Genomic DNA, 72,089 nt, shown 5'->3' with positions numbered 1-72,089 from the left:
AACTGGCTTATACTATTAGAACACATCAGAAAAAAAAAAAATTGAAAAGCGGACATTCAGTTCAAAAGTTAATAATCTTTAAATCATTTCTGCAGTCGCAGCAGAGTGAGAAGAGTTTATGATGTCACATTCGTAGAACATTTCAAGGAAAACCTAAAGAGAATTTCACATTTTTTTTCTTTTAGGAAAAATATGCACATTTCCTCGACAAGTCATTGACCTATGTCAGGGCAATGATAATAGTTTCTGCCTTCTTAAAGAGTGAAGTCAAGTGTTCTTTTATATGCAAAAAAAGTACATATGATATGTTGAGTTTTCTCAGGTTTTGGAACAAACTCTATTTTTCAATCCTTATATACATAAAGGGTTTGTGAGAAAATCATGCTTTTGTCAAGTGTCACAAAGCTATTCCACTTATGACATTGCATTGCCAGAGATTGCCCAAAAATTGACATACACTGTGTGGCTGTCTACTACAAAAAACAGCAGACGACTTTTTTTTTTTTTGTTCCCTACTTAAACAATCAATTCAAAGTGTGCATGTGTTGTTGAAGCACTGAGGCTATCGATGGTGAAGAAATAACTCAAATATGAACGATACAAACTAACCCCATCTGGTATGAAATATAATGGAAAGCATACTTTGAGTATTTCATAGCCATTAGCAGATTCATATTTTCATCCATAATCCACCCTCCCCCCCCCCCCCAAAAAAAAAAGAAGATAAAAGTGAATAGAAGTCAAGTTCTCTTTAGGTTGTGTTTAAACTTGTAATTTGCAGGTTCGTTCTCTTGTATTTTTCTATTAGAGTATTCTTGTAAATATTCAAGGCCAGTGTATTCTAAGAAAGGGAATAATCTGACAACAGCTTAGAAGACAGAATAAATAGTTATCGTTATCTATGAAATTAGACATTTTCACATATATTTTGCAAAAAAAAATGCTAATCTTCATTTCATGGAGTGGCTTTATGCTCACCCTCGGCTAAAAACAGGGAGGTGATTACTTTCTGGATTAAAATGGAAAGATGTTTAGCAATGTGGTGTTTAGCAATTCTAATGGGGGGGGGGGGGGGTGTTCAATGTGACCCGTCTCAAATTTTATATGGTTTAAACATACATAACATATAGGAGTCTCATTATTATGCCTCCGCCCTGAATGGTGCCGGAGGCATATGTTTTCAGGTTGCCTGTCTGTCTCCCGGTCTGTACGGATGTATCTACGGAAAAATTGATATGCTTTCATCAAACCTGGTTCAGGGATACTACATGATGCTGATGATCTTATTGGCTTTTGGACTATATCTGCTAAAAGTCAAAGAAAATTTAAAAATAACTTTTTTGCTACTTCTCTAGTCAGGGAAATCGGTGTACTCGTGTGTACTGGTTGGCTGGCGCATTCAGTTGGGTACAGCAAGGTTTCATCCTCTGCTTTCACAGGAAAGCCGACTCCCAACTTCTTGTTCTCGTAGTCAAGGTATATCTGCTCCTCTGCTTCAGCAACCTGCAGCTTGGTCTTCATAGCTAATCTCATCTTACGCTGCATAAGTCGAAACTCCTCGAGCTCTAGTTTTTGATGCGCTTCTATAGCAGCTGCTTCAGCTGCCAAATAGTATGCCCTTCTGGCCATCACTCTCAGAAGAACTGGCATGGCTTCCACACTGACTCAACGAGGAACCAGGATTGACATCCTGAACATCTTCCATCTCCAGCTCTGGCATCCTATATGGCTCACCAGTCTCTCGAGGTTGACCTGCATCACTCATCCTGAAGACCATTATTGACTTGATGCATAGTGAACTCGATGATAAATAATCAATCAAACACAGGTCCCTTTGGCCCAGTATGAGACCAAGCTAACACCATGCATCATCATGGATCAGCAAGGTTCAACCTGTAATTGAATAAAACAAAGTTCAACATACAATCAATATTGGAATATCTACCTGCTAAAGTATGGGATCAAGTAGTTGTACTTCTGAAGTGATTTACCGTTTAGGGCCTACATACCTTGTTTGTGTGACTTATTTTATGTCATGTCTAGCACATGCAACTTCTCCAGTGGATATTATCTAAATTCACATATCGTGTATCATTGCTTATGCTCTGTGACTATGGCATTGCTAATTTATAACACACATTCTATTTTCATTGATAGACAACAAGGAGTCAAGGCCAACCTAAATTTTCTGACTTCAATCTTCATACATGTCTTAAATTCTCCTAAATGAACCAGGAACACTATTTTTCTTCATTAGGCACATCATACATGCCTACATCGTTCTTTCTGTCAACTTCCCAGAAACCAATATCCAACTGAGCCTCAACTCGGCTCAAACGTAATAATTCCCATTAACGAAAATGATGCGACTATATCCGGTCACCTATTTACGTACGTACCTTGGTAACTGCGTCCAGCAGCCCCATACGCATAGCGTAATTACGCTATGCGCAGGGGCCTATGGGGCTGTTGGTCGTAGTTAGTACCTTGGTTGAGGCTTTCCGTATTACCGTGCACTTTCATTGACTTATTCGCTATGCTTTACTGTATGTATGATCGCACTTCTGACATGTTAGTACACATGTACCTCGATACAACTCTTTCGCATCAGTTTTCACCACTCAGCATTCTATAAGCATAATTCACACATATCATCATCGATTACTGTGAAATATTTTCAACGGAATTACAGTACAATTATCTACTCACAACGTTTGGCTCATCAAAAAGATTAATTCATCATCCCAACCTCACGGTCGTCTGTCCATTCCAAACGAGGAACGTCAGTAGTATGCACGTACGTATACCGCGCGACCTACGGCGTGGCGTGCGCATGCGATTTTAGCTTTGCCATTGACCAAGTGCTCAACGGTCCACGCGTGCACGCATAATACGTGTACTTGTACTCGTTTGCTTTCTCTCTATGATAACGTCATTGACATGATATTCTTGATCCCGGTGCGAGAAGAAAAAACAAATGTTTAATTCAAGTAGTAATTTTTTTAGTACAGTATTACTAATGACAATGTTACTCTTTAACAACCTGTAGTTATATTTTCAAATAAAAATATAAGATAATATCAAAAAATAGTGTGGCATTTTAAACAAACACCATTCAACACCCACATGTCAGCTTTCGGGAAAGACTATGGAATGGTTCCAAATTCGAACCCTTAAGACTTGGCTCCCTTTAGGGTTCGGATTTGCACCCCTACATCCATCCCGAACCCTATAAGGTACCACTTCGTTAGATTTGCTCGTAGGGTGAAAATAAGAACCCTAATAGAACCCTAATTTCTCTGTGTGTATCCTGTCACGCCACCCAAAGTGGGTGCGGTTAACATTCCTAGTCAAGGGATTCTAATCATAGAAGTCTAATTTTATTGAAATGCATGCGAATTCCCGCCAACTGATGTTATGTGGGGCAGACTATACTAGGAACAATACAAAAGGGGCGAAATGTCCACTGACTGCTCTATTGACAAAATACCGTGTCTTTATTGGTGCTACGAACAAAATCAGCTGTTCCTTAGGCTGGGTTCACATAGGAGTACACTATTCGGGTATATGGTGCACGTTTTCGAGAGCACACGAATAGCTTGAATCGAACGATAGGATTTCCTAATGTTCGAAAATGTCGTACAGCTGCGTATAGCATGGTATAATGGGAATCGTGCTTGTTCGATTTTCATGCAGCGTATACAATCTCTCGTTTATGAAAACGATGAAAATTTTGGTCTGGATTTGCCCTTCAGCAAAAATAAACATGTAGACTGATATTCTGATGCAGTGTTGTGTGTCATGATCAAATAATGTTATTAAACCAATTAAAAATAATCAGTTTTAGTTGATTTACCCAAAATGACCCCAGGTTGGAGTTGGATCAGTCTTTTATTCATATACTCAATTTATAGATTTCTTGTCACAAAAATGGTACGTTCCAATGTAATCTCAGTTTAGAAACTCTTAATAAGATGGTTGTGTAGGAGGAAGAAATCCTCCCTGCATGGGATAGGAGTTGATGGTGCGGGTGAAGGTGTACTGTGGGTCGACTTGACGGCGCCATATTAGGACACGCGTGTCCAAAAAGCGTATAGCGAATAGCAAATAACGAATAGCGAATACCGTATACCGTGTACTTCTTATGTGAACCCAGCCTAAGGCTGCGTTCCCATAGAAGTACTCGGTATTCGCTATTCGCTATTCGCTATTCGCTATTCGGTATTCGGGCACCGAGTACACCATCACCCGCACCGTCAACTCACCATCCCATGCAGTGAGGATTTCTTCCTCCTACATCCCAGCAAATCTTATTAACAATTTCTAAACTGCATCAGAATGTCAGTCTACATGCTTATATTTGCCAAATGGCAAATCCAGATCAAAATTATCATTATTTCATAAACGAGAGACGGTATACGCTGCAAGAAAATCGAACAAGCTCGATTCCCACTTTGCTATACTATTCGCAGCTATTCGGTACTTTCGAATAGTGCCCTCTTATGTGAACCGGTGTGAGGAAATCCTATCGTTCGATTCAAGCTATTCGCGTGCCCTCGAAAACGAGCCCCGAATACCCGAATAGTATACTTCTATGTGAACGCAGCCTCAGAGTAGGCCTTACCTATCATGCCTATCACACGAACCAAACTGGGTGCGGTTAACATTCTTAGTCAAATGATTCTTTTCAAAAGCTGAAATATATTCGAATGCATGCGAATTCTCGCTAACTGATGCTGTGTGAGGCAAACTACTACGAACATTACAAAATAGGCAACCTGACCACTCGATCGATGCCTTATCGAGAAATACCGTGTTTTCATTGGTGCCAACAAAATCAGCAGTTTCTCAAAGTAGGCGTAGCCTGTCACACGACCCAAATTGGGTACGGTTAACATTCTTAGTCAGTTGATTCCTTTCAAAACCTGAATCGTATTCAAATGCATGCAAACTCCCACCACCTGGTGCTATGTGCGTCAAGCTACTACTATCATCACAAAAGGGGCAACGTGACCACTCCCTGCCCCATTAACAAAATACAGTGTCTTCATCGGTGCTATCAAAATCACGCAGTTTCTAAAAAACAAAAACAAAAACAAAACTGGCACAAGGATCAAAACTGGGGGATGTTAACATTAATGTGTTTGCTTTCAAAACCTGAATCGTATTCAAATACATGGAAACTCCTGCCGCCTGATGCTATGTGAGACAGGCTCCTATCTACGGACGGTACAAAGGGGCAACCTGATCACTCGCTGCCCTAATGAAAAAAAATACCATGTCTTCATCAGTGCTATCGAAATCAGCAGTTTTTCAAAGTCGCCCAAGAATCCAAACTGCGTGCGGTTAACATTTCTAATCATGATCCCTTTCAAAACCTGAATCCTATTCAAATGCATGCAAACTCCCACCACCTGGTGCTTTGTGAGGCAAGCTACCACGAACATTACAAAAGGGGCAACTTTATCACTCGCTGCCCTAATGACAAAATACCGTGTCTTCATTAGTGCTGTCGAAATCAGCAATTTCTCAAAGTCACCCAAAGATCCAAACTGGGCGAGGTTATCATTTCTAGTCAAGAGATTCCTTTCGAAATCTGAATCGTATTCAAATGCAGCAAACTCCCTCCACCTGATGCTATGTGAGGCAAGCCACTATCAACGCATAGCAAGCCACTATCAACAATACAGAAGGAACAAATGTCCTCTGGGTGCCCTATATGGACAATTCCCCGTGTCTTCATTTACGCGCTTCACATCAGCCCGATGTTTCGAAATAGCGCCCTATTTTGCTGACTATTTTCTGCGAAAAATATCTCGAGCTTGGATTTTTATCGGGCTGATGTGAAAACGCCGATTGGTGCCATCGAAATCAGCCGTTCTTGAAAGATGCCTATCACGACGTCCGTCTGAGAGGTGTTACAGAAAATATATATTTAAACAATCTCTCCTTTCTTTTTTTATACCCCAGATTGCTCCGTGTCGCTTAGAAGTTACACGCGCTATCGCAGGTATTATACATGTACTGACTTGCTTTGACCATGGACATTCATCACCCGTTAATTACATTAGGCGTTGTCACATCAGCCCGATGTTTCGAAATAGCACGCTATTTTCTGACTTGGGAAATTAACCCGATCACGAAATAGCGCGCTATTTGATAATGTGAACACAAATTAGCGCACTAAATAGACGTTTTCACATCAGCCCGATAAAAATCCAAGCTCGAGATATTTTTCGCGATTGCAAATTAGCGCGCTATTTCATTTCTTATTCACATCAGCCCGATGTTTCGAAATAGCGCGCTATTTTGCTGACTATTTTCTGCGAAAAATATCTCGAGCTTGGATTTTTATCGGGCTGATGTGAAAACGCCTAATTAGCCGATTTTTTTTTCGAGCTAATTCGACAGCTGAGTATGCGAAAAACAGCATCAGTAATGTGTGTGCCCTCTCGAAAATTCCTCATGATTTGTGTGCAGTTTGCCTCGATCGATCGGGTCACACACGCTACGCATGATGGGATGCATCGCGCTAATTTCTCGAGTCGTTTTCATATTATCAAGTAGCGCGCTACTATCCCGCTATTTCAGAAATTTCCCGAGTTGGACTCGAGAAATTTTCTCGATCAGAGCGATACAATTAGCGCGCTAATTTGTCTTCACATTATGAAATAGCGCGCTATTTCGCTATCGGGATAATTTCCCAAGTCAGAGGAACATCGGGCTGATGTGAAAACGCCTATGGTATCTCTCTGGTCGAGAAAATTTCTCGAGTCCAACTCGGGAAATTTCTGAAATAGCGGGATAATTGGCGAACTAGCGCGCTATTTGATAATGTGAAAACGCCTCAAGAAATTAGCGCGATGCATCCCATCATGCCTAGCGTGTGTGACCCGATAAATCGAGGCAAACTGCACACAAAGCATGAGAAATATTTGAAAGTGCACACATTACTAAAGCTGTCGAATGAGCTCGAAAAATTTTCGGGCTAATTCTCTTTGGGTGGATGTGAATATGAAATGAAATAGCGCGCTAATTCACAATCGCGAAAAATATCTCGAGCTTGGATTTTTATCGGGCTGATGTGAAAATGCCTAAATTCTGTCAAAAGCGTTACAATAACATGTTCAACATGCTTTCCCACTTGGATCCCATCATAACCGCCGACAACCTGCCTAGATAAAGACAAGGAGGCGTTTAAAGAGCGGTTTGGAACATGGAACACCAAAGCCAGAAGAAATGCTACTTTTTCAAGAGTCATGCTATAGGGGCTAGGCATAAATTTGCAAAAGAGCGAAGAGATATCACTTCTTTTCCAGTAACCACCTGCCTGCGCCACCAAACTGAGTGCAGATAACATTTTCTAGTTAAGTGAATGGTTTCAAAAGCTAAATTCTATTAAAATGCACGCAAACTCTGACTGCCTGTTGCTATGTGAGGCAAGCAACGGCGAGCATTACAAAGGAGGAAAACAAACAAACAAGTCTCTTCCTTCAAGACAAATTCCTCGTCGTCTTCAGTGATAACAACCAGAGATTCAGCAGATTTCATACACTATATTACGCAATCAAAACAGCTTGTGCTTCATAGTATGCACCCTGCAAACTGTGAAAAATTGAATTCTATGATTACTCAAGCAATTATCGGCGCCTGTTACCTTTGAGACCAACTTCTGTAGACATAACCAAAGGAGCAAGCTGTGTAGACATTCTCACTGCCCTCATGACAAAATCCTTTTCTTCACCAATGCAAACTGATCAGCAGTCCCCGCCCCCTCCCCGCTCCTATTATATTTCATGTAATTAGTCGTAATATTAGCCTTAGCAGCCATATTGGAATTCAAAATGGCGGGCAAACCGCTTGTCAGACAGATTATATTATTCCATTTCCTAACCAAGCGTGTTATGATATCTATGTGCAACCAATTTCAGCGACATTTGCAATTTAGAACTTAAGATAGGGATTTTCAACATTTTGGTCGAGGCGGCATACTGAAATTCAAAATGGCGGCCATTCGATATGTTTGTCAGACATTTCAAAGCCATCCGTCACATGAATTTGAATTTAGCATGTCCAAAAGCCCTTGTGTACGAAATATTAATGCCACAAGTCATTTAGAAGCCAAGACAAGAATTTTTAAGCCCTAATTGTTTCTTCATTGCGGCCATGATATTGGAATTCAGGATGGCGGCCGACCCAGTGGTCGTGTCTTTTGGATCCTGCTATTGTTTTTTAAGGTGCATTCTAATGTCTTTTGTTAATCAAGTAGTTCCTGAATTTGGGAGCTTTGTGAATGTCAGGGTGGCTGAGAAAACAGAGGTAGGCCTACATATGTACTGTATACAACAGTTTCGAAATCAAAACGTCACTCTGTTATAGCGATCGTGTCTAAAATAACAGCTAATGCTCTCCACTACACTGTTAGAAAAAAATCAACAAGGTTGTTTAAAATTTTAAACAACCACAAGTTAACCGGTGAATCGCTCAACTGTTGTTTAAAAATTAAACAACACGTAGTTGTTTAAACTTATAACCCTTTGTTGTTTAAAAATTCTAAACAACTGTTGTTTAAAAGAAATTTAAACAACTGGGTTGTTTAAAAAAGTTGTTTAAAAATTTAAACAACTGTTGTTTAAAAGTCATTTTATACAACTGGGTTGTTTAAAAAAAGTTGTTTAAAAGTCTAAACAACTGTTGTTTAAATGTAATTTTATACAACTGAGTTGTTTAAAAAAAGTTGTTTAAAACTCTAAACAACTGTTGTTTAAAAGTCATTTTATACAACCGGGTTGTTTAAAAGTAATTTTATACAACTGGGTTGTTTAAAGCAAATATTAAATATTCATGTTTAGAATTTAAACAGTTCTTAATCCCATATTACTGTACAACTCACTTGTATATAAGCACAATAACACAAATGTTTATGTTTTTGGCCAATTATATATTTCAGCACATTTTCACTGTCTATATCACTGACAGCGTATCATTAGAAAACCTTCAATCGGTCAATCTGTCCATCGATGTGCAAACTTGTTGCAAATAACAAATAACAAATTGAGCCAATCAAGAATTGTCTCATCCATTTTCAGAATATATACAGAGTAGCAATTCTTCTTATACAGTTAACCTTTGATAAGTCGAAGTTCTCGAGAACCGATAAAATGTGTCGAATTGCGCGGATTTAGTAAAAATATGCAGTTTGACTGCAGAGGAAAAATCACGAGCTATTGTTATGCTTGAGTTAAGTGATTTCCCAGCTGAATTGACCTCAACTCATCTAAAGCTTAGTGTATTGTCAAATGTACATTTTGATTCCACTACATACAAATGGGGTGCTTAACGCCGTAAAAATCACATTTCACAATATTTCAACTAAACTGCAATGGCAAATTGAATTTGAAATATGCAATAATTAAAGAATTGATTATTATGCATAACATGGATGTGTTCAGCTTGAGATTATGTATACAACTGTACCTGTGCCACATTTAATATTTTGTTGGTTCATTTCTCATATTGTGTGGGTGCATGGGGACCATCAGTTGCCCTCAGATGGGTCCAAAAGGGCTAACTGAATGAACAGTACACAGAGAATGTAATTTTTCAGAATGCTTTTACAGTCCAAATGCACACCTTACAGACACATTATCCAGTTTTATAGTGATCTTACCCTGACAAGACAAGATAAATCTTGAATGAGTCTTATTTCCTGGAATAATTACCTGATTTTCTTAGAACCACTGACTTTGTTCTTGAAGTGTTTGTCACTATTACATGCGCTTGGAAATCTCATAAGCGAAGCATAAGGGAATGGCCCTCTAAGGATTTGCTTTTCTGTCCCAATACTGTACTTTGTTGCCCCACTAAGAAAATATTACTGAAGGTATTGCACTACACAGCTTCTCTATTAACTAGATCATTTTTAACAATGTTCAATTTGATGTAACAACATTTTGAATCATTTCAGTTGCAATGCTTTTGGGGAACATCTGCAATAGTAAGTCAGGGGTTATTAGTCAACTTTGTCAATTAAAGTTCTGATGACCACGAAAATCTCATTCTACGCATCTAATCTTCCTGATTTGAAGAGTTCAGGTGTGTCCTGATCTCTCTCACAGAATTGGACGTCACTTTACCAGGCATTTTGTACACAACTGTCTCCAAGCACTGCCAGGCAGCAAAACATTGAGCCTGGTACTCTACATCTAGGACATAATGCACTTTGAATGCACAGTCCACAGCCTTTGTCAAAGTTGGAAACAAGAATCCCTGTCTCTCTACAATAGGGAGTTTTCGCAAGCACAACGCGGCCGGGAGTTAAGCGTGTCGTGTGCGAAATTTGCTTCTGCACATGATCAAATCCGAGGAACGTCCTGTCCGGGGGAAAACGAGTACGGTACTTGGCCAAAATAGCGTTCGGTCCCGATGCTGGGCAGGAGTGAGCCAGCCAGTCAGCCAACCAATCAGCAATCTTGTCCCCACGCCTCCGTCCTGTACACGAAAGCGAAACTGCATAGATATGGGGACGGGAGTCAAGAGTACGGGGACTGTCACAAGTGATTGCTTCCTCGTATTCTCGGTCTTCGCGTCGTGTAGCGAAAACTTCCTAATGAAAAAGGTTTGCAGTGGCTTCTTCCAGGATCCTCCCATCAGCAAGATGAAGGGCTGTGGTCTCTGCTTCCTGTCAATTCGTCCAATGTAGAAAGCCAGGTCTGTGCCCTCCTGTAAAATGAAATGGAAGTGGAAAAGAAACATGCATAATAACATCTCGATAAAATCTTGAAATAATCTACGCAGAAGTGTTGGGTTGAGGCATTGGTATAATGAAGTCCATCAGAACAGATATATTTCCCACACCTCTCCAATGTTCAAGGTAGAGTTCATGATAAAGTGCCTGGCCAAATTCTGCAACATTTCATTTGCAAACATATACTAGTACCCTAAATTGGGTATTTTATGTAGTAGGGTATATAACATCCATGTATTAAATTTTCTATTCTTGAAAGGGCTAACCATGACCTGGCTGAATGAATTTTCAACTGTGTGGCCTATGGGAACTTCTGAAAGGCAATTAATTTTATTGCTGGCAAGCCCAGGCAAACAGTATTATCAAACAAAAACTACTTCTGAATTGCATTTCATTATTTTGGGTAAGTTACTCTTTCCAATACTAGTAGTATAACAATTTTGTCCACTTACATTGTAGGAGCATTAAGGAGTATGCGAGGTCTTTTTTCTTTTTGGTATGGGGGGGGGGACACCCTGTATCACATTGGATGTATACGAGTGGTATGTAATATATTTCCAGCATCTTGCTGAATATAATGATACCATAGGTCAAGTGCAATATTTACTGATGAATGGAATATTCCTTGTTGGCGACATTTGGGACCAATTTTGCATTTCATGCGAATGTTTTCCCCTTTTTGTCAAAATGAAAAGGACATATTGATATTGGACAAGTGTGTGATTGAGCAGTCAGGCACAAAATAAAGTAAATATGTATGTTGACTATGTAATATAAGATTTTTTTTTTCATTAAAAAAAATTGTGATTCACAGCATACATTAGCAACATAGTAAATTTGCATAAATATGTAGAATCAATGGACTAAACTAACAAATGAAACAGCATAAACTGGGAATTTCTGTAACTATGGACCACAGCTTGATGATTTTTATATTTTGTATTGCAATGTCAAAGTCCATCTCATCATTTTAATAAGAGGGCAACACATCACTTGTTTTAGAAGATAAGCGTCCGAACAGTTACAGGTTGAAAGTCGTAGAATAACTCCAACGACTCCTGAAAGGAGCACTTGCCCCACACCCCAGCAGTCCAGCCTCGGCAAACTAGCGGCAGCATGCTGAATGCAAGCGTCTCTTTTTCCTCTGTGGAGCAAAATGTATGACACAGGGCGAGTATTTTGAATGATAAGTACAAATATACCCTTTAAAAATAACACAATTAAGGCTGATAAAGAGAAATGCTGACAAGTATCAGCTCATATTCAGATGCTAGCTTAGGTACGTATATTGTACTTGATTGCAACCAGGATTACTAACTGTGGGGGGGGGGGGGGGGGGGAGGGCTGTTTTCAAGTTGTTTGGAGGGTATTGTAGAAAATACTACACATTTTGAAAGAGGGACTGATTCTGGCAACGGCATTTACTACCAAGACGGCAAGTAATTGTGGATGAGTAGAGCCAAACTTGTAAGGCCAAGCATTAGAATTATAATGCTGTAATAATCATCATGCTATTCTACAAAACAGCAATCAGAGTTACCATGAACTTGGATGAAAGACAGTTGAATGGTGTTGACAGCCAGTGCCTTAATAAGAATAATCTTGCTCTACTGTTAAGTGCTTAACAAAGACTATTGCAATATGAATGACATTTGGGCTTTTGCAGGAGGTTCATGTCATATTCTGGCATTGCATAAAGCAAGATCAGTTGATATGCATATATCTTAATTAGATTAGCAAGAGCAAGGGATGTTCAAGGTCCATTCATTTTTATTCCAAGTAGTAGGAAAAAGAATGCAAAAACTTCAATAGTTCATAAAAGATTTCTCTGTAAATGTTATCCTATAATGACAAAAGCTTGATTATCATGTGAGTTGATCAGGCAGTGGAGAAGAAAAGGGGAATGTCGAATCGGCAACAAAACCAAATACGGGAACATGACATGCAAGTTGAATGATGGACAAAGCAGAGTCATCAAGAGCCCGGATGATCTCTTTGATATTGGCTTTGAAATTACAGATCCACTTCAGTTTTTGCAGGTTTTTGCGAATTAACAAGCATTGAATGAATTTCTCGATCGAACAATTTTTTTTTTATATAGTCATGTACATACTGTAAGTATTTTGTTAATGTTGTTAATAAATTCACCTCAACTCAAATGCAAAAAAGGAAAGGGTGGTACTCGGGCTGTAGATGATCTCTACACAGAGCAATGAATACTATTTAAAATGTACCTTGGGAAAGGCCATCGGTGTCACCCATGTGACGAATAAGCAGCGTTTGCTACGATGGACATCTTGATTCCCCATACTAGAGTACTTTGTCAGCATACATGGCCATGCTGCAAACATCCTGTCTCCAGCCGGCATCTCCTGGCTGAAGTCTTGCTTGATCTGTACAAATTAGCGAACAAGATTGCATTTGTAATCATATTAAGGGTGGCCCAGAAAGAATGCTATAAACCAAATGGAAAAAAATATAATACTAAAGTTAATAACAAAAACATAAATGATGGAGTGAATTATGCATGATCATTAACTTCTGCAAAAATGTTCATTCTATAAAGATTTTTCTCACCAGTTTGTGTGAATTTGCACAATACATGCATCGTTTGGCATGGAAATCTTGACAGACTGAGAAGAAAGCTCCTAATCTTTGCATAGAAACTTATTCAAAAGTGACAAAAGTGCCAAAAATTGGTTCCAAACCATCTTCCTACACGAAACAAATAGAACTCTACTAAGGTGGTACGTGTGGTGCATAGACTATATTGTGCGTTAAAAACACCACAATCTGTTTTCTGTCTTTATCTTCATTTTCTATAGGGGTTCTAGGCCTTTTTTTCTACTGGAAGCTTACGTAGACCTTAATTCGATCATCATTGATGGCAATGATGCTCAGTACAGAATGAATTGCTCCAGCAAAAGTAGCAGAACTTAACTTGCACTTTAGTATTGGATTTTAGGGGGTTCGTTATGTTTACAGTAGATTTTGGTTGTACGGTTGGACCTACTACCCATGACCGCCTAATGTTTATTTGCTTGATGAAAATATTTAACACTGAAATTCTTGCAAAAAACTTGACCTACGTGATTGAGAAAATCCAGAGCTTGGCTATCAGTAAATGCCTTTGTTCCCTTTTTGATTCGAAGTTTCAGTGCAAAAATATCGCCGTCGAACTTGCGGGGCCTCGTTTCAGCTCCCCGCGGTAACGCTTCTTATTGAGATCGACCGCTGTTTTTGCATTGACAATGCACGCAAACCGAGTTGTATTGAGCACCGTGTTGTACGAAGCTTTTTAGAAACTGCCATACTATAGACATTACATTACGATTCGGTGAAAATATTCATTCGAAATTTTGTCCTTGATTAAAACCATAACTTTGTTAATGAACGGTGAATTTTCGCGTTTTCCCACACCATCCTCATCAACAGTCAAAGCCAATCCATTTTTATGTGCTTTGCGGGCAGTGAAGTGCGTACTAATAAAGCGTTCAGTGCGCCAATTAACACACGGTCGGTTTATTACAAAAGGGTGGTCGATGTAGTAGGGCTATCATACAGCCGACCATAAGTTCTAAATTATGAGGTAGGAAATGATCGAGACAGGTCATTGTGTAATTATGAACTTAGTTTAATAGCAATAGCAGTCTAAAATATAGGCCCTAACCCTTGACTAGGCCCTAGCATTGCCTATAGCTAGGCCCTAACCGTCACGTTAGACCCTGGCTATGCCTAACTAACTTGTTAGATTTCTACATCATTGAACTCGGACACTGCGCCTATAATTGTGCATGATGTGATACGGTGCCTGTTACAATTACTGTACTGTAAAACGAATAACCGTTAGGCTACTGTACTGTGTCAACAATGGGAATATTCCGTACGCTGATTTAGATGATTAGTTTTTGTAAAAGAAATTCGTATTTTTGATGTGAAGTTTTGAAAATGTATGTAAGGATTGTGTCATGGAATGATACAATATAGTACGAGTCTCAAAATTAGGGTCTGAATTATAGACTGTTAGCAAAGAGTTCCGGTCAGTCGTTCCACATGAGCAGCAGTTTGCTCAGCAGTTGGCCACAGCAGTTTGCTTACAGTTTGGGTTTCTTGGACAATGTGATGAAGTCCAACAATCCAAGGTATGTCATAAATCGTTCTTTTATGATTTGTGCATCATTTAAGGAACAAACAAAGCTTCCATGGTCAGGGAGTTAAGACTATAAGAGGAAAAACCGTAAATGAGATATAAGGTTATGTATGTTCAAGGTCAAGGTCATCGCCGTATACGCTGTACTACGTATTAGCGTCTATTGTTCCGTGCATTGTTCAATTGCATAAACGTTCAGTGTAGCGTGCGTGGTGCATGGTCCGCGGTGTGGAAAGTGTTAATGAGAATACGTTGAACGTTTTGGACGGTCTTTGTAAAGACCTCTCCCTATCGGAGAACGGTCCGAAATGATAGTAATGTGAATGTGAATCCGTGGAGTTTCAAACGGATTTTCTGGTATTATGTATTACTCACGTTAAAACGTAAAAGTTGGATTATATCTTTTCGCGTATGTATATCTTTAAGGTATTTGTGTTAGGAACGCTCCACGCACGAAGTTCATGCACGCGGAGGGATATTAAAGTTGAAGTTATAGTGATATGTCTAGCTGTAGATTCTTTGATAGTCTCATTTAAGACCACAAAAAGGGTTGCTAGGGAGAATCTAATGCTCGTTGTTATCAGTGCACAATTTGCGACAGGACGTCTTATAGTGACATTGATGTGAGATGCGGCATTGAGCGTTTACAATCATAAGATTCAAGACATATATTGATTGTGTTAAATAGGTTTATTAACCGACGATGATTTGTTTGACTTAGACAGAATATTGAAAGTTCATTATGTTTATCCTGCTTGTAGATTACACCAGATACATAACAGGATACATAACAGCAATACTCATGATTATAGATAACACAGCTATTCTCATGAGTTAGTTAGAATAGATATAAACGTTGTTTAAATATTCTGGCCTTAATTACGTTATCAGGAAAGAAAGAAAATATTCATTATCGTCTTACTATTTCTGTGTAGAGCTGAAATAGAGTATACTGATTTGTATGGCGTGTTATATAGATAATTTTCTTCTTGTTTGTATCTTACAGGAACCACTCATTCCAACACAGTTGTTGAATATATCACACTAGCAAGCGCAAGTTTGCAGTATGCACAGTTACATATCGCTGATAATGCTGTGTAACAGAATAAAGAACCCACATCACGTTAAACCGAGGATTTCTTTGTTCTTTTATTGCAACAACGTGTCCATCTGAAGAGATTGCATACGAATCCATTACAGATTGAATTATGCAAGTGTTTATTCAAGCACGAGTTGGTTGAAAAACATAATGTACGTACCGGAACAGACGACCTAACTTAACGTTAACGTTAACATTAACACTAAGATCTAACGTTACATGCATGAAGGCGAGGCGTAGCGCAGCCCGGCCAAGAACCCAAAGCGTGAGCCGTGACTAGCTTCATACATCATGCAAATTACAGATGGGCATGAAGCGATGTAACTATCAGTTAAATAAGTAAATACCTTGGAATGACTGGCAAAGTTCTTCTATAGCTAGACCCCACTTGCTGAAAATGTTCGTGACTCCATATAGGGTCCTAGCTGCATTGCAGTCATCGTCACCGCCGTCCATCATGATGAATAGCCGCGCTACTGTATAGCTATATACGTACATAAACGTGTGATGTACGTGTGTGTGTGAGGCGCAGTAGTGGCCGCGCCCGGCGGCGGGCGGGGCGATCGATTGCGACGAAGGATATACATGCAGGCCCGCTGATTGGTTCATGACTATCACATGACTTTTGCCCATCAATTTCTAAACAACGATGTTTAATCGTTTGGACAATCATTCCGAATTGTTTTTAAACAACCACTGTTTAAGGCAATCAAGCTCCGATTTTCTATATTTAAACAACATTGTTTAGAATTTTAAACAACAATATTTTAAACAACGAAATTTTACACAGCGTTCTAACAGTGTACTATACCAAAAAAAAAAAGTGTTGGAGAAAAAGTGGAGTCTCTTCGCAATTTGTGCGAATAGCATATGGGTTCTATAGCAAGACAAACCCTAACGCTAACCCTTAGCATTTCACTGGCTCTGATGTTCCGTGCTCCACGCCGCTCTTCCATAGGGTTTGGATATGGAGACCAAAGAAGAGGCTCTTGATTTTAAGAATTTTGAACTGTATTTCAGAGGAAATTTTGAAATCTTGTATGCAACTTGGCGGTAATCGTGTATGGAATAATAAGTTTTTTTTTCTTCTTCAAATCTCCTTATTATCAATACCTTCGGACTGAATATTAATATCTCATAAAAAAGGTAATATTTAACAATCTTGCGTATATCAAGTGCATAATATTGTTTGCCGGGTTTAATACTCAATTATCAAATCTTTCGAATTTAGTACTTGGTAATTGCGTGTTTCTGCCTGTTTAGTCAGTTTTACAGTTAAAGAGGTACATTTTTTTTACTACATTCCTTCGTGTGTCCTATATAAATTTATATTCTTTGCACATTGTGCCAAGGAGGTTTAAGAACCTCCTTGATTGTACGCACAATTGCTGCTGAAAATATTGGACGGGCAGCGCATTGCTGCTGGCTATAGGTATGTTGTATTTTAGGAATGATGCATTAAACAGAAGTGCTGTCATAGGTCAAAGCAATTTATCAACACCTGCGGTAGAGTGCATAACTTCTCGGCAGCATCCACCGGGCATGGGCAAAAGAAAAGATTCTCGTTTCTTCTCCTTCTCTGACACCCCCCCCCCCCCCCCCCCCCCCCCCCCCCCCCATGCTACTGTCAAGGACGCGTAATCCCGGCACGTAATGCGTAATTTGCCAAAGCGGGTAACGTTTCTTTATTCAAATCATGGAACTTCCATGTTCAAATGAAGCCTTTCGACCGTCGAATATCACGCAAAAAATGCATGTAAAGCTCGGGGCTGTTGCTATGCTGTACAGGGATCCGCAGTGACACGCCGGAGCTGACTTTTATTTTGAACATATCAAAAGAAAAAAAAAAACACCTGCTCCAGCGTATCTCTGCGAAACTACTGCAAACAAAGACCGTCAAACTTGGTGATTGTTATGAACTATTCTTAAGCATTAGCAACGGATCCGAACGCATCTCCATTTTTGTTTAATTCGTTCGGGAATTCGTTGTCTCGATAGGCCTTTAGAGAAGGAGCGAAATCTCTTCGCACTTTGTGCAAATTTTTCGTAGATTCATTGCATGACAATTCTTGAATGCTTACAGACATTCCACTGTCTTTGGCAATGACAGTGCTCTAAGCCGCTCTTTTACAGAGTTTGAATATATCACGGAGACCTCCGTTCAGAAGAAATGTGGAAATCCTGTGTGGGCCTTGGGGGTAATAATTATGGCGGCGAACAAATCCCTTCAGTTTTTCTTCATAAAAAATCGATCAACTACCTTGCGCACAAAATGGCTTCGTTGGGGAAGTTTAGAACTTGAATGTGAAATATTTCTAATTATGAAATGTAATTGGCTAAAGCAGGGCCCTACTTTTGTGTATACTTAATTATCATGTTACAGTTAACGATCCGAAGTATGCCTACATTTTTTTTTAACTGATTTTTGTTCACGTGTCCTGTTCTCTATGCACATTGCTGCCGAAAGTATTGAAAGGGGCATCGAACTGCTGCTCGTTCGGTTCACTGTGATTGGGAACTACGCATACTTAAACAGGAACGCTGTGTTTCGTCAAAGCAACTCATCAACACCTGCGATAGATCTCATCAATTCTTCCCTGCACGGAGCAACATTCGTCATTTAGAACTTAAGATAGGGATTTTCAACTTTTCGTCGAGGCGGCACACTGATATGTTTGTCAGACATTTCAAATCCATCCGTCACATGAATTTGAATTTAGCATGTCCAAAAGTCCTTGTGTACGAAATATTAACGCCATTAGTCATTTAGAAGCCAAAACAAGAATTTTTAAGCCCTATAATTGTTTCTTCATGGCGGCCATGATATTGGAATTCAGGATAGGGGCCGACCCAGTGGTCATGTCTTTTGGATCCGGCATTTTTTTTCTTTTTAGCGCCCCCAAAATACCTCTGAGAAAAAAAAAATCATACTCTCCGCCGATGCATCATCTCGACCAATCTTTATAGCTACATTATCTGCGCCACTACCAGTCTTATTATATACATACCAACAGCATGCATGAATTCCTGAATCTATAATGCCTAATACATCTAAGAAGCATGCTATGTTTGGCACTTTTCCAGACATAAGGAATCTGCAATAAACATTTGAATCGAGCACACCATTTCTAATTGTCCATTTTGCTACTCGTCCATTTATTTCCATTTGCTTTTCATCCATTTATACTACCGTGTATAAGGTTTGGAATAAATCGTTCCATAGTATAGAAGTGACTAATTACTGTACTTGCTTCATTCAAATAGCTAACAAATCAGAGATTCCGTTAGATTTTCCATTACTCAGCTCAAACTGCACGTATATAGGATAACCCCCTGTCAGATAAACCCTTGCAATGTCGAATGTCGAAAAAGATTCTATACTGAGAATAGATTCTTTGATATCATGCGAAATCAATGCTCACTCATTCTCGGTTGCTGTTTGTATGCTAATTTCTAACCGGGGGCTTCAAGTATACTGATAAAAGATAATTCATGCACTGACATTGCAACGCCCTGACTCATCTCTAACCCATTGAAAGTGCTTTTGTTCTTCTTTGGAAGCCCCCAGTTATGGCTGGCTGCCATAAGCTATACAGTGCTCTGAAGTCATTTATCTATAGGGCGGCTTGCCCTCGGGAGTGCTGACATCGCTACACACTATCTGTAAAGGGGGTATCTCACTGAGCGGCGAACGTTGGCAAACGCAGCGAATTTGGGATTTTGCCAGGGTTCGTAAAGGGGGTATCTCACTGAGCGACGAACGTTTGCGAACGTAGCGAATTTGGGAATTCGCCAGGGTTCGTAAACGGTTGCAAAAGGTTCGTTAATATTCTCAAGCAAGTTCGCAAACGGTTTTTATTGTCGCAAACAGTTTTTCTTGTCGCAAAGAAATTTTGAACATGTTCAAAATTTCTTCGCGAACCTTTGCGAATTTGTATTTTCGCTAACAGTTGCAAACATTCGCAAACATTCGCAAAACACTCGTAAGAATTCGCAAACGGTCGTAATACGGTGTCGCTAACGTTTTATTCGATTCGCCACTGCTAGCGAACAAGTCTTATGTGAAAGCTCCTGAAACAGGCAAGGTTTCTTGAAGCTCTTGACATCTCCATCATGTAATTGCTGCAAAAGCTTTTCATTGTAATTACCAAAGTCTGTCCTCTGCAACAACCACTTTTTGATCCAAACAGTCTTTCTTTTCTTCTTCCTTTCTTGTTTTTCTTCATCTTCTTTCTCTTCTTTCAATAGGGGAGAACAACTTTTTCTACTAACACGCATAAGAAAGAATATCGATATTTTTATGTATATACAAAAAATGGGCCCTTTCGGGCATTTCGTCGGCGTTTTCACGAACCGACGCTATTTCGTTTTTGAGCGAAAATGCAGTTCTGAGAAACTCGCGTTTAAAGATCTCACAAGTTTTAGACAACGTTTTCAATGACTTTTCCTGTCCTGTGTGTGAAAATTTTGACAGGGTGATGAGAGTGGAAGTTGTTCTTCCTATCCATAGTGTAATTTTAGTGTGAATTCAAAAAATTTACGATATTTCTGTCTTCAAACTCACTGCGTCGGTTCGTAAATCCATCGTTTCTTGCGCGCACCATAGGTTATGTACTTAAGCGCGGGTCTCACGAACCGACGTAAGTTGTATTACGCCGGTTCGTGAGACTCGCGCTGTAGGGCCTGTACAATAGGTAACGTGCAATACGCGTGTATTTACGAACCGTCGCTATTTCATTTTCGTATGTGTTTACATACAAATACTATTAGGGCTATACCTGCTTATCAACGATAACCTTATTAATTGAAATTAATTGTCATGTAATGATTGTTGTGATGATTACAATACATTTAGTGATAATTAAGATGATAATACAAGCCAGTTTCTCTTAACTGTTCTAAAAAGAGCCTGTTGTCATTGTTTTCATCTTCATTTAGTACACGCATGTATTGTTATTATAGCTGTGGTTGATCGTTCCAAAGATTTCTTTGCCCCCCCTTTTTTGTGGATATATTATTATTTAACACTTTTGCATTTGGACATCTATCATTTGGTAATACATGTATTCGGTATACTGTGTTTCATATTTTTTTACTTTTTACTGTTTTTTTTTTACTTAATTAACTTACTTTTTCATTTTTTCACATTATTTTTAATTCAAATTCAGTTCACTTCTTTCATAATAATTATGAATGTTTGTTCTAAGATGAAGGATACCGCTAAATCTAGGGAAAAAGACGTGCCAGTCAGTAATAATTACTTGTATTTACTCATCTTTCATACTCATGCATGCACTCTGTTATTTCTTTCTCTGAAATAATATATTAATTTCTTTATTTCTTATTATTCCACATATTTGTGACATTTACTTTGTCACAATTTTTATCAGTGTCATTATTGTCATTTGGCTCGCATGTGAATTCACTCATAATTCCTCATTTTCCATCTTTCTCTTTCCTGCTCAACAGATTCTATGATAGTTGCACCTGATCATATAAAAACATAAACTCATCCTGCATGCACTCTTCGAAACTGATAAACTCCTAAAAATACATGAATATCAACACTATCAGAATTTCAAGCTTCATTTTAGATATATAATAATGGTCATGTTTTATTATGCCTTTTGCAGCAATATATTGAAGAGGTACATTATGTAATCAAAAAAACATAGGTCCTCAATAAAATATCAAATTTGAATTATTCAGAGATGAGTAATGACAATGGGAAGGATAACAATTGTGGAAGAGCTCCATAAATCAATACATATCTAATGGCAAATGGAGATGGAATCAAGATTCAAGAATATGTGTAATTCAAGTTCATTATTATATCAGTTCTTGTGTGTTCACAAAAAGAGGAACACAGTTCGAACATGCACACCAAATCTTACATCGTACATTTACATCTATAGAGTGCGGACGAAACATATACAAGAGAAAGAATAACATTCTCAAATTAATATATCAAGCATAACTACATGTATGTATATGACCACACAAAGATGTTGCTGCATATGCATGAAGCTTGAGAGTGCTGCAACACCCATATGCTCAGATAAAAACTTGATGTGTATCATACAAAAGAGAAGAGGTACTGCATGTACATGTAGTTACACTATTCACAGGACAGTAGAGAAAAAGCACGAGAGAGGGAAATGGGTGTCTAAAATAGGTCGATGTAAGGAGTGCCAAGCCAATTAAGTCTCTAATAGAAGTCATACATATATAAGGAAATAAATTAATCACAACATAAATGATCATGCTCGTGTTAACCTTAATTAGCATCTAAAAATGTGTGTAGAAAGCCCATAATATCAGCCTTTCGCCCCAAAGGCTTGTTACATATGAGAAAAGAGAAATTTTGGCCGACCCCCCCCCCCCCCTCCCTGTGAATCCTTAATCCACCAGTACTATAAACACATTCTGAGAATGTGTTTTAGTACATGTACTAGCAAATTCACAAGAGGGGTGGGAAAATTCAGCCAAAATTGTGTGTGGCTAAAATAATTAAAAAGAAAGGTCATCAGCAAAACTACGGGGTGGATGCAGACGAATTTTCATGTGATGACTAAAAAAAATGCAGCTAAAGGAAAAAAAAAAAAGACGGCGGAGAGGGGCCAAGGCTAATTTGACTCCCCTCCCCCCCCCACCAAAAAAACAAACAAACAAACAAACACCACTGTTTTACAGTACCTTTAAAGGACTCTTAATTTTTTGTTTGTAAAAAACAAACGTCTCGAAGTAAAGAATTCCATATTGTAGGCGAAATGTAGACCGATACAGTGTATGAAGTGTACATCCCAAGCTATTAAAGAAAAAAAAAACAGATTATGAATATCATTTAAAGTAAGAATTTCAGTGTGTTTAATCATCTTTAGTTGAGTTGCAAATGACATGTACATATTTAATAAGAGCAGTAAACTTCGAAGCGCCCCCAAGCCCTTCTATACTTAATTATTCATGTGTAAAGGTAGCGCCAGGGCACTCCGGTGGTCTAGTGGTTATGACGCTGGTCTAGTAATCCAGAGGTCGTGGGTTCGAATCCTGCTTGGGCTGCCTGTGATTTTTTTTTTTTTTTTTCACAGCAGCCTACAAACTGCACACTGCAGTTGCGTGCGTTACTACGGATGGAGACAAATGAATAATCTATTATTTTAATATACGATGTTTGACATCCTTATTGCAATCACTTTCTTTAATTGTAGATTTAAAGACATAATGAATTATTATTAAAAGAAATCAAATTTCTGTATTTTGTTGTGAGTTTGCATGGGAACATACACGTATCATAATTTACAATTTTAGTTAGATAAAGAACATCTTATAACAGAACTGTCTAGTGATGGTTGAATAATTATGTCAATTTGTTATAAGTCCTATCATTTACATGGAGTGCATGTTCCCATGTTTATAAGAATCATACGTGACACATTCAAAGTGGGTTGAAGACAACAAAATAATAAATAAAAGAATAAAGGAGAATAGAACTTAATCTGATTACAGCATCATCTAAATATTGCCAATGTGCACTTAGAAATCTATCAAGATTTATCACAAGGTTATGATTACCACACAAAACCTTCAAGATTTATTATCATGAAATACATACCAATGAACACTTAAAAAAAATCTAACATTCCATATCCACATGAAGCTTTCCTTGATATAAATGTCTCTCTGTAGTGTTATAAAAGTGTAGCAAAATTGTAATTACGACATCACAGAATGGAATGCATTGTTTTCACCTTCAATCTTAGGATCTCCTTTCATGTTTCCACTTTACAATCACATTTCACTGTAGATATACCGTCCTTATGTTGTCGCCCTTCATCCCAATTTCTCCCTTCTATCCTATCTGTAGATTGTCTTCTTTCCTAAGCCATTGTATTCACATTCCTTGATGATCAGCACGATGCTGTACTTTTTTCTTCTTCTCTGAAACAGTCCAGCTCTTCGCTACTGCATGGCATCAGTCATCTGAAAGAAAAGACGGAAATTAAGAACTTTCGATTAAAATCAAACATCATGATACAAGATACAACTTTCATTTTGAGAAAAAGAAATTAGCCAACTAAACTGTAGTTGAAATTATTTTGCTCTATTTATATTAAACATAAAACAAAACGGTATACAGGATCAAAGAATGTCAAAAAAATACTGCTGTGTTTGATGCATATTCAAATTGTCTCGCCTTTTACATATTTTAATGATGCAAGATCTTATGTCTAGCACTTAGTAAGTCTCATGTTGAATTTAAATTATTATTCACATGAATAAATCTGCATGTCCTTGTAAACAAGGCATTGCTTTGAAAAAGCTGAATATTACTAATTGCATTTGGGAAAGAGTCTACGACAATCAAACTTGTTTATTATCAGAGACTTTAACATCTTAATTAGACCTAGACTCTACATTACCATTGTATTCACATCCGTTGGTGATGTACACGACCCTGTACTTTTCCTTTTCTTTTCTGAGACAGTCCAGTTCTTCGCTACTACATGGCACCAGTCATCTGAAAGAAAAGAAAGAAATTAAGAACTTTTGATTAAAATCAAACATCATGGCACAAGATACAACTTTAATTTTGAGAAGAAAAAAAAAATCAGCCAACAAAACTGAAGTTGAAATTATTTTGCTCTATTTATATTAAACATAAAACAAAATGGTAGGCCAATGCAGGATCAAAGAATGTCAAAAAATGCTGCTGTTCGTATTTGATGCATATTCAAATTGTCTCTTCATTTACACATTTTACTGATGCAAGATATTATGTTTAGCCCTTGGTATGTCTCATGTAGAAATTGAATTATCATTCACATGAATATAAATCTACATGTATTTGTAAACAAGGCATTGCATTGAAATAGCTGAATATTACTACATGTACCTGCATTTGGGAAACAGTCTATGACAATCAAACCTGTTTCTTATCAGAGACTGTAACATCTTAATTAGACCTAGACTCTACATTATCATTCAGCTTTTAAAGGTATTAACCATTCACCTATAAAACACTGGCATTGTCATGTGCATCATATTTCTTTGATACTGCACATATTTTCATGAAGTCTGCACAAGAATGCAAATAAAACACGTCTGCTGTTTGGTATTTATGAAACAAAAATCACTAACCCGGAAGTCCTTGGCCTTAGGAATAACACGTGGCGAGTTAGTAGGAATTGACGTTGAAATAGAATAAGAATAGATCTACTAAATAGGCCTTTGCCTCATGAATGTCTGGTCTAATTATAGACTAAGTGAAGTCTAGACCTTTCACTTTTAAGTTACCAGTGGTTCACAAAATTTATATTATAGATCTAGACTACATCTAGATCTAGGCATCTAACAGGAACGGCGCAGTGTTTTCAAAAGTGTGGGGGCCCACTTCCGGGTTTCATGAGCTAACAAAGTGATGACACCTTATGTATTCCTTTGTATGGTGCACAAAAAGTGTGGGGGCCCGAGCCCCCACGGCCCCCACGGCTGCGCCGGCCCTGTCTAATACTATTAGATCTTGGCAACTTTTGTCTTTGTGACACGAAATTAACACGTCACGGATGATATTGCGGCGATATCCAACAGGATGACAGTACCACTATTACTGACTCAGTAAGTTGACATAGATAACTAACATCAACTTGTTAACGTACGTTAGAGATGGCACCATATACAATAACCGGTGACACTGACACTGACAGATCTAACGACTACGTTTAGACTAACGTTAAAGAGTTAGACTCGCCATCTCAGTAAGTCGGCCAAAGACAAAGTCAATACAGGGCTAAGTCAGTGTTACTGTTATGTTAGGCCTAACAAATGTTAACGGGTACTCGGTTAGGTTAGGTTCACCAGGACTCAAGAGTCCTGGTTAAATCAGTCGAGGGACATTTCTTAGAAGTCCTTCGATTCCAAGAATAAAAAGGGTGAAAGAACAAAGGGAAAAAAGGAAAGAAGAAAGGACAAAAGATTATGTATGGATGCTGTGGAAATCGACAGCGCTACTGTATCACTATCAATCACGCGTGAATATGTAAACGCCATTTGGTTGGGCCGCATTCACAAGTTTTAGGGAAAAAAAGCCCCACCGCTGTGCTTCAAAGGTACTCCACTCGAACTAACGTTAGACATAATGTCACATATCTACACACAGTACGGTACTAGGGCTGAATTCACAAGTATACTATAACACTGCACTGTACAGGAAAGCCACCTAACCTGTAGAGTACTACTCGTAGTGTTTATGTATCACTACACTAGACCACATACTGTCATAGATGACATCTACACCAACGCTGCACACTGGCACTGGTCCGACGGTCCCTGACCAGGAAAAATTACTGTTGGACACTGACCAGTAACTTTTTCAGGAATGGACCAGTAAAAATTGGGGGAAAAATGGGTGGACTCTACCTACTATTACCACTAGTCTAGATGTAGATCTAGAGCTAGACTATAGACTCTGTGTTAATTTGACTTGGTCTTAGACTTCAGCTGATCTTAGTTTTAGTAACTGGCATTACAAGTAGTCTTAACTTAGACTTAATAGTTAAACTTGAAAGTTAAAGTCTAACATGAAACATGTCTAACTTTATTCTTTACTCTTCCTTTGAGTTTTACTTTTAGACTTTTTACTTGTTTTTTTAGTTTAGTAGGCCTACTTTGTCAATCTCATGATTTCATTTTCAACTCAAGTCAAGGCATAGCCACGAGTGTCTTCGAGACTTTGACATCTTGCATGTCTTGCACACAGACGTTACGACTACGTCTACAGTACTCAGTAGTCTCAGAAGTAACGACATAAGTTGAAAAGAAACTATAAATAATATGATTTGGGATCTAATTTGAAATTGGATGGCGTTTACAGACTAGGCTTCATAAGCATCACGCGATTGAATACATGGGACTACACTCTACCGCAATTAATGGTTATGGTAGTCCAACTGAAACTGTTATTTTGAGCATGATTTTAATAGGATTATAGCTTACCATTCACTTCACTCGTGGACAGTGGGCTGGCTTAGGTCGTCATTCATCTTTCAGATGGTTTGGTTCTCACTCTGAGATCTGGATTAGGGCCAAAACCTAATTCTAGGCCAGTAAGTTGAACAAAGCTCAAAATAATGCAACTGCGACGGTTCGTAAAACCCGCATTGCACTTCACCCTAGCAATTCGGGTTTCACGAACCGGCGTATCTTTACTGCGTCGGTTCGTGAAACTCCTTTTTCTCAATTTCTCGATATTTCGAGTACCGTCGTTTTTTTCTTTCTTTGATAAAATTAAGAATAATTAATTTTGTGATCTAAAATTTCGGGATTTGGTAGAGTTTTGAAAGCACTTTCATTTGGTACCAATATCTCGATTTTGAAAATTTTGACCAAAATCGAAATAGCGTCGGTTCGTGAAAACGCCGACGATTTATCCCCTATTGGCCAGAGTCAAACCTTGGTTATCAACAGATATGAGTTATATTATATGATTACACCAATATGAAACTGGCCAATAGGGGATAGCAGCAACATTTACAAGCGATATTCCTCTATTATGGAAAATACACAAATTTCCAAATACATCCCCAAATAGGCCGTTTTGGGCATTTATCCCCTATTGGCTATGGTCAAACCTTGTTTATGAACATTTATGAGTTATTTGACGTCAGTTATAGTAATGTAAACCTTGCCAAAAGGGCAAAACAGCTTTTTCTACTAACACATATAACTCAAGTACAAAAAAAAAATCGATATTTTCATGTTTATCACAAAAAGGGAACTTTCGGGCATTTATCCCCTATTGGCCAGAGTCAAACCTTGGTTATCAACAGATATGAGTTATATAATATAATTATACCAATATGAAACTGGCCAATAGGGGGATAGCAGCAACAATTACAAGCGATATTCCTCTATTATGGAAAATACACAAATTTCCAAATACATCCCCAAATAGGCCGTTTTGGGCATTTATCCCCTATTGGCTATGGTCAAACCTTGTTTATTAACATTTATGAGTTATTTGACGTCAGTTATACTAATGTAAACCTTGCCAAAAGGGGAAACAGCTTTTTCTACTAACACATTTAACTCACTTTGATTTACTTTGTTTTTGGATGTTTCAGTCATTCAAACCCGATTTTCATCAAATGAACTTTAAATTCCTCTTTAAATGATATGCTCTGTACTATATCATAAGTGTTTTCTTGGTATCTTGCAAAAAGTTAAAAGACCAATTCTCATCTCCACCAATACTGTACCACCCCTTTAAGGGAAAAGGAGTGGAGAAGAAGAGCATGGATGGAAAGCTTGAAGGGAGAATAGTTGAAAGTTATGGAAAAGGCTATACAATGGTACATGTATCAGAGAGTTGTGAAATAACATGATCGCTTAAATCTAATGACACCTGATTGGAATAAACATCATACATTGGAAAATGTTTGATTTTTTTCTAATTTTAAAATTAGTACATTGTATCAAAAGTGTTGTATTTGTCTTTCAGACCCCCCTCACTCTCTTATTTCTAAAACGTCTTTCTCTTCTCCCGTCTCTCCATACATCATAAGTATTTGTTCAAAATACAAGCTCTCTCTATCTCTCTTGACTTCCTCTCATATCACATGATTTCTGTTTCTAAGACCCCCTCTCTATATACATTGTATGTACATGTATTGATTTTATTTCTCAGACCCCAACCCCCTCTGTTATACTAGGCCTAGGTGTTTCAAAAAACATTTCCCACTTTTGATTCTTAATAATTCAAAAACTATTTATCAGATAACACTGTCATTGATATGAGTGATAGCTGAATAGTGTACAGTTTGGTTGGAGGTGGTTTAAATATGAAAGTATGAATCAGTTTCATGAAATTCATGATTAATTTCACAGTTTAGGTTCCAGATTTTGCTCTATTTTCAACCCTCTGTACAAAATTTCACTTTGCACAGGGGTCAATGGGTGTGTATGGGAGTGTGTGGTTAACACCCTGACAATGGTCCTGAACAATGGCCAGGCTTTGAATGCTTCATTATTTATTCATGAGAAATTCCACTATCACAACTAGTCTTTATTCAGCCTCTAGCAGTATCTGTGTAAAGTCAAACGCCTGCCAATACTGTCGTTGAGTCGCGACAGTGCTCTCCTTACTTCTGAAAAACGAAATTACAATGAATACCTTCTGTTCTATCGTAAACATGGTGACACGAAGCAAAGAAATCAATTGGACTATACACTTGTGTATATGGAGCCTTAAATAAATCTACTGTGAAACAAATCGCCCCAATGATAAATGCTGCTGAACTCTTTACCAAAAATAATATCTTTTTATCAAAAAAAGCGAAAAATTTGTCAACTATCTAATTAGTAGACAATTGTATTAAAATGAGGAACTTTAGATCATTTATGCTTATTTATATCCCAAATTTAGTGATATGTGAAGCAAAATTTGAAAATGATAGCCAGCTGGAATGAAATGTGGTGTTTGCAAGCACATGGAAACATGTGCTTACTTTTTCCATGTGCATACATTTTACCCTTTACCGTGCATGAATTCAGACTAGCAGTGCCCAGGGCAATCCACATGAATTATTGATTAAGCATTCATGTGCCAGGGAGCGCGAGACTGACGCCTAGTCAACAGGTGGTTCAGGCATGTCCATTGTTCATGGCCATTGTCAGCACACACTCACATACACATCATTGGTTCTTGTGCAAAGTTCAATTTTTGTACAGAGGGTTAAAATTTGACCAAAATCTGAAACCTTACTTCAAAATCAATCTGAGATCTAATGAAACTGATTTATGCTTTCACATTCAAATTACCTTCAACAAAATTGTACACTATTCAACTATTACTCATATTAATGACAGTTTCATCGGATGAATAGGTTTTGCACTATTAATGATCAAAAGTGGGAAATGTTTTTTGAAACACCTAGTATCTGTTGCTATTAAAGGCCCTAAATCTATCTTCATACTGATGGTATATTATTCTGTTTCTCAAACCTGCCCCTCTTTTCTTCATACTAGTTTCAAAGACTCACTCTGCATATTCATTTTTCCGACCTCTTTCGATCCCCTCCTTTTTTCAAATGCATGACTCGTGTATTTTTCCCTTCCTCGATCATTGCTTGATCATACAATTTATTTGTTTCTCATACGCGCTCTCTGTCTCTCCCCCTTCTCTCTTTCTGATTCTTAAACTTTACAATGTTTGTTTACAAGACCACTTATTACTCTCTACATTGAAACATGTACGGTCACATGTTGTGAAGGAAAATTACACCACTGTTGCATGAAGTCATTATGCACTTTATTCACTTCTTTATGTTCAAGCACTTTTTCTTTTCATGAAGGTACAGATGTAATCTGATCCTCCAATATCCAAGAAGTATTGTAATACAAACTAGAACTATCACTCGATGTGATTAATATCCCTAAAACTAAACAATGAGGCAGTTAGCTCAACAGGCAATGATTACTTTGTAAGCTTTTCTTTGAAAAAAAAATACCATGACAATGTAATTTTCAACATTGAATAAAATTAACAGTAATGTGTTATTTTGCTCACTGATAGTCACATGTGCCATATCTCGTCAAGTGCTCAAAACTTGAGTTAGTAAAGTAAGCAAATCAGCAATTTCTATACGATTTTCATTAAAAAATACTGTTACCATGTCAACTCAATGTTTTACATATATAAAAAAATGAAGTTTGCACAAGTATATGTCATAGCTGTCACATATGCCAAATTTCAAGTCAAATGCTCAAAATCTGAGGGAGTTAGGTGAATTCATATCATTGTATGATTTTCTTTCAAAATATGCTGTCACCATGTGTAGAGCCCACTAATGTCAACAATAATCGACCAGTATATAGAGTCATAACAACCACTAATGTGATTGTCGTATCGTCAAGCTATATGCTCACTTGACGACAGTCTTCTGCATTTACACTCCCTTAATTCAGTCAGATCATTTGATTTTCTTTATTCCGAGTGGTTCCCTATCGACGCGTTCTCTTACTCTTTTCTTTAATCTGTTGATACACGTATATCTCAATTTTATATTCGGATGTACACACTGCATGTTTCATTCTCTTGTAAACAAAAAGAAATGACTGTATTTCATTTTTGTAATATCATAATCGATGCAGAAAATTCTTAATAAATTCATTTGAATTGGGATCGCATGTAATGTCATAACAACCACTAATATCATCATAACACGTCGACGACAAATGTCATAATGGCCATAACACGTCGACAACTGTCAAAATCGGATTAACCACAAATGTCATAACACGTCGACGACAAAATGTTGAAATCAAATTAATCACAAAATGTCATGCGTCGCAAATGTCATAACGCGTCGACCACATATGTAAAATGTCAAATTTTTCAAATTTACTTCAAATGTCATAACGCGAACAAAATATAGAGACGGGGCACAAGAGAGGGATGCTCCCCCTCTCGATCCGCGATTGCGTCAGCCACAAATGTCAAAATCGGATTAATCACAAATGTCATAACACCTCGACCAGAAATGTCAAAATTTCCTAATTTACTGCAAATGTCATAACGTTTCACAGGGGAAGATCCAGGAATTCCGTAAAGGGAAGGCGCCTTTTCAAAATCAAAAGCTTGCGCAACCAGCTTCCTTTTATTTCATTTTATTTCTTTTTGTTATAGCAAAAGTAGGAGAGGGGCGCCGCGCCGCCTCTCTCAGAACCGCGACTGCGTCAACCACAAGTTGATGGCAAAACCCAGTCCTTGCATTACAGGGAGGCGACTTTTCAAAACTACAAGCTGGCGCAACTCCTCCCCCCCCCCCCCCCCCCCCGCCGCCCGCGATTTTTTTTTTTCCGTAACCCTAACGCGTCGAAATTGCCCATTGTGTCACTTGAGCAAAGACTATCAGTGTGCAAGTTGGTTTTTGTACGCATGTGCGTGGACTGCATGACTTGGGCAGTTAGGCGTTGAGTTTGTACTGTTACACACAGTACCATTGGCATGGTCGTCTGCTAACTACAGAATCAGATTACAATGTGAGAATGAGACGCCGTCCTTCAAACAGAAGCATAACGGGTTTGTGTGTATGGGTATGTGTGTGTGTGTGAGTGTGTGTGTGTGTGTGTGTGTGTGTGTGTGTGTGTGCGTGTGTGTATGTGTGTGTTTCCACTTCACATGTCATCAGCATCGCGTTCGCCTTTGTAGGTATTTCTGTGGTTTTGATCGCCGTCTACTGACATTTTTCCTGTGTCTACTGGGCTCACACGGGTAAATAATTCCCCTTAGAAAAAATTCTGTAAAACAGCTGGAAGAAATGAGATGTTTCATCTTCACTAACCAGGATAAGTGAGATATACCCTGTCATCCATCAAATTTCCCAGGTGGGTTCTTCGGCTTAAATTCTGTCCAAGGGTCTGCAAAGCCAAACTACGAGTTCTCTTCACTCAAAAAATCACATCTTTTCTGTACATGCAGCCAATGAAATAAAGTCTCCTCAAATTCAATCAGAAAAGCTTTCATCTTCCAACCAAAATGCAGTTTGTAGAAGAATTCATACTCAATATTTACAGCTATTCAGTTTTTGCCAAACTATATCATTGATTTTAAATTAATTCTTCTTCATTTATTTTGGTATCTTTGGTACGAATTTGTGAAGGGGTCTGGGACATTCCATTTTATTTGTACAGGTGTGAGCCCAATTAGGATGCATGCAAACTCGACGTCGTCATCAATATCTTGCAAAAAAAGTAAATTGGAAATCCAATTGAAGCTTGGAATAAATTATAATCAAAGTATTATATATCTAGGTCTACAGCTGCAGCGATTGCTATTGTTATCAATATTAATCATGTCTATTAACCCCCACAAAATCAGATTTGAAGTAGTTTGCAGGCACAAACCCTTGTTGGTCGTAAAGGAGTCTGCGCCAAGACTACTATATGCACCACTTCGGCACTGTCCTATAGGCCCTGTGTTGTAGCTTCTCCCTTGTTGGGAGTAGCCTTTAAACAAGGCGACTCGCTCTGCGTGCCCCCGTATAGCGCGTTTACCCCACAAACCTGTTGGCCGGCGAGTGGAGCGAGCCGCCTTTATCCACTCGTTCAGGGATGTGTACTTTTGTCGTTGTTGTTGCTTTATATTCTTTGACAAATTTGCGTACAAATTTGACGCAGAAAATACACACGGCACCAAGGCAAGCCTCGTTAATATTAAGTAACTATGTAGAATAAGAATAGTTACTTAATATTAACGAGGCTTGCCTTGGTGCCGTGTGTATTTTCTGCGTCAAATTTGTACGCAAATTTGTCAAAGAATATAAAGCAACAACAACGACAAAAGTACACATCCCTGAACGAGTGGATAAAGGCGGCTCGCTCCACTCACCGGCCAACAGGTTTGTGGGGTAAACGCGCTATACGGGGGCACGCAGAGCGAGTCGCCTTGTTTAAAGGCTATGTTGGGAGAGGCTGCAGTGCAGTGGTGCGTGTATTAGTCTTGGCACATGCAGACTCCTAATACGACCAACAAGGGTTTGTGCCTGCAAACTAGATTTGAAGTGGGCATTGGGTCTTGGGTAACATGGATGAACTACTGGGTTAATTTGGGTTTATCCTCCAACTTCACGATGATTCAGAAAGGCGTAGTATAGGCTCCTTAGGCCTATTGTTCAGGTTCATGTAATCAAGATATGTGATTACATTCTCGTGAAATAACATCCAATATGAAGATGGGGGAGGGAAGAGAAACTGGGGTAGAGCTAGTAATCATCGATTTTGATCGATAAAATCTCTCTATAAATTTAATCAGCTTTACAAAGGCATTTTGAATCGGCATTTAAAAATAAAAAAAAGTCCTATGTCCAACAAAATCAATTTATTTTCCCAGTCCATACATGTACAAAATTGCTCTAGTATCACGATTTGAATTGCTCTATCAATAATTTTTTTGATGTTCACTTGCATTGCCAACCCTATCGAGTCCTTCTCATCACGTACCATCGTCACCTCTACCACCACGACCATCATTGAAGGAAACCAAAACCCAAAAAGAAATATGGATTGAGTGAAAGCAGCCACATTAGTAGAACACATTACTGAAAGTATAAGGAATATCGGGCAATCGATGCAAAAGTTATGAATATTTAACGTTTTGATGTTTGAACCACTGGCTGCATATAACATCATGTGTGGGCAACAACATAAAGAAAAAAGAAAACAAGCATGTTTTCACTTTTCTTGAGTAATGGAAGAGCATTTGATTAACCACTTTCAGAAAGTAGGGGGAATGATTACTACCCTTAACAAAAATTTTGTCAGTATCAATTAAGTTGAGGGAATGTGTAATTTTATTGATTTTTTTTGTGTGTGGAATTCTCTTTATATTTCCTTTACATTGTTGTCCACTAAAGACGTCACGGTCTCTATAGTAATCTCTTTTTTCAGTGATTACAATACCAAAAATATAAAAACGAATAACTTGCATCGATTGTCCGATTTTTCCTCAAACTTTCACTGATGTGTAACGCTAATATTGTTGCGTTCACTCAATCCATATTGTTCTTTGGGTTTTGGTTTCTTAACAACTGCACTCATCACTTATACCATAATTGCTTTTATTAGATTACCATGCACGACCATAAACATCATTTCTATCATTTCACAACTGGATATCATCTTATCATCATCACCACGATTATCACTCGTATTACCATCGTATACATATCACCACAAGCAATATATCTTCCACCACTATCAATACTTTTTTTTCATGTCATCAATCCATCAACAACAACTTCACGAAATCTCTTTCAGAGTTTTCTGCATCATCACCATTATCCTCAGTCTAAATAAGCATTGCGACTGGCAATATATTCCTACTCGATCCCTTCCTCCAATGCCCACATGGCCTAGCACCCTTAATTGAATTGATGAAGAGAAACGATTGAATATTAAAACACTGATTTTTGTTTGTTTGTGTGTTTGCTTGTTTGTTTGTAAGAACACTAGCCGCATTCACACGTACACAATAGCTGGTTACCGAGCGCGCTCCAAAACTCGAGTTCTTGTTATACTCGCAACTTTTTATAAAATTCATGATCGATATATCATAGAAACAAACACCTGGCTTTAACTGGTATCAGATTCCCAGGTGGGTTCATGACTTTAAAAATGTGTATAAACCATTTGTTGTCGACCGACACCCAAAAAGGGAAGCCATGCGTGATTTGTTGTCTCAAAGTCGTGCAGTATCGTACACATAAAGAGTGATGAGATATTAGAGCTGTGATAGAAGTTTACCAGTATGAAGTTTATCAATATCAGCATAACCATATTATGTGAGAGAGAGAGAAAAAAAAAATCCAACCCACCAGCTCCGATTCTCAAGTAAAACACATTTGTAGACGAGATTTGAAACGATCGTTTTATAATGTGTTATTTGGCACAAAATAATTTCCCTTATTTTCAAAAATGGTAATCGATAACCAAATGAAAATCACTTTGCCAGATATTAGCCAAATTTAAGATCTTTTCATTAAGTTGGCGCAACGAGCATCAGTTCAGAGTCACAGGGGCTACTTTCGAGTTTTTATGAAATACATTCATAGGAAACTGATAACTACAAGTTTGAACAATGATAGCACCCATTATTATGGTTACAGTTCGTTATCTACAAGGTTCGTTATTCAGAAGATTCTTTTTTCCGAAGGTTCGTTATTCATAAGATTCGTTATTCAGAAGGTTCTTTATTCCGAAGGTTCGCTATTCCGAAGTTTCGTTTTTCAAAGGTTCGTTAATCCGAAAATGAGTTGAGTTGAGTTGAGTTTATTTTTTGTTTTTCAGCAAGGCCGTGTTTCACATAGAATAACAAAGTATACAAACACACGGCGAAAATGCAAACATATGCAATGATATACAACAAATAACAAACACAGAACAAGTTGCAAAGAGAGTACAAAATGAAACAAAGCTCGTTATTCCGAAGGTTCGTTACGGACCCTATTTCATTGTCGGATCAACAAACCTTCGGAATAACGAACCCTGTTTTATTTTCGGATTAGCGAACCTTCGGAATAACGAACCGTATTTTATTTTCGAATGAACGAGCCTTCGGAAAGCGAACCCTAGTTTTTTTTTTTTTTTCGGATAAACGAACCTTCGGAATAACTAACCTGCGGAATAACGTCACAAATATTCGGATTAACATACCCTTTTTGATTTTCGGATTAACGAACCTTTGGAATAACGAATATCCGAAACACACAAATCCCCTATACCTAGAGATTTGTTAACCCGAAAATCAAGAAAGGTTCGTTAATCCGGACATTTTGTGACGTTATTCTGGAGGTTCGTTAGTCCGAAAATAAAATAGGGTTCGCTACTCCGAAGGCTCGTTTATTCAAAAAAGAAATAGGGTTCGTTATTCCGAAGGTTCGTTAATCCGAAAATCAAACAGGGTTCTGGAACGGGTCATGAGACTTTTTGAACGTTGTTAAAACTTTTTTAAACGTTGTAGAGGGTTTTCAAAAGTTATCTGGATGTCTATAACGTCCAAACGTTTTTCTGTCGGTCCTAAAAATTTAGAAAGGTTTTTTTAGTGTTATTTTAATGTTTAAAAGAAGTGTTCATAGCGTCCAATTGAAACGTTTTAAATACGTCGAAAACCTTCCGAAAGAAGACGTTCTAAAAGAGTTTTGACAAAACGTCCAAATAACGAACTTGGAATGTTTCAAGAACGTTTAGAAAACGTCTTTTTGTTAGCTGGGTAAAGACGTAAATTTCAAGTCAGTTTTGTGACGTATTATCCACTTTATATTTACGACGTATTAGTGAAATAAAATTTACGCTGCCTTGCAACCTATTTACCACGTCATATTAATGACGTGACGTTAAATTTACGTCAGTTTTGCGATGTCTTTGTGACTTCATATAATTAAGGCTTACGAATTATAGTTTTACAGAGTTTTATCAGTATGATTATACTGTCGTCACAACGACGACAATTCCACGTCAGTCAACTGTCAAAAATAAGATTTTTTTTTTTTTTGCTCAAATGGAAGACATCGAGAGAATTCATTATCTAGACTTCAGAAAGGCGTAATAATTGTCGTTTGTTTGACGTATTACTAAATAAGCAAAGAAAACAGACGCTACTTAGACGTCTCAACCTAAGGCCAAAAAGTCGTATTATTGTTTGAAGACATCTAAAAGACGTTATATTTGTGACGTCTTTCTGACGCCTGGTTGGTTGTACAAAGATATCGTAAAGACGTGTAAATTACTAATTGAATGTCTCATAAACGAAAATAACAGGCAGATAAAATTTGCATCGTATAAACATTTCAAACTGACGTGAATATGTCGTATTTTTGCTCAAATGGAAGTTGTCCCAAAGATGTCATTGGTGGTCATTAGAGTCGTCTTAATGATGTGTAAAACACAATTCTAAAGACAAGATGTACTTCAGAATAATGTCATGAGCACGTCATCTCACGTCAATTCATGCCTTTTTGATGTATATTGGTAAAGAAAACAAGAAAGATGTCTGAAAGACGCCTTTTTCAGGAAAAATAAACAAGGAAAATGGACGTGATTTTGATGTCATTTTTAGATCGTGGCCGGTTAAGGTCTAATAAAGTGCATGTGAGCACCTTAAGACAACCATGATACGAATCTGGTTCCTAGCTAACATTTGGACGTTTTCTAAACGTTCTTGAAACGTTCCAAGTTCGTTATTTGGACGTTTTGTCAAAACGTTGTCAGAACGTCATTTTTCTGGAAGGTTTTTCGACGTATTTATAACGTTTCAATTGGACGTTATAAAAACGTTTCATAAACGTAAAAAATAACAATTAAAAACCTTACTATACATGATTTTTAAGGACGACAGAAAAACGTTTGGACGTTATAGACATTCAGATAACTTTTGAAAGCCCTCTAGATCGTTTAAAAACGTTTTAAGAACGTGCAAAAAGTCTTGTGACCCGTTCCAGAACCTTGTTTGATTTTTGGCTAACGAACCTTCGGAATAACGAACCCTATTTCATTTTCGAATAAACGAGCCTTTGGAATAGCAAACCCTATTTTATCTTCGGACTAACCAACCTTCGGAATAACGTCACAAATGTCCGGATTAACGAACCTTTCTTGATTTTCGGGTTAACAAACCTCTAGGTATAGGGGATTTGTGTGTTTCGGATATTCGTTATTCCTAACATAAAAAAACGGTAGGCCTATGTTAATCCGAACATATTTGGCGCTATTCCGCAGGTTCGTTATTCTGAAGGTTCGTTCATCCGAAAAAAAAAAAAATATAGGGTTCGCTTTCCGAAGGCTTGTTTTTTCGAAACTGAAATAGGGTTCGTTATTCTGAAGGTTCGCTAATCCGGAAATAAAATATAGGGTTCGTTATTCCGAAGGTTCGTTGATCCGACAATGAAATAGGGTCCGTAACGAACCTTCGGAATAACGAGCTTTGTTTTATTTTCGGATTAACGAACCTTCGGAATAACGAATCTTCGTAATAACGAACCTTCGGAATAACGAACCTTCGGAATAAAGAACCTTTGGAATAACGAATCTTCGGAATAACGAACCTTCGGAATACTCACCTCAATAACGAACTGTAACCATCATAATGGGTGATATCATCGTTCAAACTTGTAGTTATCAGTTTCCTATGAATGCATTTTATAAAAGCTCGTAAGTAGCCTCTGTGACTCTGAACTGATGCTCGTTACTCCAACTAAATGAAAAGATCTTATATTGGCTAATATCTGGCAAATTGATTTTCATTTGGTTATCGATTACCATTATTAAAAATAAGTGCAATTATTTTGTGCCACATAACACATTACAAAACGATCGTTTCAAATCTCTTCTACAAATGTGTTTAATTGAGAATCGGAGCTGGTGGGTTGGATTTTTTTTTTCTCTCTCTCACATAGTAGACATAATGGTTATGCTGATATTGATAAACTTCATACTGGTAAACTTCTTTCACAGCTCTAATATCTCATCACTCTTTATGTGTACGATACTGCACGACTTCGAGACGACAAATCACTCATGGCTTCTTTTTTCGGGTGTCGGTCGACAACAAATGGTTTATACACATTTAAAGTCATGAACCCACCTGGGAATCTGATACCAGTTAAAGCCAGGTGTTTGTTTCTATAATATATCGATCATCATGAAGTTCATAAAAAGTTGCGAGTATAACAAGAACTCGAGTTTTGAAGCGCGCTCGGTAACCAGCTATTTTGTACGTGTGAATGCGGCTAGTTTATTCATTTATTTTATCTATCTATTTATCTACTTATTTATTTATTTCTAATCTTTTGTCAGGGTAGCCCATTCACCAATAAATATTGGTCTTCCATGGAGCCCTGAATGATGAACATATGTACATTAAATAGCAAAAGGTATATACAGAAGATGACTTAATTATACAGTGTAGATACATACCAGCATATTGTACGTTGCAAAGTAACATAAAAAAGTACATGCCACATCAAGAGTTCACCAGAATGCCGAAATAACAATTAAAACGCTATTATACAGGAATGTTAAGCTAGCCCAGAATAAATTTCGTGTGTTACTTACAAATAACAACTTTGCTTAAACAATCTCTTAAATGAATATATGGAAGAAGCTGATCTAATTGAATGATCTAGCCTGTTCCATTCATGGAGGATACGATTGGGCTGCACTTGTGACAATCAGAGCGAAATCTTGGCACATGTAGATTTCCACTGTCTATTAGCCTTGTATATGATGTTCATGTACATCACTAGGCTTAACTAAGTGCACCTGAAGGTACGAAGGTGCTAAGTTATGGACGCACTGGCGACTGAACTCAAAACGTCGTGTCATCCATTTAAGACTTTTGAATAAATCAGCTAGTAATCATACAAAAACAAACAAACAAACAAACAAAAAATCAGTGTTTTGATATTCAATCGTTTCTCTTAATCAATTCAATAAAGGGTGCTAGGCCATATACTGTGGGCATTGGAGGGAGGGATCGAGTATAGGAATGTATTGCCAGTCGCAATGCTTATTTAGACTGAGGATAATGATGAAGATGCTGAAAACTTTGAAAGAGATTTCGTGAAGTTGTTGTTGATGGATTGATGACATGAAAAAAAATATTGATAGTGGTGGAAGATTCATTGCTTGTGGTGATATGTATACGATGGTAATACGAGTGATAATCGTAGTGATGATGATAAGATGAAATGATAGTAATGATGTTTATGGTCGTGCATGGTAATCCAACAAAAGCAATGATGGTATAGTGATGATTGGTTAATATATCAAGTGGTACCGTTGTACACATCAAGACTTGAACTGGTATCAACTGGGAACTTCAACTCGTATTAACTTATAATAGACCAGTAGCCTTCATTTGGTATCAACTGGTACAAAATGACACTTGAACTGGGGGGTGTTTCATGAAACGTTTTTCCGACAACTGTTAAAAGCTACTGAAATCCTTGCGTCTGATTGGCTGATAGCAAATTTGTCGGTGAAAACCTCCGACGAACTCGTTGATGAAACGCCCCCCCCCCCCCCTGGTATCAACTAGTATACCATGCAGTAAAACTTTAACCGACAGAAACTGTTACCAACTGGTACAGTGAGGCTTGAACTGGTATTACAACTGGCCATCAGTAGACTTTTACTGGTTTCAACTGGTATAAACTCGTACCAGTATGTGCAAAACTGGTATCAACTGGTACCAGTACGTCTTCAACTGGTTTCAATTAGAATTGCTCATTTTGTTAATGGAAAGTTAGAGTTACCTTGCTGGTTTCAACTGGAACCAGTTGAAACCAGTTAAGACCAGTTAAAACCAGTAACGACCAGTTAAAAATGCTGACTAGTTTCTACTGGTTTCTACTAGTTTTTTGACCTGGGAAAGGAAACCAAACCCAAAGAACAATATGGATTGAGTGAACGCAGCAACATTAGCAGTACACATCAGTGAAAGTTTGAGGAAAAATCGGACAATTAAAAGTTATTCGTTTTTATATTTTGGTGTTGTAATCACTTAATAAAGAGACTACTAGAGACCATGACGTCTTTAGTGGACAACAATGTAAAGAAAATATGAAGAGAATTCCACACCAAAAAAAAAATCAATAAAATTACACATTCCCTCACTTAATTGATACTGACATAATTTATGTTGAGGGTAGTAATCATTCCCCCTACTTTCTGAAAGTGGTTAATCAAATGCTCTTCCATTACTCAAGAAAAGTGAAAACATGTTTGTTTTCTTTATATTTTCTTTATGTTGTTGCCCACCCCTGATGTCATGCAGCCAGTGGTTCCAACATCAAAACGTTAAAAATTTATAACTTTTGCATTGATTGCCCGCTTTTCCTTAAACTTTCAGTGATGTGTTCTACTAATGTTGCTGCTTTCACTCAATCCACATTTCTTTTTGGGTTTTGGTTTCCTTCAATGGTGGTAGAGGTGACGATGGTACGTGATGAGAAGGACTATAGGGTTGGCAATGATAAAGTGAAAATCAAAAAAAAAAAATATTGATAGAGCAATTCAAACCGTGATACTAGAACAATTTTGTACATGTATGGACTGGGGAAATGAATAGAATTTGTTGGAAATAGCACATCTTTTGATTTTTGGCCGATCCAAAATGCCCTTTTAAAGCTGATTAAATTAAACTATTTATAGAGAGATTATCGATCAAAATCGATGATTACTATAGCTCCCCCCCCCCCCACAGTTTCTCTTCCCTCCCCCATCTTCATCCTGGATGTTATATTATTGAGAATGTAATCATATATCTTGATATACATGAACCTGAACTAAAAAGGAGCCTATACTACGGCTTTCTGAATCATCGTGAAGTCGGAGGATAAACCCAAATTAACCCAGTAGTTCATCCATGTTACCCAAGACCCAATGCCCACTTTGAATCTGATTTTGTGGGGCTTAATAAACATGATCAATGTTGATAACAATAGCAATGCTGCAGCTGTTGGCCTGAATATGATACTCTGATTATAATTTATTCCAAGCTTCAATACGATTTCCAATTTACTTTTTGCAAGATATTGATTTTAATTTAGTCCAAGCTTCAATTAGATTTCCAATTTACTTTTTGCAAGATATTGATTTTAATCTATTCCAAGCTTCAATTAGATTTCAAATTTACTTTTTGCAAGATATTGATGACAACGTCGAGTTTGCATGCATCCTAGAAACGCAAGTCTTGCGAGATACAGGAAAAGTGTCAGCAGACGGCGAACAAAACGACAGAAATACCACGTAAGCTAAGGCAAAGGCGAACGCGATGCCGATGACATGTGAAGTGGAAACCACGCACACACACACACACACACACACACAAACACACAAACACACGCATCACATACCCATATACCCATAAACCCGTTGTTATGTTTCTGTTTGAAGGACGGCGTCCCATTCTCACATTGTAATTCGATTCTGTAGTTAGCAGACGACCCTGCCAGTGGTACTGTAGATATACAGTACAAACTCAACGCCTAGTACCTCCTTGGCCTTACCATGGAGCTACGAAACTGCCCAAGTCATGCGGAAGTCCACGCACATGCGTACAAAAACCAACTTGTTCACCGATAGTCTTTGCTCAAGCGACACAATTGGCAATTTCGACGCGTTAGGGTTACGGAAAAAAAAATCGCTCCCCGGCTGGTATGAGACGCTGCGACTTGTCTAGCCTTTTGTCAAGGCCCTCTCGCTGTATGGTGAAGAGAGCCCAGCTGAGTGGGGTTGCGCGAGGGCCTTTTGAGATCTGCTTCGCATCCTTTTGTTAGCCCTTTGAATTACCGACTTTTGCTCCCCGATTTCGGGAGCAAAAGTCGGACCAATCAGCGTGTCTGTCTGCTCGAACCCGATTTGAATGGAGCGAATGCACGCCGCAGACCACACAGAACTCTACACACACAGAGTGTGTAGAGTTCTGTGGCAGACCTCTGCGGGTGGTCAGTGATGCATGCGAACAGGCATGACAACACGTCCAAGACTGAGGATTCGGGGAGCGCGCCATTCTATTGGTTGACCGGAACCCGATATAATGAGTATTCAGAAGGGTTCACGTGTCATGAATAATAATGTGTGAAGCAGATCTCAAAAGGCCCTCGCGCTGGCGCGCTCGGCTGGGCTCGCTTCGCTCGCCCATTACAGCGAGAGGGCCTTGACAAAAGGCTACGACTTGTCCGGCCTGCATGTGGGTGTACAAGGCCACCCAGCTCACGGCGAGCGTGCAGCACTCGCACGAGCCAGCAAAATCCGCAGAATTTCCAGTCATAAATCGGAACGACCGGCAATGAGAATAGAGATAACGATCGCAACGCTTCGTTGAGCCGCTGAATAGCCTGAGAGGGTATTTCAGGTTTATCCCTCACATGGTACTTGCTTGGACTGATAATTAACTAAGTTTATTTGTGCTTTTTGAGACATTTGGCTTGGCATACACTCCAGCCTCGAAACGGACCTTCCCAGATACTGCTAACTATTCCACAGCTTGATGCAGGATCGTTTTGCCCTCGTCGGTGTCCTGTACGGTGCTTTTCGTTCTGGTGATATGTTACAGTGTTGATTGAAATGACGTTGTTCGTACGCGGCATTTTGTTTTCTTAACGAAACTACGTTTCTTAGTTGCAAGGATATGAGTATTATTTACAGCAGGACGCGACTGGTAATGTCTCTCACACAGACATGCAGACTTTGGGCTCGATCGTTCCTTCAGTCCACAACTGGCAAGGCCATGCTGCTGAGATTTTACTACATCAATTGCATAATACTTCATTCTTGTTTCTCGATAGAATATTGTATGCATTGAGCTGTTTGTATCGTGACCTCACCTTTTTGTCTGCGTCAATGAGCTTTTACTCTGACAGACGTATTAAAGCCAGGATTATAAAATTCTGAATTTGACTTTTCGTTTGATCAGAAATTGCTGGTTTAATAAGTCCATCGTGCAATGAATGAAACGTATATTTCTTGTACTTTTGTGTGTCCACTTTTTGTTGCTTGTAAGAACTGATGAATTCTTTCAGTCGGGATGACTAAAATATTTTGTATCATCCCTGATTTCACTGTCTGTGCTCTCATGAGAGGCTGTGGCCAATTCGTAACTGCATTGTTTCCCCATCGTGAAACCTAAATGCAGCAACAAATTCATATGTCATATCTACGTTATGAGATCTTTCTGAGGATGGTTCAGCATAACTTTGTTTCTCTACTTTGTGTTCTGATCCAACCTTTGTCAGTGCTTGGGGTTACCACTTGAGCCCTTCCACAAAGAAACAACATGGCTACTTATCAAGACTCTCTGGAGGGTTTCACGTTTGATACAGAGGCAAGGAGTAATGATGAAACTCTACCATTACTGTCAAGGGGGAAATGCAACAAAGGTAACTTGGAACACTCGGCAATTTCAAACTTGATTCGTTGTCCATTTTAAACTTTGCCGTTTCCATCGACTCGAGGACAATGAGCATCAAATTCAAACAAGTGGTTGATATTTCTGACATATCATTGTAGATTAAGTGAATTACACGGTTAAACAAGCATGTTTAAAGTTCAATGTCTGGATTCATTCTTTACCTCGTGTAAGAAATTGTGATTTTACCAAAAGTTTTCTATTTTCTCATTTTGGAGAAATTAGAACATTGATACTCAAGAGGTGTAATCAGTGGAACCCCTACAGCTAAATTAACCTGCATAAGTAAAGCGAATATCCAAAGTTGGTGTTTGCATCGTATAAATATTATGCATTTGAGGAGAAATAAACAGTTTAGCAGGAACTGACGCAAATTGCAGCAAATTTCGCCGCAAAGAAGATCTGCATATTCCTACGTTGCATTTGGTGGGTGCTGTTCGTTATTCCGAAGGTTCGCTATTCCGAAGGTTCGTTATTCCGAAGGTTCGTTATTCCGGAGATTCATTAATCCGAAAATGAAATTCGGAATAACGAACCTTCGGAATAATGAGCTGTAACCCATTTGGCATGTGAATCAAAGTATGACCAGGGAGGTGTTATAGAAGGAGAAGAAACTATATTGAGAATCTCTCTTTTCTCCCAATGCTCCGTGCCGCCGAGAAGTTATGCACTCTATCTCTACTCTGTTTCTCTACCGAAGGACCACAACCAATTCCAGAAATCTTAATATGGAGCTGTCGATATACGTACTACATGATGTGACATCACGAAAATTGCCCGGACTTCGCCCTTGATTTATAACAAGGAGATAAAAAAATGTAAATAATTGTTCCGTGCAAGATTACCACCAACTTTCGCACTGTATTTTAATATTTCCTCTGAAACATAGCTTAAAATTGTTAAATCAAGAACCTCATGGAAGAGCGGCTTGGAGAATGGAACATCAAAGACAGTGAAATGCTAAATTTTTAATTGTGTTATAGAACCTACGCATAAATTTGCACAAACTGCAAAGAAATTCCACTCCTTCTCTAACACCTTTCTGGTATTAACAAGGAAGTTCAGGAGCTAGAGTTCTAACTGGCTACAAGTATTCAAACAGCTGTGAGTTTTCTATGGATGCATGAAAGAATTCAGCGGGTGCATATGATTCTTTGATATTCATTGTTTGAAGCCGTTATCTTCATTGGGCGATCTGAAGAATGATTTTGAATTCCAATTCGATATCGGGTATATTGTGATTGTTTATTCATCAAATTACATTAACTTTCCCCTAATGATAAGACATAACATAATGAGACAACTACGTCCTGCAATATCTGCAAAAGTGTAAATCAGAGATGTAGGGAAAGTGTTTGAAAAAATACCCTCCTTTAAAGCTGATAATATCACTTTTCTGCTTGATTCAGACGATTGATATCGTATATTCTTCGAATATAAGTCTTTACGAATTGATAATAGCAGATTAGTGCCCGGGCACGCCCACTAGAATAATTTTAATTCCTATTTTATCAATCTTGTGCAATCTATATTCGTGCATTTCAGTGTATTTACCATTATGTGTAGCTCATCTTCTTGAGTAGGGATGGCAAAAGTAATTTACAATCATAAAGGCATATCCTTAGATATTGGATGGCCATCATACGTGTGTATTTTAGTTTGACAAAAGGATGACCGTCTTATTCAACTTTGTTTCGTTTACCTTCTCTGCATTATCGTTTGAAAGCTGAAAATGTCAGATCTGACCCGTCACATATTGGAACATCAATGCCAATTCCTGTAAGACAGTAAAGATGTCGAATGAATTGATCATTACATTGATTGAAATAATCATTTTCATTTCTTTACTTCACCGAAGAATTTATAATGTAACATAATACCACCGTTGCAGTTTGATTTAGGTATATCAGACTACGTGTACTGAAGTTTTATGAGCAGCCATCTTAAAAAAGAGATATTGTTACAGTCACATTGTTCTTCGGCTAAAGAGAGAGAGAAGAAACACTATTTTTTTCCTCCCTCTGTCTTCCTCTCCTTTCTCTCCAACTCCTTTATAAAGCAGGTTCTCTCTCGGTGCTATGTTCCGCTCGATACTCAGTTTGCTATGTGGTCTTCCTTGGCTTCGTCGTATCTTTCATGGGCAGAGTTAACATGAGTGTCGCCATCACGGCCATGGTTAACAGCAGCTACAGCAGCTCTTACGACGCAATGAACACATCCGCAGAAATCTGTCCATTACCACCAGACGAAATCAATCAAACAAATGTTGAAAATAATGTAAGCACGACAACATTAGACTCTTGCGTATGTTTATATTTCTTTCTGTGGTACTTTATTTGTTACTAATAATCCTTTAAATGATATAACATATGGCTTGCAACTTATTGACATAACATTCATCTTTGATAGTGAAGTACTTTTTGTCGTCATGTCTGTAAATACGTGAATGTCAGCATTTCTCAGTAATATGTAATATAGTTGTACCGTATTTGCTTAGTCTAAGGCCCCGTTTTAACAGAACCTTTCAAACTAGATTTACCGCGACAACATCTGGGTAGCGTCCGGGTAATGTGTTATTTCACCCTGCGTGTTAAAACGGTCCTCGCAAAGTGTTGCTCGAAGTGTCGCAGTAACTTTTGCTAAATTCTATCCTAGCCAGATGATTAATCGATGATACCCTGACGTTACCGCGACATTACCGTGACATTACCCCGACAACCCTTCTATTAGAACGCAACTGAGCCAACATACCTTTGATACACTCAACGCGCATGCGCAACATTGCAGACAGAGAATGATTGACACGCCGCACTTCAATCATGTGCATAGATTGTAACCATTGATCTTTATGACGTTTAGATCAGTAATTGTAACCACGTTCTTTTATGTGCACAATCTAGAACAATAAGCGGCGCTGGCCGGTATTAGGCGGGGTATATAGTCGCGTCCATGAAAACCTACCAGGAGAAGGTTTTTGGTGTTTGTCTGTTAAAGCGGTACCCTTGTGGAGCCGGGAAATGTGCAAACGCCGGGAAATGTGCAAACGCCTGGAAATGTGCAAACGTCTCGCCGGGAAATGTGCAAACGCCGGGAAATGTGCAAACGTCTTGCCGGGAAATGTGCAAATCTCTAATTTCATCAACGGGAAATGTGCAAACGTGACGCCGGGAAATGTGCAAATGTTCAATTTTGCCGGGAAATGTGCAAAACGTCGCCGGGAAATGTGCAAACCATTCATCTCACCTATATTATGTAGAGATGGAAGAGAAACTCTCAATCAAAGCTGCGCACGAACCATTACCATCTTTACCACTTGTCTTAGCGACCATCTGTCTTGTTTTTTATGCCTCCGCCACGAAGTGGTGCCGGAGGCATTAAGTTTTCGCGATAACTTGAGTAATATTTACTGGAATTTTACCAAACTTGGTCCAAGTATAAAGTGTGATGGGGCAATTACTCGATTAGATTTTGGGTGAAATCGGCCAAAGGTCAAAGGTCAAAAGTCAAGGTCAAGTCATGAAATTATATCTGTTTACGCGATAACTCAAGACTGGATCAAGCAAATTACACCAAACTTTGTCCAAGGATGATGTATGGTGGGACAATTACTTGATTAATTTTTGAGTGAAATCGGACAGAGGTCAAAGGTCAAAGATCAACGTCAAATCCTAAAATTTAACTTTTTACGTGATAACTCAAAACTGGATGAAGCAGCTTTCACCAAACTTGGTCCAAGGATGATGTATGATACGGCAATTAGTTGAGTAGATTTTAGTGACATTGGCAAGAGGTCAAAGGTCAAAAGGTCAAGGTCAAATGCTAAAAATGTTGCTATTTCCCCACATCCATGCAATGCCCAAAGTATTTTCTTGAAACTTAGTGTAGACATATCTACTGCATAAAGATTCTCCAGAGGGAGTTTCATGTCATAAGGTCAAAGGTCAAAAGGTCAAAGATTAGGTAAAAATGTTACAATTTCACTTTTCTCACAAATGGTTCAATTTAGGCCTATCTTCATGGAACTTGGTATATACACATGTACTGACTGGCAGGGATTATCTAGGGAATTTAAGGGTCATGGGTCAAAAGTCATGGGTCAGAGGTCAAGGTCAACTCGTCAAAATTTTACTATTTCCCCAATATACTAGTATATGCAATGCTTGCATTATTATTTTTAAAACTTGATATACATATATTACCTAATGGAGATTCTCTTGGAAATTTCCTGCCAGAAGGTCAAAGGTCAAAGGTTAAGGGTCAGGACCAGGTTTAAATGCAAAAAAAAATCTATTTTATACTGTAATTACACTCTTTCTTTATACCTTGCAAATTACTCAATGCATAAACTTATAAAAGGGTCAGTCAGAAGTCAAGTAAAAATCCTCAATTCGCCAAATACATGTACCTGCACCCTTTTATAGACAATTATAGCAAACGTAGTTCAAGGAAAGTAAACATTCAAGATATTTCTGACAAACCTGTCATTTCAGTATTTTGCCAGTTATGTGAAACTGTTATCTCACATTGTGAAGACATTATACTATGCACCTATTGGGAGAATCATGCATTATGGCGGAGGCATCAGTCGCCATAGCGACATTTCTAGTTTTTGATTACATTTTCAGCATTTTCTTGCAAACCCTACAACGAATTTTCACCAGATTTGCCAGATAACATCTTAATGGTGATATGATCGTAATTTGTCAAAATGAGCCCCCCCCCCCCCCCCACACACACACACACACCAGTCCTAAGGAGGGGGGGGGAGGAGTTGAAGCCTCAGAGTCCCTAAACGCTTGATTTTTTTTCTTCATCTGTCGAACCGAAAAAGAAAGAGCTAAGTTAGTGCTATGAAGACATTAATGACTAAAATTTCATGTTTCATTATGGCGGACCCAGGGCTGCCCTGATCGGGGGGGGGGGGAGGGGGAAGAGGGGGATTTTCCACATTTTCAGCACATTCTCGAAAAATCTTGGACGGATTTTCACCCAACTTGTGAGATACAGTCATATTTCTGTTAACATAATCTTGATATTTTAAAATGCGCCCCCCCCCCCCATCGCCGAAAGGGGGGGGAGGGGTTTAAGCTTCACTTTTAACATCCAAAAAATCTGGATTTTTTTAAATCTTCTGTCAAACCGAAAAAGACAGAGCTAAGTTAGTGCTATGAAGACATTAACGTGATTAGTGAATGAAATTTCATGTTTGATTATGGCGGATCAAGGGGTGCCCAGATCGGGGGGGGGGAGGGGAGGGGTGATGGGTGGAGGGGGATATTCCACATTTGTAGCATCTTCTTGAAATATCTGTGAGGGATTTTCACCAAACTTGACAGATAGCAAGATTATGGTAATAATTATGATCTTAATTTGTTCAAATGAGCCCCCCCCCCCCCCCCCGACCGCCGAAGGGGGGGGGGTGGGGCTGCGGGGGGTTGAAGCTTCAGCGTCCCTAAACTCTGGAATTTTTTAAATCTTCTTCTGTTAAACAGATAAAGATAGAGCTAACTTAGTGCTATGAAGACACAGCGTTAATGAATGAAATTTCATGTTTGGTTATGGCGCGAATCATGGGGTCTCCAGATCGAGGGGGGTGAGGGCAAGGAGAGGAATTGTCCACATTTTCAGCATCTTCTTGAAAAATCTACGACAGATTTTCACCAAAATTGGCAGATTGCCTCTTTACGGTGATATGCACTTAATTTGTTAAAATGAGCCCCCTCCCACACACACACACACACACACACACACACACACACTGCTTAAGGGGGGGGGTTGAAGCCTCGGAATCACTAAACTCAATTTTTATCTTCTTCTGTCAAACCGGAAAAGAGAGCTTAGTTAATGCTATGAAGACATTAATGCCTGAAATTTTATTTCACGTTTGATTGTGGCAGATCGAGGGGTGTCCTTATCGGGGGGGGGGGGGGGGGGGGAGGGGGAGGGGGAGGGAGAGGAGGGGGGATTTTCACATATTCTGCATCCTCTTGAGAAATTTTTGACGGATTTTCACCGAACGTGGGAGGTAGCATCTCAAGGGTAATATAATCCCACTTTGTTCGAAGGGACAACAAATCCAAGTTGTTCCCCTTCCCCAAAGATAGGGATAAGACCAGGGTAGCCCCCACGTCATTTAGTAAGCAGACATGAAATTTCATCAAAGTATAGATCTACCTTCTAAAAATGTGATAAAAATGTTTTCTATTACTCTAGGTTGTATAGAAAATTTCTTTAAAAAGTATGTATTCCGTTTTTTTCATATGTATAGGGTTTTCAATAAAATTTTGAATTCCACCCGAACTACCCCACCCCCTCGTCTTGGTCCCTTTCAAGTTCAAGGGGCGGAGATGGGGTGGGGGGGGGGGCTCCATCTCCTCCCACCTTAGGGGTTGGGGCAGTGCTCATTTAGACAAATTGAGGTCATATCACCAGATAAATACGCTACGCTACGTTTCAAGCTTGGCAAATATCTATCTAATATGTGACAAATCCGCCTCCGCCGCACTTAACATTAATTCATGAATTAACTTACCATAACAGGCACCAGCACTCTATTAGCTCCATCATTTTTGTATAGAAGTTTTTTTTTTTAAAAGCTGATATATAATTTTATTATCCGAGGGATGCGTCTTGAGTTTTCAGGAAAAAGACAAAAAATGTGAAAATGAAGCCTCCTTCCTACCCCCTCCCCTTTTTGGGCATCCCTTCATCTGTCATAGTAAACTTGAACCTACATCATGCATTAACTGTATTTACAGTACTATCACCATAAAGATGCTATCTGCCAAGTTTGGTGAAAATTCGTCTTAGATTTTTCAAGAAGATGGAGAAAATTTTGAAAATCCCCCTCCTCCCCCTGGTTACAGCTGGTTATTCCAAAGGTTTGTTATCCCGAAGGCTCTTTATTCCTAAGATTCGTTATTCCGAAGGTTCATTGTTTCGAATTTCATTTACGGATTAACCAGTCTTCGGAATAACGAACCTTCGGAATAACGCCACAAATTTTCGGATTAACGAACCTCTAGGTATATAGGGACTTTGCGTGTTTCGGATTAACGACCCTTCGGAATAACGAACCTTCGGAATACCGAACCCTCGGAATAACGAACAGCACCCCCTCCCCCTCACCCTCACCTACCCCCGATCAGAGCACCCCTAGACCCGCCATAATCAAACATGAGATTTCGGTCATTAATGTCTTTACAGCACTAACTTTTTCGGTTCGACAGAAGTAGAAAAAATCCCCCCCCCCTCCTCGTCGGTGGGGGGGGGGGGGGGATTCAATTTATCAAATTAAGATCGAATCACCATAAATATACTATCTGCCAAGTTTGGTGAAAATCCGTCATAGATTTTACAAGACTAGATCTATGCAGAAAATGTGGAAAATCCCCCTCCTCCCCCTCACACCCCTTATCAGGGCACTCCTGGACCCGTCATAATCAAACCTGAAATCTTAATCATAATGTCTTCATATAACGTAGTTCCTTATTCTTCGGTTCAACAGAAGAAGATTACAAATTCCAGAGTTTAGGGACCTGAAACTTCAACTCCTCCTCCCCCCCCCCCCCCTTGGCGGTGGGAGGGGGTGGGGCTCATTTTACCATATAAGACCATATCACCGTAAAGATGGTATCTGCCAAGTTTGGTGAAAATCCTTCTTGAGATTTATCTAGAAGATGCAGTAAATGTGGACAATCTCCCTCCTCTCCATCACTTCCCTTTCTCCCACCCCCAGTCAGGGCACCCCTGGATCCGCCATAATCAAACATGAAATTTCAGTCATTAATGTCTTCAATGCACTAACTTAGCTCTATCTTTTTTTTTTTGTTCGACAGAAAAAGATTTTAAAAAATCCAGAGTTTAGGGACTCTGAGGCTTCAACTCCCCCTCCCCCTTTTTTGGCCGGGTGTGTGTGTGTGGGGGGGGGGGGGGGGGGGATTGGGGGCTAATTTCAATTCATAAAGATCATATCACCCTAATGAGGCTAACTGACAAGTTTAGTGAAAATCTGTCCTAGACTTTTAAAGAAGATACTGAAAATGTAGAAAATCCCTCTCCTCCCCTCACACCCCCCCCCCCCCGATCCGGACACCCCTGGATTCGTCATAATCAAACATGCAATTTCAGTCATTAATGTCTTCATAGCACTAGTTTAGGGACTCTGAGGCTTCAATTTGAAGACTCCTCCCCACTTATGGCCCCGTGCCCTGCATCCCTGGATCTGCCATTAAACGTGAACTCCTGTCATCAATATCTTCAACGAACCAACCTAGCTCATTCTTATTTGGTGATATGATACAAGAAGAATTTCGATAATACCGTAGTTCTGGGACTTTGAGGCCCCTTCCCCTTTTTCAGGGGGGGGGGGGTGGCTACTATATAAACAAATTGAGATCCCATTGCCATAATCGTGCTACCTGCCAATTTTGTTGAAAATCTGTCAAGGATTTCATTAAGAAAATCTAAATGGTGGAAGTTCATGGGCAGTTTTGATATGGAGTTTATCTACTATCTTTATACACAATGGCCCGAATTCACGAAGGTGGTCTAAATTTAAACCACGGTTTATGTATATTTCTTCTGCGTATTTATGATTGACAGATTGCGTACGCTAACAGACATCCAGTAAAAAAACGTGCATTGATGCGCGCAAGTATTGGTACGCCTATTAAACGCTTATTTTAGACCATGGTCTAAATTTGTACCATGGTTTAAGTTTAAACCACCTTCGTGAATTCGGGCCAATATCGCTAAAGTAAATGATTTGCACATTTCCCGGCGACGTTTTGCACATTTCCCGGCAAAATTGAACTTTTGCACATTTCCCGGCGTCATGTTTGCACATTTCCCGTTGATGAAATTTGCACATTTCCCGGCGAGACGTTTGCACATTTCCCGGCGTTTGCACATTTCCTGGCAAGACGTTTGCACATTTCCAGGCGTTTGCACATTTCCCGGCGAGACGTTTGCACAATTCCCGGCGTTTGCACATTTCCCGGCGTTTGCACATTTCCCGGCTCCACAACCCTTCTCGCTCTCTCCTGTGGTTTATCGCCCGAGGCGAGGAATTGTAAGAGCTGTAAAAACAGGGCTTATGATTCTGTAATTTTGTTCACTTTCCTGCTTTTTTTTCCCCTGTTCAAGGGGCTACAACTTAGCTGATTGCATTTCTATCAACAGATTCACTATCGACTAAATATTGATCAATGTAATATTTGTATTCTTTTAACACTTTACAAAATAACAATGCATGAATACATGAAATACAATGGAATTCATGAAAGCTTCAAACAATCAGCAGACGGTGGAGTTGTATTGGGTTGTTGTGGGCTATTTTTGCTGATGGAAGAGAAACATTGACACAAATATATGTGAACATAATCATAATAAAGTCTAGAAATGTTAAAACTCAATTCATCACAAATAAAGGATCTCACTATGATCATGTAACAGTAGTCGTATTAACTTATTGGACCTACTTTTTGAGACAGCCGCTTTCAGGTAATTACGACACATGTAATGAAACTCGTTTCAAGCAGTGTATGATGAGCACATTCAAGATTGTATAACGAAAAAAAAAAGACGAAGCAATGCCTGATCACTTGTCTTAGTAGTAAACGGCTGTATCAGTACGTCACTTCCCATGCTTGCAGGTATGACATCATCAACTAAAAAATTGATTGATTGTGAACATTGTCATGTTTACAACTACATGAAAATCTAATATTTGAGATGTGAAAAAGCAATATGTATCTTGTAAAATTGTTCATTTTCATTCGTCCAAAAGACTTAATTTGTTCATCAGTCAAGAAAGAATAAGATAGGCCCTACTGATTTTACCTTTTTTGTATGTCTTTTAATTTGTGGTTAATGCAACGAATTGCCTTATGCCATTGGTTGATTTCTAAGTGTACGTTCTTTGAAGAGTCGAAAATAAGTGAGTGAATACATGCATGTAGATAAACTTCCACTCACTCGATGACGAGGCTGACGAAGTGATGAATCGACAATCTGGTTTACGACGCCATTAAGTTTCTGTTTACATGGTCGATTAACGACCTGAAGCTCCTAGTCTGCCCACCGATCGAGTTATCATGATATTGCTTTTAATTTGCGTAAATTTGCAACATGAAATCGTTATCAGCTTTGCCTTGGATAAAGTTTACGAATCACCACGGTAAAACAGGGAATGTTATCCGATCAGCACTTTCTGTTGTGTTCAAACCACAATTCCTTCTCATCTTACTAAAGTATGTTATATATTCGTTTATCATTGTAGTTTATTTATCTATTTATCTATTTATTTATTTATTTATACTTATTGAATTTCTGATATCATTTAGGGCGTATAGATGTTTATTCCCTTCTTCAATATTTTTTGTCGCCCGGGCTTTCTAAATTATTGTCATCTCTTTAGACGGGAATCATGCTCATATTTTCATGTTTATTCGTCGTTTGTGTCATTATACTTTATACAGCAAGGGGAGTTCCCATGGGATGCACACACGCAAGAATTGGTCCTTTCTGCTTTCTTCTATGGAGTGCCTATCCTCATGATACCGCTTGGGATCCTGTGTGACAGGTATTCTAGAGCTTCACCCTGGGTCTATGGACTAGGAATACTCCTCTCTTCTATTTGTACCCTGTTTACACCGCTTGCTGCATACAGCGGCGTGGGCACACTCTTCGTTGTCCGCTTCCTTGGCGGATTGGCAGAGGTTTGTTTTCCTTAGTCTCTGAACTTTCTTCCTAATATAAAGAATCGTATCCACTATAATAATATGGAACCCCTAACCTTTGTTACAGTGTTTGCTTTTATCAAATTGACAGTCAACAAAAATCTCTCCAGATCTAGTCTTCCAAAATGTATGTGGTGGGGGGGGGGGGGGGGAGGGATTCATTCAGTGATTTTGAATATGATTTCTTCCATACAGCATCAAGGTCATACATTTCAAGTTCTTAAAATGTTTCAGAGCGATGTTAATCGATCAAACTATTGAAATCGGTCTGATTTATAAAGCGTGATTGAACCTATGTATGATAGCATTCTCTGGATAACGAATCTAGTCTGACGTAAAAAAAAAACAAATAAATAAAATATGTATGCATCATTCATTATAATTTGACAGTTGAAGTTTCAAAAGCGTTACCAGCTGTTGATCTGATGTGGTAATTGATAAGGATTTTATAGGGTTAGATTTGTGCTAGGCATGGCATGGTTTATGTCATCATTATTTAGCAACAGTAATTTGAACATTAAGAATCAAACACTATAAGTCCATTAATCAATATCAAGCAATTAAAAACACGCGCGCACACTCACACACACACACACACACACACACACAAAACCACCCCAACATCAATTGCCAGGAGCTCCGCTACATTATCACAGATATTTACACCATAATACGGTAATGTCAAAACAACTTCCATAATCAAAATGTAATAAAAGAAAAGACAATACAAGTATGATCAATCACGGATATTTTTTTTTCTGTAATCCGTATCGTTTATTGCAAAAACTCATATCCATCATTTATAGCATAAACACATCAGACATCCAATTATTTCTGAACTGGAAAACTGTTCAAATCAACCAAAGTAAATAGCCAATTCCTGCACAATCTATGATTTTTATGTCCTTTATAAAAGTGTGCATTGCTTAGTCGAGCACATTTTTAAAGAATTTTTGGTGTCACATGATACGAGAGACTTTTAGGTATACAAGTCAACTTAAAAATATAAAATTCGATAATGATTTGTATTTGGGATCACTTTAAGTGATTCTGCGGCTTTTTTTTTTGGGGGGGGGGCACCTTTTACAAAAGTGAGCAAAAATCACTTTTATATCCATCATTAAATATCATAAACTCTTCAGACATTCAATCATTTCTACAAAGCGGATAGCAATTTCCTGAGCAACCAACTTTTCAATTCCTTTACAAAAGTGGGCCGTGCTCAAAGCATAAAACATCTTCAGAGTTGTTGGTGTCATATATGAAAAACTACTAAAAGCTATCCATGTTTGTAAAAAAAAAAATCCATAAGAATTTGTATTTGATGCCAGTTTAAAATTTATCTCTCTTTTTTTCCCTTTGGGACACCCTGTAGAACAAATGGTGGTATTGGGGGCTTTTGCAAACACATACCAAGTGACATGTGTCAGGTACCATGTCATTATATGTGACTAATATTGAAATGTACTTAGGAATGCTGGTATTTTCCTCATAACAAAAAGAAACATAACGAAACAAACACAATCATTTGAAAGATATAGAAATGGAAATTGTGTTTACGGCGCAACTCATTCAACTGTAAAGTAGATCCTTTTGAAGAAGTGATTCCATGTCACTTCAAATTAGAAATGATGCAATATCAACAACAGTCTTGAAATTAATGACAACTTCTTTCGACAAATTGTGATGTTTCCTATAAGTCAACGTTAGTTTGATGTAATATCGTGATTGCTCCACAGAGTGGCACCTACCCGGCCATCTTCTCACTGATGTCTCGCTGGTCGCCCGTTGACGATCGTAGTAGACTCATGGCAATTTCTTTTTCAGGTAGGGCCTATTGCCTGTTGCCCGTTGAGAGACGTATCAGCAGAATTAATATCACATTTAGACTGTGTTCATACCAGGGGACTTCTATTCATGCAACATTTCATGAAGTGGGGAAAGTTGTTACACCAATTGAAGGAATCTTAAATACATCACACTATTGTGTACTTGTGGAGAGTCTCCACGAATTAATACAATACATGCCTTGCATACGCATACTGGTGGAGATATTCGCATATAGGTACAACTGAACAAAAAAAAAAACGCATTTGGCAACAGAGACCCCATAAAATCAATGTTAAATAGTGGAAGAGATATTTTCAAAACTATGAGGATTTCTCAGCGTAAATATTTCGTACCTGTTAAAACATGCGAGATCGCTAGTGTAAAAACTTGTTTATTTCTATCAAAAGTGGAAAAAATATTCAGTATGCATGTAAGTATCTACGGGTGTTATATTATTCTGTCGTAACAATTTTTGTAAACAATAATTTTATACGCTAAGATCAAACGCGTGCAGATGTCTGGGTATATGATTCTACTTGCCACTTTGAAATTTATGGTTATTCGAAATTTTCGTGTTTTGCGTTTGAATGACAATAGCGTACATAATTATTTACAGATATATTTACAAGTATAAGTGTACTAGGTAAAAGAGGGATAAATGAAAATAGAAAATTAATTTCGCTGATTTTTTTCACTGAATTTTAACTGGTAATAATGACTGTAATGTCATGTTCTTCCTTTTTGAGTTAGATTAACCAAGTCGCGATGTAAATACACAATTATGTGCAAACAATAATAATGTTGGTGTATATCTTTATTTTCTGCAGGTATATCAGTTGGGCAGGTGCTTGGTCCACCGATCTCTGGCATTATTTCATCATCGACTTTTCTGGGCGGATGGCCTGCTTCGTTTTACCTATGCGGTGGGCACTTCCCTCGTTGTTTGTAGTCTTTATGAACAAATTTGGAGGCATAGTTCTGCATGTTGCCTCTCTTCATTGATATATTAAAATAATATATGCGTATTTTATAATGCAAACACAAAATTGCTGTGGTTATTACTAAACATTATATGCAAATCATAAATACAAGAACATTTTTAACTAAATACGCATTATACGACTTGCTGAACATCGCTTTTCTGTACACTCTGTAATCTTTTATGAAAGAGGGTGAGATCGATGTCACAAGTCCTCAATGATAACAACAACAAAAAAAAGAGCAGGGGAAAGATGTCCCTTCCACGTTTGGAACTTTTCTAAAATTGTATGTCCAAGCTCCAGTTGGGTGCGCTCTAAAGGGATGGTATAGGTTTGGTTGAAATGGGAGATTCAGGTTTTAACCCTTCCGAGATAATGACAAACCACTTTTGAAATGTTAAAAGGCATACACTTTTAAGAGGACTTTAAAGTTTATTTAATGACAATCAGTTTTGAAATAGATGAGATGTCAAGACAACAACAACAACAACAACAAACAAACAAACAAAGGGGTCCTAATAAAAGGTGGGTCCCAACTTTCAGTAGGACCTTTTTTCTTTTTGGATATCTTAGCCATTTCAAAATCGGTTTTCTTCAATAATCTTTGAATTCCCCGTAAAATTGTATGCATTTTCATATTTCACAAGTGATTTCTCGTTAACAAAAGTTGGAAGCCTGAACCCCATCTCAAAAAGTACTATATCATCCTTTTGAGATATTTCCATAGGGGATCATGCAGTTGCAGAAATTTCGAGTAAGCACGGTCATGATGGTATTGAACACAAGTTTGGTAATTATGTTTATTGCACCACATCTGATATCGTATTTCGTATCTGACAGAAAATAATGGAAGGAGAAGATCGGCAATAACTGTAGATATAAGTAGATAAACAAACATTCTCGGCGCCAAGGAAATAAATGCCCAAATCCATCGTATTTAATGGTGCTTGTGCAAACAGTGACGTGGATCGTATAGGTCTCTTGTACTTGTCCAGGGGTGGGTTGCTACTCAGAGAGGCTGACTGTTGTTCAAACACAGTATATGTGGTGACAAAAATATATAAAATATCACGTGACATAAATCATAGATTAACTAAATGAATGAACTTGCATGTTTCTGTGATATTAATGTGACGATCAAAAGACATGGCGAGGGAACATGCAAGTTATGCTGAGTCGAGGGGAAGGCGCATTTCAATGTCTTTTGTTAAACATTTCAGTACTTTAGCAATGATTGACAGATGAGGTCATCTGAGGAATATTGTTTTGGAAGGATTTTTTTTGTGGGCGTTCCCAAGTAATCTGAAGAAAAATAGAATAAAAAATCGTTAAAAATATATGGTATGTTTCTAGATATTCGTTTCACCGCAAAAGTGATGTTGAGGGTATCATAAATCAACACAAATCAACATGTATTTGGATTTCAGGGGCCCTTTAAATCTTTTTTATAAAGTAAATCGCTAATGCGTGTTTCTGCGTGTTTAGTAGCATTTAACAGAAAAGCAACCTCAATCTTTTACTGATTTTACTTCCCTTTTCCTGTTCTCTGCACACGATAAAGTTGTGTCTTTTGTCAAAGCAAATTAGAAATACCTGCGATAGAGCGCATAACTTCTTGGCAGCATGAAGCATGGGTACAAAGGAGAGATTCTAGTTTCTTTTCCTTCTTTAACACCTCCCTAGTTTCAGTATTTTGGCTGTGTACACAATTACTTTTTTTCGCACACACACACACACACACACACACAAAATCGGGTACATGGAAGCTGATAAGCGTCACGTTGGCGAGTGTGATACGGAGTAGTTATGGACAGAGTAGCTTCTTTTGAACAAATTCTACGCAAATTCAGAGAAACATATTAATAATTTAGTTTAGAGATTAAATCATGAAAGGAGGTCAGCCAAAGTGGCTTCGTATGACAGTCTCGAAATCAGACCGTTATATGATGGTGACGTCAACCTTGAACATATTTTTACCAGTGACATAGGATTCCTTTTTCTTAATTCAGAAATAGTGCCGTTCAAATTTTCCGCAAAGAGGTCAGCACGTGTTGAAATGTAAAATTAGTAACATTCCGACACGTTAATATAAGTAATGTTTCGAAACAACGACCTAACATGACAATTTCGAAAAATACATGCTAAAAGTACGAAAAAAAAAACCCTAAACTGCGTGAATTCGCAGACACTCCCAGACAAAATCCTGTAGTTCTATTGCATCACGCAGTTTTGATCTACCCTACCCTATTCTTCTAAGAGCAAAATTAAAAAAAAACTACAAGTACCTTGTGATAATATTACTAAATTGAATTTCAAGATTTGATATTTTTGTATCAAAAGGTATTTGTGGAGTGTTATGGTTCATCCTCTGGAGTGTGACGGTATACGACTCGCCGATGTCTCACCCACGGATTTCTCAACAGGAGAGGGAATATATACTGGCAAAATTACACCTCCCTAACAAGGTGCGATGACTCGTGTAAGCGAATGAGTTTATGAATCGCTCTGTGTGCTCTGATTCTCTGTGTATGCACGTTTCAATCGTTTAAATAACATTTTTGTTTTTGGCTTGTTTATGTATGTTTGCTTTGCTTGGATAGACAGCTGTACTATCGAGGACTGATTCATGAACAGAGCATTTAGGAATGACGTTAACCGCTGCCATTCGTACATATCCACATGGATGTGCCTTAAACACATCACATAGAGGCAGGCAAATTGCTGGTCAAAATAATTCTTTATCTGCGCAAATGACTCTTTTGGGGAGCGAAGATTGCCGTATATGAAAGGCGAAGAAAAATTTGAAAAATGACAATTTCCGCTGAAAAAAAAATCTGATTTTATTCCACGTATAAGCAAAACACAAAATGAATTCACTGAAGTTTGGAACATAATTGGTAATGATTAACACACAACAATACAGCTGATGATGCGACAATCATAGATATAGAATGCCGGTTTTAAAGTAAACAAATGTATCAAAGCTATAATAGACACAATCTCTAGGCATACATCGTTGAATACATGACATAATAGTAAGGGAAACAGAAATTAAAGTGCCTCTCCAATAATCTAAATCTTACTACTTTTAGTGGGAAAAACCTATTGAACAGCAAATAAGCGAGTGCGGGAAAGAGAGAGAATAGAGGCAGCCTGGGAGAAATAAGATAATGAAAGCCTCATATTATAGAGGAATATAAACGCACGTACATGGGAGTACGTGCGTGAACATAATTCGCACATAGACAGTACACCGTACAGATATCAAACATCATTCAACTGAATTTTGCTGTATCAAAAAATAAAGAAACTTAAAGACACAGAGTTTTGACACGTTATGGGGATTGAAGTGAAAGGCCTATATGAATTCTGATAATCTATCAAAAATAGTTCTTCAATTGCTGGGCACATTACATATCATTACAAAATACTAAAACTTGAGTTTACCAGTCTGTCAGAAATACGAAAGGAACCTATACAGAACAGCAACAAATCTGATATTTCATTATCATGACAAGAAACAGAAGTTTCATGTCCTCATTTGACACAAAATACAAGTTGCTTGTACATTAAATGTCATTAACAATAATGGAATACAGATTACTTCCCTGACATTCGAAAAGAAGTGGATACTGAGGTTTTGAATAAAAGAAATACAAACCACAAATGTGAATGCTAGTGACCATAAACAATATCGAGATCTCAATGCTCAAATCATTACAGAATTAGACCATATCTCATGCAGATACAGACATTAACTATTGTGAAAACATCAGAAATTGCACCATGATGAAGCTTGTTGACAATGATTATATTAGAAAAAATAATGAAAATGATAACAATCAGGGCAGTTTCCTCTGGGTTAGCACTGTTCTCTCAGAACAACTCACTATTATTACCCTATTGCTAGATACCCATTTTACACGTCGGTCAAAAGAGACATTTTGAACAAAACATTTTTGTAAGAAAGCACCTGGCAGATATAAAAATCAGCGACTTTTGCTTATTATGTCCAAATCGCTCCCAAACATGCAACATGTTCTCCCACCACTGTGGCTTCATTTTCGTGCCTTATATTGCCTGTTTTGACAAATGCTAAAAATGTGGACCTGCATAGCAAGTCGTGTGATATGCTATTTGATAACTGCTTCTTGCCCTTTGGCAAAGGCAAACATTCTTGTTAAATATCCTCGTCTTATCTGTAGAAAAGGTCACTGGAGCAATACCCGTGGAAATCCATACTGACGTCTGTACCACTCCTAGCTGCTACTGTAGGTGATTTCTCTCTCATTTGGACTTTGTACCTTACCACTACCAATCTACCCATCTTCCTTACAGAGGCTTTACGCTTCAATGTTTCCAAGGTTTGTCGAGAATTCACCATTTTCAGTCTTTCTTTCGATCCATGAGGTTACCAACCAAATACATCAAGATTTTTTTTCCAACCTACAAGGACAATTTTTAGGACATGCTTACACGAGCTTTGACTCTGATTAAACAAGAGGGATATTAATTTTGCTTGACAAGCAGCACAAGGCGCAAGGGAAATAGTGGAAAACAACAAGAGATGTTTACTCCAGTTTGATAATACATCAGGTTAGATGGCATAACAAACAGATTATACCTTATGTAGTCCCCTTCATTTCCAAACACTATCGCTTTTCCATTCTCTTTTAGAAGTTCTTCTTACAGGCCTATGGTGACTCCATCATGTTCTGTCAATATAATAGGTGCGTTGTGGTTGTGTGCCAATAAGTTTAGATTCCTTCGCTTTTAATTCTCAATCGCAACCCCAAAGGCTGGGATCCTGTCATCTCTGCCCTACTTGATCCTAGCTCTATGTATCATTATTGGAGGTGTGCTTGCTGATGCTATCCTTGCCAGTGATCGAGTCAGCCTGACAACGACGAGAAAAATCATGAGCACACTTGGTAGGTCATGATCGTTTCTTCATGATCGTTTCTTCGTGATCGACCAAATGTATAGTACTTCTTATCCAAAAAAAAGAAGAAGAAATATTGACTTACAACAGGTATCATTTGCACGGTCAGCCTTTAAAGACATCTTATAACTTGCATGTGTGAGATGGATTGTAATTAACCAGAGTCTTGTGCGCAGAAGCATGTCTGGCTAACGGGATAGCTGAAGAAGTTTCATCACCAGATTGTTGACGAATAATGTAAGACTAGCCACTATATGTGAATGAATGGTCTGTGTCAAATCTGTCGCTTATCTCTCGTCTGTTTTATCTTTTATCCTCTTGTACCAAATACTACTATAAGAGATAGAAAACGATAATGTGCCACAAGCTGGGCTATAGTACATTTTTCGGATAACTCAAGAAAACATTTGTCGTGGTGGATCTATTGTGATATTTTCCCGAGGCCTAGCCAATGCTGAGTAACCATTATTTTCTTCATTATCACGCTTTCTTCTAATTAAACTAAAGGAATGTTGCCAACAAGCCTTTTTGTGGTGCTCGTAGGGTACGTCGGTTGCAATGCCACTCTCGCTATCACCTTTCTCTCCCTTGGCGTCGGTTTCACTGGCCTGTCCTACTCCGGCGTGTCACTAACCCCGATGGAATTTGCGCCGCCGTATTCTGGGTTAACGTCAGCTGTTGTAAATACGGTTGCAGCAGCAAGTGGATTTATTGTACCACTTGTCATTGGGGTCTATACAAGAAATCAAGCAAGTAAAATCTACAAACTTCTTTTTCCTCATTTCAGTGAACAACGTAGTGTCTAATGTATGTACCATGTGTGACATTTGTAATACACAAATTTGGAGCAACAAGATTTTTTAAAACAAAATCTGCAAAAATCGAGGTTTAGTTTCCAAGGAAGGCCTGAAAATTGTCATTCTGGGTAAATTGGTTGCTCTGGGATTTTCGGAGTTTTCTGACAGAGATATTCTTATCAAAGCTGAAGTCGGCTTTTGGAAAGCAAATGTGAAGTATGAGTAGTGCTTTCTGAAATGTGTGTAGACCCGTTCATATCTTACACTGATTTCCTATGTATTGCATCAATTTCAATTGATATGATTGTGCGCATGGAATTCCTGCAGAAATAAGATTGATAATCCCTTCATTGAAGTCATTACGGAGTTTGAATTCCACTGAATCTCACAGACAATACAACATAGGGCCTAGATGATTTTAATACACTTGAATAGACCATGAATCGCAAGCAAGGTTTGTTTGTTTTTGTTTTTGTTTTTTGGTTATTTGGTTTTTTGTGTGTGTTTCTTTTTTTGCTTTGTCAAAGGTCAAGGTCAACTCCTCAAAATGTCAATACTTCCCTCACATATATGTAATGCCTGCATGATTTTTCTTGAAACGTGATATATACAGTGTACATGTATTACCCAATAGAGATTCTCTGGGAACTTTCTTGCCAAAAGGTAAAAGGTCAAATGTCAAGTGAAAGTGCTAAATTTTACTTCTTCCTCCATATTTCGAAAGTGACTTAAGGTATCATCATGAAACTTAGTACAGTACATATCTATGCATGTTCTACCTGACAGCTTCTCTTGGGAACTTTAGGGTCATAAAGTCAAAGGTCAAAGGCCAGGTTTAAATGCTAATATTTTACCATTTAATACTGAAATTACACGTCTTCTCCATACCTTAATTACTCAATGCATAAACTTATAAAAGGGTCAAAAGTCAAGTAAAAATCCTCAAATTCCCAAATATACTTGCACTCTTAGACAATTTAGTCATTCATCCAATTAAACCTAGTTCAAGGAAAGTGATTATTCAGCACATTTGTGACAAATCTGTCGTTTTAATATTTTGCCAATTATGTGAAACTATCATCCCACATTGTCAAGACATATAAGACTATAAACCTACTAGTATTAGGAGAACCATTGCAGAGGCACACCAGTCGCCATAGCGACATTTCTAGTTTCAAAAGTCGCAATCCTACTTTGATGGGTCAAGTATGTCCTGGTTTAATTAGTACATGCACTAAGATATTCCAGTTTCAGGCTAAAAACTAGTTCATAATTCTACCTTTTAATAGCTTAGAAAAATACCTTTCGAATTGTATAATTTATGCAAGGGCACATCGACAAAATAGTACAGTTCAAACATCGTAACTGTTATTTGCCTTTACGAAAAATGCAATTTTTGACAAAAATCGAGCTTTAATCAAAATATAATAGAATTTTTTTCTTCTTCTCATCATAGAGAGTGGACATGTTTGTGTAACAAAATTGACAATGCGAAATTGCGACCATTTATATATAAGATGTGAGATGGATGAGAAGTGAAGAGGAGGCCTCATGAGCACTGCGGGGAGGGAACCTCTTGAGTACCCCAGAGGTGCTCATGGGTGAGAGTGCCTTGTGAGACGGAGCCCCATAGTACAAAGTACGTTAAAAATTTGCAAATCTAACAGTAATAAAGTTTAGACAAATATCTGATGTTATTAGTCACTTCGTCGCTAACAGGCATCGCAATTACCCGGTATCCCTTCAATGCAGGCTGATCTCAGCGGCTGGCGCACCGTGTTTTGGATCACATTTGGCGTGTCATTTGGTGGCTGGGTCTTCTTCATGGCATTTGGAACCTCGAAAGTTCAGCCGTGGGCAGAGAATGACGATGATACGGCGGATTTCAGGTCTTCAGCAAACAGAAATGAACTAAAGGGAGAAACGAGACAATAGCATACTTATTGCCACGTACAGAACAATAATGTCCTACTTGAATGAAGTTTCCATTGTTGTGGAACCACCTGCCTGGTATTCCTTGTTAACAAAGAATGTTTATGTATGTTTCTTTATGTGTGTGCTTGTTCTGCATTGAAAATTGTAAAATTCATTATATATGTCATCAAAACATCACCCCATAAAAATCGTAATTGTCCACTTTTTCACAAGAACGTATTCTAATAACAAGCCTCAAAATGATCTGGAAAACTGAAGATAAAAATATAAGTCAAATTCATGCAAACTTGCAAGCGTTAGACGTTTTGTCCTATCATATGCTAAGTTTGTTACATGAATTGAATATAATAATACGTGTGTGCGGAGGCGGGGTTAAGACGTGCTAAGTTTAGACGAGCGTACTCAAAAGCGTTTCATATATTATTCAAATATTTTCTAAATTAACATATTGAACTCAGTTCATGTGTTGAGCTCCATACTCAAATGTTATGCAACAAATGCATAACATGTGTCACTGGCAGAATATCCAAATATCCAAATAGTAGCCACTGGCTCTGGCTCGATCGCCTGTACAAGATCTGCGAGCTATATGAAGTCTTACAGGAGACTAGGAGATCGCTGTTGAATCAGGATACGTATAGGTCTATAGATTTCAGAGCCAGGAAAGAAAAATCTAGGCGACTTGCCTGCGTCATTCCCTAATAACCACCCTTCAAGCTTATAGGCTTATCCTGCATAGTACAGGTATGCTGTAAACACGAGGAAGCTCGAAAATAAGTTGGTATCATTGTGTCGCTGTTTTCATTTCATAGGGCAAAGTATGTTGTGCTAATAATTATTACTGTCACATCAAATTAATCAGGCCCGGCGATGCGGTGCAAATAACTCCGCGAAAAGGGGCGTAAGCTTTGGAATTCGTAACGGTCATCGAAGCACTGTGTGGAGCGAAGGACAAAATATATATATATTTAAAGTTCTCCTCGTATCACCCTTACTTTAATAATAACAATAATAATTATAATAATGATAATAATAATAATAATAATAATAATAATAATAATAATACAGGGTGCTTATAATGCGCCAATTCCACATAGCTAACGTGCTCAAGGCGCAGTAGAAGTAACTTATGAAATACAAAAATCCTTACACAAACATGCACCTGAAAATGAATGACACAATAATGATAACGAAAAAAAAAAATCATGATATACAATTCTACTGGAAAATGGTTACGAACAAATGAGTCTCGAGGGCAACTTTAAAGGAGTCAACATTCGAAACGTAACGGATAGCTTGAGGCAACTGATTCCACAGGTAAGGTCCAGCATGTGCAAATGACCGATTCCCCCATGATTTCTTCGTTTTTGGAACAACAAGCAATCTACAATCGGATGACCTTAAACATCTGGGAGGATTATAAAATGTCAGCAAATTAACATTGTACCGTGGGGCAGATCCGTGATGCAATGAAAAACAAAAAATAATACATGTAGTTTAAATACAATGCGAGATTGAACAGGTAACCAATGCAATGAGGACAAAACAGGGGTAATGTGAGTATTTATCCTGGTAAGGGTAACAATGCGGGCTGCTGAAATTTGCAATTTTTGTAACCGTAAAAGTTGAGATTGAGGTAGCTGAAATAGGAGTGCATTACCAAAATCAAGTCGGGATGATATAAGGGCATAAACTATTTTTTCTGTGGCTGAACGAGTTAGATACTTGCGAATAATGCCCAAATTGCGTAACTGATACCTCACGGATTTACAGACAGCAGAGATCTGAACAGACATGGACATTGTAGAATCAAATAATACTCCAAGATTTCTACACGACTTAGATGGAGCAATAACCACATCATTGTCAACCGATAAAGAAGGAAGACTGACCTTGTCAAGTAGAACTTTGGAGCCAATAAATGATAACTCTGACTTTTCCTGATTTAACTTAAATGAATGCGAGCTCATCCACTTTTTAACATCATGGATACAAGCCTCAAGTTTCTGGATGATGTCAACGACATTGGTTTGGGTAGGTAGAAATTATGTATATATCTGGATATCATCAGCATAACAATGATAGTTAAAAGAGTGACAATGTAAAATCTCTTTCAAACCAGTCAGATAAATCGAGAAAAGCGTTGGGGCCCCGACAGATCCTTGTGGGACACCACAGTCTAATGGAGCAGGATCAGATTTTGCATTATTAACACAAACAACCTGAAACCTTCCAGATAAGTATGACTTGAACCACTCAAGAGCTTTACCATCAACACCTAATGACTTCAAAGTATTCACCAGAATCGTATGATTAACAATATCAAAAATGCTGATGATAAATCAAGCAGAACAGTAAGAACAGTAATCTTTCCATCATCCATATCTCTCAAAATATCATTGGATAAGTTAACTAGCAAGGTCTCAACAGTATGGTGCGGCCGATATGCTGACTGACGGTTGTCTAAGAGATTATTCTCCAGCAGACAGTCTGATAATCGTGAAAAGACAACACGCTCAAGGATCTTGGACAAAAATGGAAGGTTCGATACAGGCCGGTAATGCTGCAGAGCCTCAGGATCAAGAGATGGTTTCTTTGACAAAGGGTAAATGTGAGCCAACTTCAATGAGACTGGGACTGATGCCTGCTGAAGACTCAAATTAACAATGCTGGCTATTATAGGTGCAAAAACTGTAGCACACTCTTTCACTAAGATGGTAAGACTCGGATCTAACTCGCAGGACTTCGGTGATATGTTGCGCAGAAGTTTCTCAATCTCAGCTGGAATGGAAGTTTCAAATGATAACAAAGATGCACTGGTTTGCAAGGGTGGTTGAGGGGTGACATCTGCATGAAATTTACTACATGTTACTAATCTTTGACTTGAAGAACTGGATGAAGAGCTGTGCCAAGGATTGAGCATTCACATGGGCTGGAAGGGGTGATGACTTCTTACGATTCAGGAGACGATTAGCCACACTGAATAGACGCTTCGAATCCGATCCGCAGTCTTCAATGACACTAACATAGTACCTAGTTACGTTTGGCCTTACGAACAAGAGAATGAACAATCTGTCTCTGATGGGAGTACAGCTGCCGATCTATCTCCATTTTGCCTTTGGTACGCCATTTCCGTTCAGCTTTTCGACAGCTACGCTTAGCAAGGATGATCTCATGAGCATAACATGGACTTGTGGACTGATCCCTCCTGATGCACATCTTAGCAGATGCGACGGTGTCGAGAATGGCGCCTAGATGTGAGTTATAATTGTCAACAGCACTGCACACATCCAAGTCAGATGAAGACAACTTAAAGGCGTTGCAAACATCAGCAGCAACTGCAATCCTGTCTATCGATCTGATATTTCGAACAACCTTGTATCTCCTACTCTGGCGAGGTTTATCAAGATGGAGGTTGCAAGTAATGGCAGAATGATCAGATATGCCGGGTATCACTTGAACATTGGAATGAAATTCACACTCGGACGAGCGAAACAGTAATACATCTAGAATATGTCCCTTCTCATGGGTAGGGACATCTATGACCTGGATGAGATCATGGCTAGAGAGCAATTCATTGAATTTCTTAGTGTTTGAAGAAGCCAAAAAAGCCAAATCAAGAGAGGCGTCGGACGACAAATGCTATCATCAAGCATGGATGAGAACTCATCTAAGAACTTAGTGAAAGAAGACCGAGTCCCAGGTGGCCTGTAAATAACGACAATATCAGTGCTGATGCTGTTTGATGTAACAGAACCTGACGTCACTTCAAAGCTGTCATAGACAGAAGATGGTTTAACACTCACATTCAGTTCCTTGCGGTAAAAGATGCCTCCACCATGTCTACCAGCTCTGGGTCGGTGCTTGAATATAAAGCCATCTGGACAGAAGTCAGCGACCACCGCATCATCACATGGAGTAAGCCAAGTCTCACAGATGCATACAAAGTCAAGGTGCCAATCTGTGACAAAATCTTGAAATTCTGAAGATTTATTCCTGAGTGAGCGAGCATTAAGCACACAGAAATTCAGTTTATCGTGCCTTGCTTCCACAGAAGAGGTTTCGTGGGAGAGATTAGTAGATCTCTCTTTGGATTGTTGATGTTCATGCTGCTGCTGACTTCTTCTCCTTCTGGAGCCCTTGCTCCCACGATGAGTCTTCCTTCTGCGACGAATACCCAAGGCTTTGATTCTGCTTTGATTCTGCATCAGGCAGTCTGGTGTAGAGCACACGTCGAAGAGGCTGTAAATCATGTAGAGTGGTACCAGCATATATAATACGCTGGTTATGCTTGGGAGCAAGGGGATAAACACTATCATCAGATCCACCATGAGGGTCTGATGGACCAGGGTTGGTGCTGACATCTCAAGTGAGAGCTCAAAGGTGGCTGGAGAGTTTGCATAATATACAACACGTGTTCCATAGCTTTTCTTCACATAGGTTGCCTTGGCATAGCCATTGCATTAGCTGTGGTGCTCTTTCAGGCAAGTCCCTTTGCACTGCAGCACAAAGAAGACAAAGAGAGTGAACTTGACCAGATCCATTGTTGACAGGAATGTTATTGTCCAAGGCCTTTTGTATCCCAGGGAAGGTTGAGTGAGCAGGCTCTAATGCTGAGAAAACATGGAGTACAGTGCCAATGCCTTGCAGTGTAGCAAGGGCAAAACATCTTTCCACAAAATCTGAAGGTTGGAGGTGAATTCTTATTCCAAAAATTGTCCAGCAGGATCTATGACATATATACTGACATGTGGCAGAGTCAAATGAAGACAGGCACGATGAAATACAGCAAGAGCGACAAAAAAAATGAAGAGCAGAAAGAGAGGGCAACCAGGGGGTGGTGCACTCTTCTAAAAAAAAAAAAAATACAACCAATGCCTTGAAACTGCACATATATGTCATCCTTCATCTGAATTTTGGGCGAAAAGGCTGATGTATCTTTCGAGATATTTGTATTTTTCTGTTTGAGTCGATCGTGGGAAAGGGTTAGGATTATTTCCCGACACAAGTCTGCTACTGCATGAATATGCATTTGATTAACATATTGCTAGTCTGTATAGCTAACCATGGAAGACTCACTTTCTGCAAACTTTCGTTTTTGCGCAATTATCAGTTAAATTGAAATCAGAGCAAAGAGACAACCAAATTTAAGAGAAAATACTGGACATGTACAATTAGAATTACTGATCATCCTCCTGCGCATACCTTCTATACTGGTCGGCGCACTCTTAGCCATTCAGCGGTGTCATAGCAGGTTCGGCGGGCGAGATGTGCCTCAAATGTTTCATACAGCACGAAAACCGATACATGGGACTGCATAACGCTTACGCTATGGATTTTACGTGGGTCACAAATGACAGTGATTTCGATTTTGTCCCGACATAACCGCGCGACAAATAGTATTACAGAAAAGATATTTTGAACACAGTTTGGGCATACTACCACAAGTCATGTATCGAAGTTTCATATTTGGGCAATGAAGAAAAATGTGAGGAAAAAGCACCCTTTTTAAAACTAAATTTTCTCTTTTGGAAGCTATAGTTTCGACGTCAATTTCACAGGTTTAACCTCAATCAAACTCAAAATAACTAACATTGCAAGTTAGAGAATAGCTTCTCTTTCAATTTGCTGTATAGATTTGATCATTATTTTGATGGCTTCTGAGGCGAGAGAGATATTGCGATTGTCTTGCAACACTTCCCCAGCGGTTTTGCCTAAACACGCTGTTTACCTTATGCAAATTAGGCCGCGAGGTCAAGATTACAATACTTTTGGCGAGTTAATTGCACCGTGTCGCCGAGCCTGTAATGACATTACTGAGTTAATGTTTCAACAATGAGTACAATCTCAACGTATCTTCCAGTACTTCACCATTGTTCGTGTAACACAATCAATGTAGTGCATTTTCAGTTTTCCCATTTTCAGTGCAACGTCTTGTTGCAGATGTTCATAGACTTAAACATAGAACTGTTAATATGTGTTTGACTGATCACAACATCAAGAAATCACAGCTTTCTATATTTTCATAAAAAATTACTCAAGCTTGTAGTTTCCCGTTCCTGTCAATTTTCGTCTGACGTTCACACAAACTAATTGTCAGAGCAGATTTTCCCTTTAAGGTTTATTTGTTTCTAGACATATTCTCACCCTTGTATCTAAAACCTGTTGCCATTCCGTTTTATTACGGTGTAGCATGTAGACCTTAACGCATTCTGATTTCCAACTTGCGTCATTTGTCTTGCGTCATTTGTATATCTTGATTTTTATTTTGAAACTTAATGCATATTTGATTTGGGCAAGATTGGGTGCAAAGTTTAATCAATAAATCAAGAATCCCTTGCATTTGATAAGCCACGCATTGGCACGCAAACAAATCTCAAACGAAAAGCATATACAGCTGCTGAC

At 38.5% G+C, this 72,089-nt stretch overlaps 1 protein-coding gene across 2 annotated transcripts; it reads left to right on the top strand.

The window, feature by feature from the left end:
* The first annotated feature begins 45,083 nt into the window (after positions 1 to 45,083).
* On the top strand, positions 45,084 to 66,628 carry LOC139744265 (sialin-like). Of its 2 annotated transcripts, none has more exons than XR_011711818.1 (9): positions 45,084 to 45,276; positions 46,518 to 46,735; positions 54,940 to 55,179; positions 56,940 to 57,027; positions 57,858 to 57,953; positions 60,351 to 60,475; positions 62,349 to 62,374; positions 62,809 to 62,941; positions 63,496 to 63,575. XR_011711818.1 is itself a non-coding variant. In XM_071654710.1 (9 exons), exons 2-9 carry the CDS (start codon positions 46,595 to 46,597, stop codon positions 63,756 to 63,758), a joined length of 1,245 nt encoding a protein of 414 aa, XP_071510811.1. In that variant the 5' UTR covers positions 45,084 to 45,276; positions 46,518 to 46,594; the 3' UTR covers positions 63,759 to 66,628. The 2 variants fall into 2 exon arrangements, 1 of the variants encoding a protein (XP_071510811.1); XM_071654710.1 differs by having other exon boundaries at positions 62,216 to 62,374; positions 63,496 to 66,628.
* Positions 66,629 to 72,089: the final 5,461 nt, after the last annotated feature.

The sequence above is a fragment of the Diadema antillarum genome, unplaced genomic scaffold, assembly GCF_040938485.1.
Source record: "Diadema antillarum isolate AM-2024a unplaced genomic scaffold, OU_Dant_1.0 seq00001151_RagTag, whole genome shotgun sequence".
Taxonomy (NCBI): Eukaryota; Metazoa; Echinodermata; class Echinoidea; order Diadematoida; family Diadematidae; genus Diadema; species Diadema antillarum.
Note: the sequence above shows the minus strand (reverse complement) of the source record. Positions and strands in the feature narration are given on the sequence as shown.

What these genes read in the sequence shown, in the direction of transcription:
- LOC139744265 (XM_071654710.1), top strand. Translation starts at nt 46,595, where the DNA reads ATGGGCAGAGTTAACATGAGTGTCGCCATCACGGCCATGGTTAACAGC. An exon ending in AAACAAATGTTGAAAATAAT is followed by an intron (nt 46,736 to 54,939) that starts GTAAGCACGACA and finishes TACTTTATACAG; the next exon opens with CAAGGGGAGTTCCCATGGGA. An exon ending in AAAAATCATGAGCACACTTG is followed by an intron (nt 62,942 to 63,495) that starts GTAGGTCATGAT and finishes TGGTGCTCGTAG; the next exon opens with GGTACGTCGGTTGCAATGCC.